At 37.7% G+C, this 62,360-nt stretch overlaps 1 protein-coding gene across 2 annotated transcripts; it reads right to left on the bottom strand.

Annotated features, from left to right (window-relative positions):
- Window positions 1–8,577: 8,577 nt before the first annotated feature.
- Window positions 8,578–46,597, bottom strand: DPH5 (diphthamide biosynthesis 5). 2 transcript variants are annotated; one of them, XM_080801145.1, is made up of 8 exons: window positions 46,477–46,597; window positions 46,092–46,249; window positions 38,851–38,975; window positions 29,611–29,719; window positions 17,674–17,794; window positions 14,657–14,696; window positions 12,448–12,551; window positions 8,578–10,178 (listed from the first exon to the last, which is right to left on the bottom strand). In XM_080801145.1, the coding sequence occupies exons 2-8, from the start codon at window positions 46,224–46,226 to the stop codon at window positions 9,970–9,972; spliced, it is 843 nt and encodes a 280-aa protein (XP_080657271.1). In that variant the 5' UTR covers window positions 46,227–46,249; window positions 46,477–46,597; the 3' UTR covers window positions 8,578–9,969. The 2 variants fall into 2 exon arrangements, 1 of the variants encoding a protein (XP_080657271.1); XR_013966699.1 differs by having other exon boundaries at window positions 9,825–10,178; window positions 14,657–14,970.
- Window positions 46,598–62,360: the final 15,763 nt, after the last annotated feature.

Here is a 62,360-nt window from a genome sequence, read left to right as displayed (position 1 = left end):
GGAAAAAAGACAGCCTCTTCAACAAATGGTGCTGGGAAAATTGGACAGCCACATGCAGAAAAATGAAATTGGATTATTTCCTTACACCATACATGAAAATAGACTCAAAATGGATGAAGGACCTCAATGTGAGAAAGGAATCCAACAAAATCCTTGAGGAGAACACAGGCAGCAACCTCTTTGACCTCAACCACAGCAACTTCTTCCTAGGAACATCGCCAAAGGCAACAGAAGCAAGGGCAAAAATGAACTATTGGGATTTCATCAAGATCAAAAGCTTTTGCACAGCAAAGGAAACAGTTAACAAAACCAAAAGAGAACTGACAGAATGGGAGAAGATATTTGCAAACGACATATCAGATAAAGGGCTGGTATCCAAAATCTATAAAGAGCTTAGCAAACTCAACACCCAAAGAACAAATAATCCAATCAAGAAATGGGCAGAGGACATGAACAGACATTTATGCAAAGAAGACATCCAGATGGCCAACAGACACATGAAAAAATGCTCCACATCACTTGGCATCAGGGAAATACAAATCAAAACCACAATGAGATACCACCTCACACCAGTCAGAATGGCTCAAATTAACAAGTCAAGAAATGACAGATGCTGGCGAGGATGCGGAGAGAGGGGAACCTTCCTACACTGCTGGTGGGAATGCAAGCTGGTGCAACCACTCTGGAAAACAGTGTGGAGGTTCCTCAAAAAACTGAAAATAGAGCTACCCTATGACCCAGCGATTGCACTACTGGGTATGTATCCTAAAGATACAAATGTGGTGCTCCGAAGGGGCACGTGCACCCGAATGTTTATAGCAGCAATGTCCACAATAGCCAAACTGTGGAAAGAACCTAGATGTCCATCAACAGATGAATGGATAAAGAAGAAGTGGTATATATACACAATGGAATACTATGCAGCCATCAAAAGACATGAAATCTTGCCATTTGCGACGACGTGGATGGAGCTAGAGGGTATTATGCTTAGTGAAATAAGTCAATCGGAGAAAGACAACTATCATATGATCTCTTTGATATGAGGAAGTGGAGATGCAAGGCGGGGGAGTTGGGGGGAGGTAGGAAAAGAAAAAATGAAAAGATGGGATTGGGAGGGAGACAAACCATAAAAGACTCAATCTCAAAAAACAGACTGAGGGTTGCTGGGGGGAGGGGGGGACAGGGGAGGGTGGTGGGGATATGGACATTGGGGAGGGTATGTGCTATGATGAGTGCTGTGAAATGTGTAAACCTGGCGATTCACAGACCTGTACCCCTGGGGATAAAAATACATTATATGTTTATTAAAGTAAATAAATTAATTTAAAAAAATTACTCCACAAAGTGCCACAAAAATTTCAACTAGTGGAAGAAAAAAATCAACAGATGAGGCTGAGATGACATCAATATTGGAATTATCTGACAAAGGCTCTAAAGCAGCCATTATAAAAAATATTTGAACAAGCCATCAGAAATAATCTTGCAACAAATATTAAGACAGAAAATAGAAGATATAAAGAAACAAATGGAAACTTTATACCAGTAACAAAACAAAAACAAACAAACAAAAACCCAAACCATGCAGAATGGATTCAAGAGAAAATGAAGATGGGAAAAGGGTCAATGAACTTGGAGATAGATCAATAAAAGTTATCCACTCTGAATGGCAGAGAAAATAAACTGGAGTAAAAAACAAACAAACAAATAAACAAAAAACAGATTTCAGGGACCTGTGGCATAAGAAGAAATGTCTAACATTTGTTATCAGACCCCTGGAAAGGAAAGACTCTGCATACCATCCTGAACTGGACAGTGCTGGAATAGTATTTGAAATAATGGCTGAAAACTTCCCAACCTGGCAAATAAACCTACAGATTCAAGAGGCTATAAGAAACTCCCAAAACGACAAATCCTAAAATATCCACACCTAAACGGATCATAGTCAAATAATTTCAATCAAAATCTCACAAGCTTTATTATAGATATTAACCAGTTCATTCTAACATTTATAAGGAAAAGCAAAAGAATGAGAATAGATAAAACAATTTCAAAAAAAGAAGAATAAAATTAGAGGAATCACATTCCCTATTTTTAAGATTTATCATAAACCCAAACTAGTCCAGATAATGTGGTATCACAGAGGGGAAACATAAATTAACAAAACAGCAAAAAGATCCACACAAATATGGTCAACTGATTTTTGACAATGGTGCAAAAACAATTCAATAAAGAAAGGACAGTCTTGGGACGCCTGGGTGGCTCAGTTGGTTAAGCGGCTGCCTTCCGCTCAGGTCATGATCCCAGCGTCCTGGGATCGAGTCCCACATCGGGCTCCTTGCTCCGCAGGGAGCCTGCTTCTCCCTCTGCCACTCTGTTTGCCTGTGCTCACTCTCTCTCTCTCTCTCTGGCAAATAAATAAATAAAATCTTTAAAAAAAAAAAAAAAAGAAAGAAAGGACAGTCTTAAAAAACTAATGGTGAAAGTTAAAGAAATAAAAATAAAAACTAATGGTATTGGAGCAATTGGACATCTATATGCAAAAAAAAAGAAACTCGACATTAAAACTCACACTTCATACAAAAATAAAGTCTAAAACTAGATCTAAATGTAAAATGCAAAACTATAAAAATTTTACAAGAAAACATAGGACAAAATTACACGTCTTTCAGTTTGATGATGGGTTCTTAGATATGGTAACAAAACATAATCTACACAAGAAAAAACTCATAATCTGTATTTCATCAAAATAAAAAACTTTTGCTTTACCAGACACGGTTAAGGGAATAAAAGGACAAGCTATGTGTTGGAAGAAAATATTTACAAATCACATCTCTATCTGACAAAGAATTTGTATCCAGAATATGCAAAGAATGCTCAAAACTTAAGCATAAGAAAACAAAAGACATGAAAGGATGTTTCACTAAATAGGATATAAAAATGATAAATAAGCATGTGAAAGATGTTAACATCACTGCACTAGCAAAGTGCAAATTAAAACTACCACAATACACTTATCAGAATAGCTAGAATAAAAAATACTGTCAATATAAAATACTGGCAAAGATATAGAGCAATGGGAATTCTTTTACAATACTGGTGAGAATGCAGAATGATAGAGTCACTCTGCAAATCATCTCAGTGATTCCTTATAAATATACATTTACCACATGACCCAGGAATCCCACTCCTGAGTATCTACTCTGCAGAAATAAAAACTCATGTCACGTAAAAACCTGAATGGTGCCTGGGTGGCTCAGTTGGTTGAGCAACTGCCTTTGGCTCAGGCCATGATCTTAGAGTCCCAGGATTGAGTCCTGGGATAGACTCCCACATTGGGCTCCCTGTTGGGCAGGGAGTCTGCTTCTCCCTCTGACCTCTCTCCTCTCATGCTTTCTTTCAAATAAATAAATAAAATCTTTAAAAAAGAGAGATAATTAAAAAAACAAAACAAAACCGGAATGGGAATCTTTTAACTCTATATATAATCAGTAAAAGGTGGGTGGGTAGAGGCTTGAATATAAAGGGATAGTGGGAAGGAGTTTTTTTGCTGTTGAAACTCTGTGTGTCTAGATTATAGGGGTGGTTTCACTGTTTGAGAATTTACTATTAAAGAGCTAGAAACTACCAAACAAATAAATGTAGTATTCAGGTGTTTCTAATTTAACTACCAAACACTAAGATTTCAAGATAGTAGACCAAACATAATAGTGTTCCTTTTCCTGATGCATAATGCACACTTTTCATTTTACAATTTCATTTATTTATTTAGAGAATGTGGGAGTGGTGGAGGGGCAGAAGGGGTGAGAGAATTTTAAGCAGGCTCCATGCTCAACGTAGAGTGGGGCTTGATCTCAAGATCCTGACTGAGGGGTGCCTGGGTGGCTCAGCAGGTTAAGCCTCTGTCTTTGGCTCAGGTCATGATCTCAGCGTCCTGGGATCGAGCCCCGCATCAGGCTCTCTGCTCAGCAGGGAGCCTGCTTCCCCCTCTCTCTGCCTGCCTCTCTGCCTACTCGTGATCTCTCTCTGTCAAATAAATAAGTAAAAATCTTTAAAAAAAAAAAAAAAAAAAAAAAAAAGACCCTGACTGAGACCATGACCTGAACTGAAATCGAGAATCAGATACTCAGCTGACTGGGCGACCCAGGTGCCACTATAATTTCATTTAAATTGAGGTTAAATTACACACAGAACAGTGTCACAAGAATTAGCAAATAAAGGAGCCCCATTAAATTTCAGTTCAAATAAATAACCATTCTTTTAGCATAAATGTGTCCCAAATATGGAATGGGATATATACATTCATAATAAATATATATTCATTATTTACCTGTAATTCAATTTAACTGGGTACCCTATTTTATTTAGCAATCCTTATACAGAAAAATACACATATCCTAAATCTATATATTTGAATGAGTTTTGGTAAATGGTTATATCCATACAACAACACCCAATCAAGATACAGAACATTTCCATTATTTTCAGATTCCCTTTTATCTCTTGACAATCTTCATTCTCTCCACAGGCAAACCCTGTTTTGATTATTTCTGCCTATTGCTAAGCTTCATATAAATGGAATTATAAGTCTCTTTTGTGTCTGGCTTCTTTCACTTGTATTTAAACTCATGTAGGAGGGATGCCTGGATGGCTCAGTGGGTTAAAGCCTCTGCCTTCAGCTCAGGTCATGATCCCAGGGTCCTGGGATCGAGCCCCACATTGGGCTCTCTGCTTAGCAAGGAGCCTGCTTCCCCCTCTCTCTCTCTGCCTGCCTCTCTGCCTGCTTGTGACCTCTGTTTTGTCAAATAAATAAAATCTTTAAATTAAAAAAATTTAAAAAAATAAGTAAATTCATGTAGGAGTCAATGATTCGTTCTGTTTTATTGCTAAGTAATATTCCATTGTAAAATACAGCAAAATTTTAAAATCCATTCTCTTATTGATGGACACATTGCTTGGTTCTAGTTTGGGGCTATGAATAAATACATGCAGTTATAAACATTCTTGTATAATTTTTGTCAATGTTTTCATTTCTTTTGGGTAAATACCTAGAACTGATCTTGCCAGTTCACAGGATTTAATTTGTAAGAAACTAAAACTACCTTCCAAAGTAGTTGTGTCAATTTATATTCCTACCAACAGCAGGCAAATTTCAATTACTTCATATCCTTGCAACATTTACTGTTGTTAGCCTTTAAAATTTTTGAACATTCTATTGGCTTTGTTAATTTTATTGTTCATTTTCTATTTCACTGATTTCTGCTGTGATATTCAGTATTTCCTTCTTTCTACTTACAGTTTTTAGATGCTTTTTCTAGCTAAAATGGAAACAGATCATTGATTTTTAAAACATCCTTTGTTTCTAATATAGGTTTATTTTTTTTTTAAGATTTTTTTATTTCTTTATTTGACAGAAAGAGATCACAAGTAGGCAGGGGGGGGGGCGGGGAAGCAGGCTCCCCGTTGAGTGGAGCCCGATGCAGGCTCGATCCTAGGACCCCGGGATCATGACCTGAGCTGAAGGCAAAGGCTTTAACCCACTGAGCCACCCAGGCACCCCTCTAATATAGGCTTCTAAAGCTATAAATTTCTAAGCATTGCTTCATCTGCATCCCACAAATTTTCAACATTTTATAATTTTGTTTTTATTCAGTTAAAATAAATGTATTGTTTTATTTCCAAATATTCGAGACTCTTCTAGACCCCTTTTTGTTAGTGATTTTTAACTTAACTCCATTGTGGTTAATAGCCAAGCATATAGTCTACTTTGATGAACGTTTCATACATACTTGAAAAATAATGTCTATTCTACCATAATTGCATGTGGTGATCTAGCAATATCAATTTTGTCCAAATAATTTTTGTTCAAATCATAAATATTTTTGTCTATCAGTTGCTAAGAGGTTTATTAAAATCCTCAACTGAGGAGCACCTGGGTGGCTCAGTGGGTTAAGCCTCTGCCTTCAGCTCGGGTCATGATCTCAGGGTCCTGGGATCGAGCCCCACATTGGGGTCTCTGTTCAGCAGGGAGCCTGCTGCCTTCCTCTCTCTGTCTTTGCATCCCTGCCTACTTGTGATCTCTCTCTCTGTCAAATAAATAAATAAAATCTTTAAAAAAAAAATCCTCAACTGATTGTAGATTGGTCTGTACCTCCTCTGTTATTTTTTGCCTTGTGTATTTTGAAGCTGGTATTTGATGAAGACATGTTTAGGATTGTATCTTCTTGATGAACTATCCCTCTTCAATGAAAATTCTATCTCCAGTATACTCCTTTTAAAGTCTATTTTGTCTTATATTAATACAGCCACTTGTTTTCTTATGCTTACAGTTTGTATGTTCTATTTTTCCCCCATTCTTTTACTTTCATCTTATGTCTTTAAAGTTTAACTCTTGTAGACAACACATAGTTTGGCCTTTAAAAAAATTTATTCTTTTAATTGGAGTGTTTGATTTACATAATTACATTTATGTAATTACTAGTTTGGTTGAATTTAGGTCTACTATTTTGCTATTTGTCCTGTATATTTTTTACCTATATTTCCTCCTTTCCTTTTTTTTTTTTTTTTGACAGATCGAATCTCTTTCAGTATTCAATTTTAATTTTTTTTTTAACTTCTGCCTTATTTTTTTTATAGCGGTTCCTAAGGGGTTTCAAAACACAATACACATAACCTTACCAGTCTAGTTAGTATTCCACCACTTTTTTTTTTTTTAAAGGATTTTATTTATTTGAGAGAGAGAGAAAGAGAGAGCACAAGCAGAGGGAGAGCAGGCAGAGGGGAAGGGAGCAGCAGACTCCCCACTGAGCCAGGAGCCTGATGTGGGACTCAATCCCAGGACCCTGGGATCATGACCTGAGCCGAGGCAGCTGCTTAATGACTGAGCCACCCAGGCATCCCAGTATTCCACCACTTTAAGTAAAATATAAGAACTGCCATGGTGTAATAATATACTTTAAACTCTGTAACTTGTATTACTGTTGAAATCTAACTATACGCCAGCATACCATGCTAAATTGTCAGTTATCTTTTAAAAAACATTAAGAAAAAAATGGAGCCTTTTATTACTCACACACTTAACTATTTCCTTCCATCTAACATCATTTACCTTCAGCCTAAAAATCCTCCCTCAGCTTTCCTTATAGGTCTGCTAGGGACAAATTCTATTTTTATGAAGATTGCTTTATTTTGCTTTCATTTTTGGAGGACATTTTTACTGGATATAGAACTCTGGACTGATAGTGTTTGGTTGGTTTTGCTTTTTAATTTCAGTACTTTAGAGATCTCTTTCTGTTGTCTCATGACCTTCACTGTTTCTGAAGTGAAGCAGCCAACATTTATTGCTCCCTGGTAGGTAGTGGGTTCCCTACTACCACTCACAGTGGCTTTTAAGATTTTCTCTTATCTTTGGTTCTCATCAGTTTAAACTGTGATGTTATTAGGTGTTTTCTCTATATTTATTCTGCTTAGAGTTCACTGAGTTTACTGGATCTAAGTACTGAGTTTCACCAAACTTGGGAAAAATTTTGACCTTTACTTACTCATCTTTTTTCTGCCCTATTTTCTCTCCTCCTTCCGGAAATCCAATTACTCATCTATTGAATTGCTGAGTATCACCCAACATGGCTTTGAGGCTCTGTGCTTTTTTTCTTCCCTTTTTTTATTCTTTATTCCTCAGACAGGATAATTTCTATCCATCTGCCATCTGCTGTTAAGTCCAACCATTTGGGTTTTTGTTTCCATTTCTCTGAGAGCACCCATCTATATACATTCATTACAATCATTTTTCCCTTTCATCTTTGAGCATAGTTCTACCAACTGCTTTAAAATCCCCATCTGCTAATTATAAGATCTAGATTATGTTAGGATCTCTTTCTACTGTTTTTTTTTCCCCCCTCCTTTTGACCAAAAATCACATCTTCCTGTTTTTTTTTTAATGTGTTATGATATTATATTCTAGTCATTGTTCATATGCTAAACAGATTCATTTTGTTATCATACCCTGGAAGTGTTTTGTTCCATCAGGCAGTTAAATCATTGACTACTCACCTTGATTTTATGGAGGATTGGTTTCATATTATGTTAAAGGTTTTGTCTTTAGTTTCAGTGCAAATCCTTAGTCCTGGGCATAGTCTTTTCTAGTACACAGCCATTTTAGGGATTTGACAGAAACCCTAAGATGCTTACTAAGCCTTCTAACTTGTCAGGATTCAAACTCAAAATTCTGTTTTCTCTTGCAATATAGAGCAACAAGATCTGTTCTGATTTTTCAGCCTTCTAGCTCTGGCTTTCCAACAACAGGTTCATGGAGACTTCCCTGTACAAGCACAATTCAGGAGTTGGCCAAAGAGTTAAGAGATTTACATGCAGATTGGAAGGCTGGCTCCTCCTTTAGTGCCACCTTCATTCCTAGAATTTCCTCCTCAATATATAGGTCCTCTAGCAGCCCCCAATTTCTTTGCCCCCTCTAGCCACTAAGACTGCAACCTTCTCTTGAGTACTAGCCATCCCTTACCAGACAATCTGGGGAATGTCCTGAGGGAAAAACCTATACACAAGCATAATTCTCAGCCTGCTTTTGGTCATTCACCAGTGTATTTAAACAGTTATATTTATATTTTGTCCAGCATTTATTAATTGGGAGGCCTTGTACATTATAAGCTATTCCACCAGGACCAAAGGCAGAAGTCTTTGCTTTTATAATTATTGAAATGCTTGCTTTAATGCTTCAGAAGAAAACAGAGAATTAGCACTTAAATGCCCTTGGCTCTCACCTCTTTTGTGTAACAGACTAAATATGGAATATTTCATATATATAAAATATCTTTTAACTCAAATGAAGTAAGTCGGGGCGTCTGGCTGAGTGTCCGACTCTTAATTGCAACTCAGTTCTTGCCCTCAGGGTCATTAGTTCAAGCCCTGTGCTGGGCTTCATGCTGGGCATGGAGAATACTTAAAAAAAAAAAAAAAAAGAAAGAGAAGAAAAAAGCCAAAATAATGTCTTGTTAATCAATGCTCCCAGAAAGTAGGAAAAGTGTATATTCAACTTCCAATGAATTTAATGAAATTTAAGCTATGGTTGATTAAGCCATGGAAATATTTAAAGTTAGACCAACTAAACTAGCATATAGCAAAGCTATTTGTTATGAACTAACAAAAAGTAAAAGACTCTACAGTCACGAAATATGATAAATGGAGTGCTATTTCCAACTGGGAGAAAGAATGCATACATACAGTGGCATATCAACTGAGTTAAGTGATATGACAAATCTTAACTAATCCACTGCTTCCAAACTTAAATTTTTTAAAACCGTATTTTGTAGTCAGTAAGTTTTCCATTTGTCAACTTGGATGTGAAAGATGCTATTTAAAACCAAACAGCAACTGTACGTGGCTGGCTGAACATTTACAATTCAGCAATTACATAATCTCCAAAATACAGCAGAATATGAACCACATAATTAGGATGTCAGCAAAACAAGACAAGGCAATTCAGAAGGATGTCATTTTGTGGCATGTGCTCAGCTGAGCTTTAAGTAAGTAGGACTTACTTCCCACCTCTACTTATGTGCACTAATACCACCTGTTATCAGGACAACTCATCTTATGGTCTTAACAGCTGACTTTAAGAAACAAGAAAGTTCCATGTTGTATAAACTCATTTCATAAGTAAAAACTGCTTTTAAACAACTCTGTTTATGAATGTCTCTGCAAGTTTTCAGGCTTGGTCTGCTCCAGGTGTGTACATACTGAAAAATTACCAAAATAGCAACAACTGATGATGTCATAGGGGGAAAAAAAAAACTCATTGCTACAGGGAACCAAGTATTGTTGAATCAGTATCTTTTTTTTCTTGGTCATTTGCTTTACAATTATTAGGTAATCCAAAAGAACTGTTCATTATACAAATATGTGTATATGCATATATGAATGAAATTAGTATCTAACAATAGAAAATGTTCATGAAATTCATCAACAGGATTCTGAGCTATTTTCTGGTATGGAAAACAGACTTAGCATCTCCATCTCCAGTGGATGCATGTTGTCTCCTGTGATAATTAAGGAGTGTAATGGTCCTCCCAAGTCCACAGTACACATTTGCTGCAAAGTGCCTGCTGCAACTTTCTGGTCTTCAGCTCCAACCCTGGCTAAGCCAACACAGAGTGTCTTCTCGGTGACTGCTATTAAGAGAAGAAAAAAATATTGCCATTCAATTCAGTAAATGCATTATCCTGTCCAACACTTAAAATAACATTAGTACCAAAAGTACATTTCTTAAAGAAGCCCTAAATATCTTAAATCTCCTCAGTCACTCATTACAGATCAATTATCTATTGATTTATCTAATGCTTTTCCAAATTATATGAACTATCTGACATATAAAGTGATACTTCCTAACTCTACTCTTTCAGAATTCCAAAGGCTTGCCCTAGTTTAAGTCTTCAGGACTCGATAAACAATTATGTATATCCATATTTTTACAATTGCATAGCATTTGTCTTTCAATAGCTTCTGAGTGAACAATGTTTACTACCTGCCTATATTTTTAGTAAGTTGCTTGAGATATGTTCACACTGACCAAGATATACAAGGGGATTACAAGAAAAACAAGGGGATTATGAGATAAATCCACAGATTTGATTTTTTTGCTTGGCCAACTAATCAGGAATGTCAAACTTCAGTTTTTTCATTTTTAAAAAGCAGAATACTACTTTTCTTAAATAGTGGTTGTAAGGGGTAAGATAACAGACATTAAGTATTCAGTAAACTACGGAGCCCTGAACAAATAATAAGCATTATGACATTACTTATGCTTTTAAGTGCTGACCTTCACTTTTTTTTTTTAAAGACTTTATTTATTTATTTGACAGAGAGAGAGAGAGAGATCACAAGTAGGCAGAGAGGCAGGCAGAGAGAGAGAGAGGGGGAAGCAGGCTCCCTGCTGAGAAAAGAGCCCAATGTGGGGCTCGATCCTAGGACCCTGAGATCATGACCTGAGCCAAAGGCAGAGGCTTAACCTACTGAGCCACCCCGGCCCCCCGACCTTCACTTTTAAGTGCTGACCTTTTCTTTACTTGGGAAAGCTGTCCCAATTGAATATGATCAAAATGGGGCAAATGATATCTAAAAGGACAAGCAGGAATGCAAATTTAGGCTTAAGTGTACAAAATTATGGATATGGAAAACCCTTGCAAATTATTTGTTTCATGACTTTAACAAGGCCTATTAATGAGAAAAAAGTAAGCAACAGTCATTCAAGAATCTCTTCACGTATCTTATGCCATCAAGAGATAGGTACTCAAAGGCAGTCAGCACCTTAAAACAGCATGTAATGGGGGCACCTGGGTGGTTCAGCGGGTTAAGCCTCTGCCTTTGGCTCAGGTCATGATCTCAGGGTTCTGGGATCGAGCCCCGCATCGGGCTCTCTGCTCAGCAGGAAGCCTGCTTCCCCCTCTCTCTCTGCCTGTATCTCTGCCTACTTGTGATCTCTGTCTGTCAAATAAATAAATAAAAATCCTAAAAAAAAAAAAACAAAACACACAAACCCAGCATGCAATGATGGTCTCATTAAAGAGCCTCTCAATGAAGATAAACTGATGACCACCACCTCATTATACACCACATGCAGTCTGGTATGGGAAACAGACGTAGCATCTCCACCTCCAGTGCATGCATGCAGTCTCCTGTGATAATTAAGAAGTGTAATGGTCCCCCCAAGTCCACAGTACACATGTGCGACAAAGTGTTAAGAATGTAAGGATAAATTCTCTTCTTTTTATCCTGAAGAAAACTATCCCTGGGCTCAGTGTTTTTAAAGAGAAAGAGCAGAATAAGTATATTTTTTGCAGGAAAGATCTCACCATACATAGATTTAAGCTAAAAAGGGAGTTCTACATTTTACCTAAATATTTGTATATTAACATATTTACATAAAATCTGATTTAGAGTTAATTTGTGAAAAATCCTCACTTTCTGGAATGGTAGTAATTTTCCTAGGATGAACTCCATTATTTTTCCTTCAGTACACCTTTCAGCCTATGAAATACAAGTTAGAATTGATTTTAAAAATGACAAGAAAGGGGCACCTGGGTGGCTCAGTGGGTTAAGCCTCTGCCTTAGGCTCAGGTCATGATCTCAGGGTCCTGGGATCAAGTCCCACATCAGGCTCTCTGCTTGGCAGGGAGCCTGCTTCCCTCCCCAGCCCCCAGCCTGCCTCTCTGCCTACTTGTGATTTCTCTCTCTCTCTCTCTGTCAAATAAATAAATAAATAAACAAATCTTAAAAAAAAAAAAAAAAGACACGAAAAAGTACAGTGCAAACACACTGACCCTTGCTTCAGTGATGGTAGCAGAGATGGTGGTGGGTGAGTGTGTATGTGAAGTTATATCATGTTACATATCTCACTGCAGCAGTAGAGGAATAAAAGAACCCTTTTAGGGCCTTGAGTACCTGGTTCTTCTCCTCGTATTCGCTGATTCTGAACAATCTCCAAGAGTTGCTGGGCTGCTTGGTTTACGCTCATATACCGAGGAGGTTCATAGATCTTCCTTCCTCTGTAAGTATAAAACTAGATGCCACTGTTCTTAGCCATGAAATCACATAATACATTTTTAATGCAATTAAGCCCCTAGGTAGAGTCAAGTACCACAGTCCATATTCTGTTTAAAGCATTCACACATTACTCACTTTAAGCATATTAAAGCATGAATACCATAATTTTCTAAGTTTAAGCTTTTTTCATTGTTCAACTTCTACTGTCCTCTGATCTCACTGAAATGTTGGCAGAAATAAAAGTCCAACAACTTAATGATAAATGTTCAAATCAAAGTTACTTTTATTTAAAGTGATACCCTACGCAAAGATAGTTTAAGTGGCATTTTGTTCTAGGTCCTTGCTTAATCAGGTTCTATGGTGTTCACTTTTATTACCATGTTTAAACCACATATTCCTCTTTTCACTTCTTCCTCTAAGAAAAGTAAACTAAAGTGATAAATATCTGAAAATCTTGGGGGGTTGGATGTGTTTATTTCTGAAGGTTTGAAGCCTACCATGTCTGTCCAATAAGCATAATAAAAATACTGCTTTTGTAAGCTTATAAAACAGTTCATATATTTTATTGACTCTCAAAACAATTCTCTAAGTCAGCATTGTTGAAGAGAAATATAATGCAAACCACAAACATAATTTTAAATTTTCTAGTAGCCATATTTAAAAAAGTGAAAAAAAGGCAAAATTAACTTTAATATTATTTTACCCAATATATCCAAAATATTATTTCAAAATTTGCTCCTATAAAAATTATTTTTTTCCTATAAGAATTATTAAAGAGATTGTTTCTGTACTAAGTTTTTGACATCTGCTATCTCATACTGATAGCACATAATTCAAGTATTAAATTTTCATTAGAAATACCTAATCTGGGCATCTGGGTGGCTCAGTGGGTTAAGCCTCTGCCTTTGGCTCAGGTCATGATCTCAGGGTCCTGGGATCAAGTCCCGCACTGGGCTCTCTGCTTGGCAGGGAGCCTGCTTCCTCCTCTCTCTCTCTGCCTGCCTCTCTGCCTACTTGTGATCTCGCTCTGTCAAACAAATAAATAAAATCTTAAAAAAAAAAAACAACGAAAGAAATACCTAATCTGCATATAAATTTCATACAATTCATGGTTATAAAAGTAGATTCACATATTGAAGTTATTCTAAATACACTTTTCCAGTAACTATGATGAATATTATTTTTATTAATTAAAATTAAATTATAGGGACACCTGGGTGACCTAGTTAGTTAAAGCACCTGGCTTCAGCTCAGGTCATGATCCCAGGGTCCTGGAATTGAGTCCTGCATCAGGCTCCCTGCTCAGTGGGGAGCTTGCTTCTCCCTCCACCTGCTACTCCCCCTGCTTGTGCTCTCTCTTTCTGACAAATAAATACATAAAATCTTTTAAAAAAAAAAGTTAAATTATAAATTCAGTTCCTCAGTTACATTAGCCATATTTCAAGTGCTCATCAGTCAAATGTGGGTTGCAGCTACTGTATTATTGCACATTGCCCCTAAAGCCAAAAAAAGGATTATAATTCTCATTATATACATACGAGAAAAATATGCTCGGAAACCAAAGTAACTTGCCTAAGGGCACATAACCAGAGAGACTCAGAACTCAAATCCATGTCTCTGACTTCCAATTCATTAATTCATTCCATAAATACGAGTGCCTATTAGGTGCCAACCACCATTCTCAGTACTGAATCTGTGAGGTCTACTGCTGTTTCTACTCTATCACACTGCTTTCTCATTTCCTAAGAATAAGTATTTAATTTTTAACTGTTAATGAAAGTTTTTTTTTTTAAGATTTTATTTATTTATTTGTCAGAGAGAGAGAGTGTGTACACTCAGAGGGAGCGGCAGGCAGAGGGAGAAGCACGCTCTCCACTCAGGCAAGGAGCCCAATGTGGGACTCAATCCCAGGACTCTGGGATGCTGACCTGAGCTGAAGGCAGATGCTTTAACTGACTGAGCCAAAGGCAAACACTTAACCGACTAAGCCATCCAGATAACCCTGAAAGCTGATTTTCAACAATTTTAAAAACTCCTGTTGTTGAAGTAGAATTTATTGTCCAAGGAATTAAATATAGACGTAAACATTATCAGAATAAGAACTTACTTGATTAGATTTTCCAAAGATTGCTCCTTTACTTTGATGTCTGTAGGAAATGAAAAACAGTTCTCTTTTAATTAACTATCCAAAACCCTATGTGTAAACTTCAGTTGAGTCACTTAAATTTTTGGGAAACATTCTTCTCAAGTCTCCCAAATGCTCATTTGAGAGCTTATGACAATCTTTCTTCCCACTTGTATCTAGCCACTTTTTTATGGAAAAAGTGAAGAGAAGAATGGAAGCTTGTGGTGTGTGAAGATCATTAGTTAGAAAACAAACATGAGGTTGACCCTCAGACCATCCTGAAAGGAACCAATTTCCTGTTGGAAAAGAAGACACAGGAAAGAGTTAGATAAATATTGGCATATGCACTACCTAACAGCTAATCAAAATCACTGTGTTCATTTCTACTAGCTGGTAACCGCAGAGACTCAACTGAGAAGTCTTGTTATGTTCCTATTCTTTACCTATTTTTCAGGCATAGGATGTAAGCTTTAATATATGTAACATAATAGAAGAAAATTCTCACATTTTGAAAAGAAACCTTTGCTTTCCTGTGAACAGGTAAGACAGGACTAATAACTTATAAATAAGCACTTTAATATCATTCATACTTTCAGCAGGGCTTTCCTAAGCACTGACTGTCAAGGACAGGGCCACCACAGGGGCCAGAACACACATAATCCCTGCTCCCCTAAAGCTTGAAATGCAAGTATCACAAATATTTGATTCTTTACACTTGTTAATCATTGATGCTCAGCCGAACAATCTGGTAGAAGGTAAAAAAGCACAAGCACTCTACATCCTCACAGGAACTCAGTATACAACAGCAAGAGCAACAGCTGCTTCCTGTTCTACATGCTAAAAACAAACAGTTCAGCCAAAGTTTGCTTTTGCAAAAATAAATACGGTGCAACTGAAGGGTCTCTTTGATAGACTTCTATAGCTTTCCTAAGTGACTATCAAAATTGTTCTTATAAACGAGACTAAAAGAGCTTCCTAGGAAAATATAGCAGAGGTTAATCCCTTATAAGTATCTGGAAATGTTCTTGGAACCAGCAGTCAATGTACCTTTCAGGTTCAAAATGTCATTAATTATTTAATACTTCCACTTGTCTAGCACATAGAAGAAAAAAATGCATATCGGTTACTGAAAATGGCCTACAGTACAATTAACAGTGTATGTCAACCTTAGGCTTCCTTTACATGGTATCTGTTTTGATTTTTTAAAATTTAACACATTTATTAGTTTATTCAACTTGAGGTTCTGAAATGTTGTGATAGCAAAGTTTTTAGTTTAATATTTTAACTTTTTAAGTAACATGTTCTATGGAACCTGGTTTTAAAAATGAAGAGTGTTGGGGAGAATTTTTATAGGCAAATTTTTTTTTTTTTAAAGATTTTATTTATTTATTTGACAGACAGAGATCACAAGTAGGCAGAGAGGCAGGCAGAGAGAGAGGGGGAAGCAGGCTCCCTGCTGAGCAGAGAGCCCGATGCGGGGCTCGATCCCAGGACCCTGAGATCATGACCTGAGCCGAAGGCAGAGGCTTTAACCCACTGAGCCACTCAGGCGCCCCAGAGGCAAATGTTTTTTGATCAAACTGCATTTAAAGACTGCATTATTGAATATTTAATCTTAAGCCAGACCAGTCTTAATATTTTTCCCTTGTCTTCACACAGGCCACAATTATTCCTTTCTACTTCTACTTGCTGGAAGGTAAGCATCTCCTATTCATCTTAGAAGCACCCAGAATAATGCAAAATACCCAGCAGATATTCTATAAAGGTCTACTCAATAAATTTATTCATGTGGCTCTACTACCACCCATCCACAAGCCCATCTTAAGCTACCCCTTAAGTAGCATACATCCTAACTCCTTCATAAAACCTATGTTAACTTCCCCTCAAAAGCTCTTTGTTCTCTGAAATACCTATATAGTTATTACTATATTTTGTTAATCTCTAACTATATCATATATATCTTGTCTTTCCAAGTACATGTAAATTTTCTGTAGTTTCCTAACATGGTATATTCTCACTAAACTCTACTGGGTCTGGACCATAATAGGCATCCAATAATATATACTAATTTAAATGATGAGAATTCCAGATGATTAAATGATGAGATCTATGGTTTGAGGATCTGGAATCATGGTATCTTATGCTTCACACCTTGTTCCTGCTTTTGTTCATGGAGCAAGGAAGATATATTGTTTAACCTTGTTTGCCTTTTCCCAGGAAAGCCGAGAAAAGGGGCAGCTCTTAGAAAGAGAATTCAAGAGCCAAAGTTCTGGTTTGTCCTTCCTGCCTGTCCATATAACAGAACTTAATTGTTCTTTAAACTTTCATGGACTTAGCAACAAGATTTCACAACCCTGAGGGCAGGACCCATGTCTAATACTTCCTTAGTATTCCAAAAAAGCCTAACTCTCTAAAGGACATAAAGTACAGCAAGATACAGTAAACAACTATGAATGACAGGCTATCTCGATTCTACCAATTCTGCCACTAATAAAACAGGGCAACACAGTGGGAAAACAATTTAATATCTCTGGGCCTCAACTTCATCTATAAAATGGGCTTCAGTAAGATGATCTCCAGAGTCTCTTTTACATCTGTAATTCTGATAGCATCAATACTAGAGTATTCAAAGAACATCTCTAGGAAGATACAGAATGGCACTTGGTAAGAATAAATGCTTACTATAGGTCTGTTGAACTGCAGTAAACTGACAACAGGGTCCTGATGGATAAATGGGTAAGATAGAGAATGCTAGAGAGGGACATTAGACATTAGGACATTAGAGGAGAGGAGCATGAACTATGGTACACATGCATGCAGGAATAGCCATGTGGTGTCTGTAGCAGAAAATGCATTATCTCCCAGAGAGTATGGGAAAGTGTGTAGTGTGCAGAGTGGCTAGGCTGGGTCCTTTCTTAGCTCTAGCTAGTCAACGGCAGAACAGAATGAGAATATGACAACTCCGTATTGTGACTTTAAGGGAACTCCCAAACCCTTACCTAGTAAGCATAATGTGTGCATGCCGTTTTGTCTGTTCTTCTCTACTTTGTCAAAGAAGCTTTCTGGTCTCCAAGTATCTGTCCAAAAAACAATAGAAACCGTCTCTCCAAACTTATACAACTAGAAAAGATAAAAACATGAATTAATGATGGAACAATTCACTACTTACTATTTCAAAGATAACCACCAAAACAAAAAGTGAGAACCAGACTTGAGATGGGCTGGGGATCAAATCTGTCACAAAGGTAATAAATGTTCTCTTCTGTCTCTGGCAGGTGGTGTCTGTCTCTCTGGTGCCCTTCCAGTAGTGCTTCCAGTGTTTCTCCATTCAGTATAGCAACGTTTGTAACCAGTTTATGATTCAGCAATGTAGCTGCTAAAAATATTGACACATAAGGAACACAGAAGGAAACAAACAAACAAACAAACAAAGACTTCTGAGCAGCCAGAGCTGGTTCACTAGTGAGGTGATTATTACTATTGATTATTATGCTCACTTTACAGATGAGATCACAAAGGCTCAGAAAGATCAAGCTGATTTGTCTAGGGTCACACAGCTAGTGAATAATGAAAAACACTCAACCCTAGGACTGAGAAGTTCTCCTTTCCACCTTGCCAGCTCAGTAAGATTCACACACTGGATACTCACTGCAGCTAATTCTCAAAATCTACCCCCTTACTTTACCCACTATTTGTTTCCTCCACAGAAAGCTCAATGAAAAGGGCCTTTACCCAAATCTCCTCCTTTCCCAAGTGGTACACCCATCCCACTTGACCATCCCACAACCAACAGGCTTGCTTGGTTCCAGCTGGCTTCCAGTCTGGCTGCACAATTTACTTAAGTGAGCGCAACTCCAAATCTTATACTATGAAAATTCAGTCTTTCATCCTGGTTCTGCAACTTGTTAGCTGTGTGACATGGCTCTAAGTCTTGATCTACAAAACAGGAATAGTAAAAACACACTGTCTTTCCGACGCCTGAGGATGTGAACATGGAAAAACTTATTCAGAAGTAATATGCCACTGAAGCTGTTACATAAAGGTTTAATTATCAATTTAAACAGTGCTTGAAAGAATTTGTAACTGAGCTGGAAAGCACTAGACATGGGAAATCAAATCTAGTCCTCTGCCACAAACTGTGATTGGAATAGCTGTGTGACTGCAGGACATCACTGAACTTTTCTAAGACTGAGGAAGGGATTATCATCCTAAGGCTTCACAAATCATTTTAAGAAGCTGTTGTAAGAGGTAAGGGGAAGGCAGAAAGCAAGGAAACAGAAAAGCTGGGGAATTCAGGAACCTCCATTTTCCATCCTTAGAAAAGCTCAACTTTTCTCATTTTTTGTACACTGAGGTCCTACAACAAGGGAAAGCTCATCATGTCCCTTACATAGCCACAACTTCCAACTTACCTACCAATGAGCTTTATTCCCAAAGTCCACTTGAAAACTGTCTAAAAACTCTATGGAATACATGCCATCCAGTGGCAGTCGAATTCTCAGACCAGTGTGGAAAGACCTATGTAACTGCAAGAATGCCAAGTCTTGAATCTTCTTGCCACATATTCCTGGATTCCTGGGATTCCTGGAATACATTCACCCAAGCTACAAGGACTAGACCTAGTCTTACTGGAGGGCTCCGCTATTATTAGTGTTCTACGAGAGGCAAATTTATCTAAAAATATTTATTATAGATCATCCACTATGTGCCAGGCATTATGCTATGCATAGGTATAAAAGTGAGAAGCAAATCAAAGCTCTGGCCTTCATGGAGAATGTAGTCTTGCTTATTCCTCACAGAGCAGGCAAAAGCCTGGAGTCACGGCTCTGGTTCTTACCAGCCAGGTGATCATTGACAAGGAACCTTACTGACTTCCAAGAGACACTCCCCTGTGAAATGTGTGTAACTATAAACCTAATAATGTGCTTTTTAAAAAAGGATTAAATGACATAAAGTGTGTAGAGTACCTAATACATTGCACACAGTAAAAACAATAAACGTTAGGGATTTGATGATATAATAACCATCATGTTCATAACAATGATATGAAAATTTTCTAAAATGTTGTGTCTTGCCATAATCCAACTGCTTTCCTTACTGGAATGAGCTCAAAAATACTACCAAATATTTGAAATGACATAGTTGTTGTTGATATTTATTGTTGTATGATTTGATTCTGACAAGTTCAACTGTTTACATTCTAAAAAGGATTTTTGGCATCTCTGATTAGATTTTGAAATATTATTATTACTCTGGAAAAAAGAAAACTACTGAGGTTAAAGAAAATATTATATGCAACCATACATAAACCCTTTAAATATATCTCCAACATTTTTTTTTAAAGATTTTATTTATTTATTTGACAGACAGAGATCACAAGTAGGCAGAGAGAGAGAGAGAGAGAGAGAGAGGAGGAAGCAGGCTCCCCGCTGAGCAGAGAGCCAGACACGGGGCTCGATCCCAGGACCTGGGATCATGACCCAAGCCAAAGGCAGGGGCTTTAACCCACTGAGCCACCCCGGCGCCCCTAGATCTCCAATATTTTAAATGCCATAGAAATATACTCATGAAGGCAAATTCTTCATTCAGAGAGAAAGGGATGGATGATTTAAGAGAGAATTGGGATGCTAGTCACATATAAACACGAGCTGCAGCATGCAGTGGAAAAGCTGCTTGGAATTGTCTAATTTGGAGATTAAAGAAAGCCTCACATAAGCACTGCTTTCTAGGACCCTGATTTATAGACTGTAACCATTCTCATAGCTGTGCTGCAAACTTCTTCAATGAATTCTGAAACATTATGCAAACGGTTTCACCATTTAAGATGTCAGTCCCTCAAAGAACAGAAAGATCAGTCCTTTGTGTTTCACAATCCAAGGACTTACCAGTAAACCATAAAAGAAACTGAAGTAAAATCATACAGTGACGAGAATGAGGCTGCAGAAGTCTTGGCACTGTCTCGTAAATATCAGCCTTTGTGCTGTGATCATTTTCCCCAAAACATTACTGATGCAAATCTAAATTTAGAGACCACAAAAAGAGCTGTTTTTTAAGAACAGTAGATAAACACGGGGTCTTTTCTGGTTTTAATCTGAAGTTATAAAGAAAGCAGTTTATCTAACTTGATATTGGATTTGTTTTCATCTATTGAAGATAAAACTCAAAATGACCCATTTAATTACAGATAAGGCAATCGCTAAAGTGAGAAGATGCACAAGAAGACAAATATTAGGTAGTAAATAATAATTATAAAAAATGAGATATCGACTGTATTGAAAGAGTTGAGCATTACTCCCACTTGGAAAGCACCTGAAGATGACTTCTAAAGACTGGATATAAGCTCGAACTTAAGGTTGAATAAGATGGGGGAAGTTAATCATGGGGAAAGAGCAAGATGATATGAACAACCTACCAGAGGTGGGAACCCTTAGCCAATATTTAGCATGGCATTGAGCAATTATCTAGAAATAGCCATTGCCTGACTTACTTTTAGCAAGTATCTAATTCCTGACAGCTTACCATGTGACAATTCCTGTCAATTCCAGCTTTCTTACCTAGAACTAACTTCATTTCTTTTACCACTACTTTATAGCTTGAGTCCTCATTGCCACTTGCCTGAACCTTAATAATCTTCTAATTTATCTCACTGCCACCAATACTTCCTTTCAAAAGCACAGAAGTTTTGTAAAATTCATTTTATAATTAGGTTTTAATGCTTTTGTCATTTATATGCAAATAAAAAATAATTTACAATTTTTAAGTTAAAAAACATCTTGGGGCACCTGGGTGGCTCAGTTGGTTAAGCATTCAACTCTTGGTTTTGGCTCAGGTCATGATCTCAGGGTCCTGGGATTGAGCCTTGCTTCAGACTTTGTGCTCAGTGGGGAGTCTGCTTGAGGATTCTCTCCATGTTCCTCTGCTTCTCCCCACCACTTGTGCATTCTCTAATATAAAATAAATCTTAAAAAAAAAAATCTTCTGGGGCACGTGGGTGGCTCAGTGGGTTAAGCCTCTGCCTTCAGCTCAAGTCATGATCTCAGGGTCCTGGGATTGAGCCCCGCATCAGGCTCTCTGCTCAGCAGGGAGCCTGCTTCCCGACACCCCTCTGCCTGCCTCTCTGCCAACTTGTGGTCTCTGTCAAATAAATAAATAAAATCTTTAAAAAAAAATCCTTATGTACAGGAAAGTTAGAAAATTTAACTTGCTAATAAGAACTCTGTGAAGCCTTACATGTTACCTTTTACATATAAACATAAATCCTAAATCAGATCAGTTAAATCTGTGAAGTAAAGGAAAGCTGACCCAGCAGAGTTGTCAAAAAACGTACCACAAAACCACATGTTCAAGAGTTACTGGTTTCCTATACAAAATATTGGTCTTGGAGTTGTTTTTTTTTTTTTTTTAATTTGCACATGCATTTTTCTTAACACTGATGTAACAATGATTTTACTGACACTAAGAAAGATTATGCACATGGCCACATACTATGTACATAGATAAAGCTGCAGATAAAAGAGCCACAAAATTTATATTATCACATATGAGAGAATTCACACATGAATTAAATGAAAGAATTTTCATTTAAAGCACGTAATTCTAAAGATGAATCAACTTGGGGTGGGGTGGATGCAATGGAAGATATGAAGACGAGTAAACCAAGAAGGGTATAGTATGCCCAGCACATTAACATAGAAAGTAACTGAATACCGTGCACAGGAGAAAAATTGCGGGAGTATTAGAATGGTACAATCACACCTGCGATTTAAAAAGAAAACTATTAAGTGGAAGAGAATGAGGGTAATGATAGTTGAGGGGCTTCTGGTGGCTCTGTTGGTTAAGCGTCTGACCTCGGCTCAGGTCATGATCTCAGGGTCCTGGGATCGGGCCCTGCTCAGCAGAGCAGGCTCCCTGCTCAGTAGCCAGTCAGCTTCTCCCTCTCCCTAAGCCCCTCCCCCACTCATGCACGCGCGCACACACACACTCTCAAATGAATAAAATCTAAAAAACAAAAAACAAAACAGAGTGGAAATGGAAAGAAAAAACATTTTTAATATACCCATGATTCAGCAGGTGGTCAAAATATTTCCGAGGTGACTAAAAGAACAGGGAGCTTACTTAGATGAGTTCTTCTAAGGTTATTTAGTAACGTAGTACGTGTATCTCATTACCTAGTTTAATGTTCTCTGGACTAGGTTAGGCTTTATCATTTCTACATCAGTTCCTGGACAATGAAATCAAGTCAATGCTTTTGAAAACTACCAGCAAGAACTATTACAAGGCCAAAACAATGCTGTTTATCACAGTGAGTGTTGTATTATAAAAAAAAGGAAGGAAATGAGTTGTTACTTTTTAAAAGTAATATACATTTTTCCCAAAGTAGAAATGTATTATATAAACAGAGGAACATATGGCAATAATTAAGGTCACTCACACAACAGAGAAAGTGGAAGCATTTCATAATGAGAAAATTATACAACCTTTCCCTGAAGTCAGCCACAACTGATAATGCAGTTTTTATGCAGAAATCATTGCTACCTGGTTTCACTGAACTGTATCATTTATCTATTCTTTAAAACGTCTCAAACACAATTTTAGTGACCACATTTTAGTCTCCACATCTTTTTTTTTAAGATTTTATTTATTTATTTGACAGACAGAGATCACAAGCAGGCAGAGAGGCAGGCAGAGAGAGAGAGGAAGGGAAGCAGGCTCCCTGCTGAGCAGAGAGCCCGATGTGGGGCTTGATCCCAGGACCCTGGGATCATGACCTGAGCCGAAAGCAGAGGCTTTAACCCACTGAGCCACCCAGGTGCCCCAACACATTTTTAGACACCACATTTTATAAAAAGAATCTGTTCTATCACACAAATGATAACAAGAAATGATAAATACTGCACAATGAAAATATGCTAGAATTTGTCATTTCTGCTTTATTCGGCTTGTCACCTTTAGGTCAATGTATACCAGAAAGAGTTGAAGACTAAAAAATAACATACCAAACTAGGAACTAACTTTGGTTACTTCCAGGTAGTAGGACTATAGATGCTTGCTTGCATGTTCGTCTTTATACTTACTGCATTTTCCCAATTTTCTATGAGTATATATGACACTTATTATCAAGGAAAACAAAGTTACTTTTTAAAACAATTTTTCTAAAGAAGAAATCATGGTAAATGAAAGCAATTCTGATTCTGCATGATTAGGGTGCTAAATGCTTAACTTGAAGAATTTGAGAAAAGAACTTTGTTCTTGCCTTTTGTATACTGACAAAAAACCCCAATTTTTCATTATTGGGAATGCCTAAATACAACCAACTTGCCTGGCTCTTCACAAATAGGTGGATTTTTTTTGACTAGAGAAATCCTCAAAATACAAATTACACAAGTGTTAGAAATATCTGTTATTTAGGAATTTCAAAGAACATGATTTTAAATTACACGTGTTTAAAACTAAAACTTAAATTGTAAAAAATCCAAAGATATACTTAATGAAAATTTAAGTATCTAATGTATCTTGGTCAAGGTAACTTTGCCTCAAGTTAGAAAACAGGCTAGCTGTCCTTCTAAATCTAGAGGACATTAAAGTTTATGCAGTTTAGTATTCTTCATACTTTTTAGTGCCAGATCTTTTTTCCAAATAAATTTTTTTTTAAAGATTTTATTTATTTTACAGAGAGAGAAACAGCAAGAGAGGGAACACAAACCGGAGGAGTTGGAGAGGGGGAAGCAGGCTTCCTGCCAAGCTGGAAGCTGGACATGGGGCTTGATCCCAGCACCCGGGATCATGACCTGAGCCAAAGGCACCACTTAAGGACTGAGCCACCAAGGTGCCCCTCCAAATAAATTCTTAAACAGAACATCAATAGGGGTAAAGATAAAGATTGGGCTCCCGGGGATTTATTTTTTGCTATTTGGTCACAAGTACTTCATTTTCTGCAGAACTGCTGAAGCATCTTCATAGATAGTGGTACACTATGAAAACCACTGATCTTTTTTTTTTTTTTTAAAGATTTTATTTATTTATTTGACAGAGAGAGAGACAGAGAGCACAAGCAGGCAGAGAGGCAGGCAGAGAGAGAGGCGGGAGCAGGCTCCCCGCTGAGCAGAGAGCCCGATGCAGGGCTCGATCCCAGGACCCTGAGATCATGACCTGAGCCGAAGGCAGCGGCTTAACTAACTGAGCCACCCAGGCGCCCCGAAAACCTCTGATCTTGCCTGGCATTCCTACCCATCCCCATCTCACTATCTTAGTTAGGAAACCTGACTATCCAGATCCAGAAAAATTTAGACTCCTTAGTTACTGCTTGAGCAAAAGCAAGACCCTTTTTTTTTTGGCCTGAGCAAAACTAAGACCTTTTAATTTGCAGTTAAACTCTAAACCTTTCCCTTACTACCTTTCCTTTGCCATTTCTATCCAATATATAGTCAGTTTTTATCCAACATATATATTTGCAATCTTGCGTTAACTAATCTCTAGGGAGCCAAGGGTCTGTGGTACATATGTATGTATTCCCTGGGGTGTGTGTGTGTTTCTGTAATACTTTGCAGATTCCCCAAAGTGCTTCCATGACTCTCTTCTTTAACTGAACATTTCTCTCTGCTGGGAATGTATTTTCCTTATTGTTCATCTAGCAAATCTCTTGTAATTCATTTTTTAAACCACTTTATTGATATAATTTATATACCTCAACATTCACCCATTTTAAGTGCACATCCAATGATTTTTAGTACATTTACCAAATGGTGCAACCACTACCACACGTAGTTTTAGAAAATTTTTATCACTCCAATCAGATCCTTTATGTCCAATTAATAAGTAATATCTGTTCTCACCTCCAGCCCCAGCCAAGGACTAATTACTGTCTTCATAAATTTGCTTTCTCTGGACATTTCATATAAACAAAGTCCTACAACATATGGTCTCCTGTGTCATGCTTCTTTCACTTAACATACATGTACTTAATATCTGTGATAGGACTACTAATTCTTCGTAAGACAAAAGGAGAGACTTCAGTGTCTGGAAGTAAATTAAACCTAATCATACTTTTCTACACGATCAATTCAGTAAGAATAAAATTCAAATGCTTGACATTGGATTAGAGAGCCTATCTACCTATCCATTTGACCTTAGATTGCTTTTTTCCTGCCTACTAGCCTCTAACAAGCCTTTCTTTGGTTCCTTGGAGGAGCCAAGGTCATTTCCATCTTTAGAGTCTTTGCATAAACCATTCCCTGTGACTAGAATATGCTAGTTTTTTCTTGATTCTTATCTAATCTTAAATAACACCACCTTAGTGAGACCTCCCCTGACCATCCAACTACAACAGTGAAGCCAACTCTCTAACATCTATCAGTGTATGTGAATTGCTTATACTTCCCACTACCTGACATTTATCTCTTGTTACTGTTACTGCCTTTCCTTCCTGCTAGAATATAAGCTCTTTGAGAGCAGGGACCTTCCTGGACAGGTTTATCAGTTTATCCAAAGGCACTCAATAGGAAAACAGTAAGTAGGCAAACAATATTGTTGAATACATGGATCACTATTCCTCTTAATGATGTCTAACTTGGCAGTCACTAATATACATTCCATTTAACAAGGAAAATTTTCACAGGAATATGGGGTTTGCAATAAAAAATTCTATTTTACGGCATGCCTATAACGATGCGTATCAATTGGTTTTGTGTGTTTAGAAGCGTTAGTCTATGCAACTACTTACCTTCATTAATACTGATTATAAGGAGTCTTTTGCTAGTTTAATAAACTATAAAATGAATGAAAAATATTCAACAGTAAATTCTGAGCTCTCTATGCTGCTTTAGAAAACAACAGTAAGATAATTCAGAAGGGCTAACAAACTGATAAATTTAATTCAGAAAGGCTAACAAATTGATAAGTTTTTAAAAAAGCTGTGCCAATTTCCAGGTTAGGAATTTCAAACTACTACTCTTTAACCTAATATAAAAATATTGCAGGATGCCTGGATGCCTCAGTCGGTTAAGCATCTGCCTTCAGTTCAAGTCATGATCTCAGAGTCTTGGAATCGAGCCCTGCATTGGGATCCCTGCTCAGTGGGGAGTCTGCTTCTCCCTCTTCTTCTGCACCCCCTCACCCCTGCTCATGCTCACTCTCTCTCTGTCTCAAATAAATAAATAAAATCTTTAAAAAAATGTTGCAAAGCATGTACTGTTTAGGTCTGTCACAGCACCCAAAATAGCACTTCTGTTCAGTAACTTGATGGCTGTTTTCCCAATAACTCATGGGAAAGTGTTCACAGAGATGACAGAATGTCTTTCGAAAGTGGTGCCCACTTCCCTTTTAAAAAATTGAGAAAGAGAACATGGCAAGGTAATATATTCTACATTTAGCAAGTGTATTTCTGCGAACTATAGTCTACTTTTCCAGTTCTGCCATGTTAAAAAAAAGTACAGTTATTTAACTTTCTAAGAAATTGTTTATCTGTCTAGGTTGGTGGTTCTCAAAGTGGGTACCTATACTAGCAGCTTCAGCATCACCCAAGAATTTGCTAACAACCCAAATTCTCAAGCTACCACCCCAGATCTACTATATCTGAAAATCTGAGGGGAAGGCCAGCCATCTCTTTTATAAACTCTCTAAGTAATTCTGATGAATACTAAAATCTGAGAACCACTGATGTAGGTTATTGTTTTTCCCATGAATGCCGATCCAAATACTGAAGAGAAAAAGAGCAGCCATTATAAGGAAGGGGACTTTGGCAAAGTTTATGTATTATGCTGGGTATCCATACATTTGTTTTAAAAATTTAAAAGTGCCATGAATATGATGACTGTATTTTTAATGCATTTTATCTTAGAAGACTCTATAAAAGGTATCAATAATTACCTCTTTCTCCTGGAATATAAATAACTTGGGTGGTACAAAAAATATACTTTCATAGTGATTTTATCAAATACGTAAGACAAAACCTAAAAAGGTACTTCCTGTTTTTCACATAAGTAGTAAGTCATTTTCATACCCAGATTAGAGAATAGAACCCAGATGGGGAAACAATGCTTTGTGGCTGCCTAGAAAAATCCTATATGAGACTGACAGGAAGCTAAATTTTTTTTTTTGAAGGTTTTATTAATTTGACAGAGAGAGAGATCACAAATAGGCAGAGCAGCAGGTGGGGGCAGGGGGCGGAGGAGCAGGCTCCCTGCTGAGTAGAGAGCCCGATACAGGTCTCCATGCCAGGACCCTGAGATCATGACCTGAGCCGAAGGCAGAGGCTTAACCCACTGAGCCACCCAGACGCCCAGAAAGCTAAATTTAAAAAAAAAAGAAAAAAAAAATCTATGTACCATGTGGATAGGATCTTAAGGGTTTATATGGAGACTGCCAATTCTCACAATATACTTCCTCTCAAATACCTTCATCTATTTTAAACACGAGAACAATAACAATGCACCCCTCTACCAGTCTAGAGAATCAGGACAGGTTCACCCTAGTTTAGTTCTTGCCAGTCTGAATGATAGATATACACATGATGAAGACAAGGATCTTTTTAAAAATGTTACACTTAAGAAGAAGCAAATGCCTCTAAATGATAAGTTATGATAATTTAGACCAAAATATGATGGAAATGGGCTAGGTTAACTTTTCCTACCAGAAATAAAAATAAAACCAATATGAAAAAATATATATACCCCATTAGCTTAAAGATTATTATATACCTTTGTCTATCACAAGATTAATTCATTCCTTTTTTTACTTTTTCATGGCAACCATCAGTTCTTGAAAAGTACACTGTCTACAAAAAAGAATACTAGACTGAGAATCAAGAAACTCCATTTACTTACTCCAATACAGAAATGTTCAGAAGGGCTTTAAAGTGTAAAGCAGACTTGAATTGGCAAGGTTTTTTAAAGTATGCATTTTATCAGAAGAAAAAAGAGATAGCAAAATTTTTTGCCAATTTCAATGTAATAACTAAGAGCAAGTGATGAATACTAAAAGGCGAATCATTTATACCTTTTCTCTGATTCTTCAGAACCAAAGGCAGTATTTCTGAGATGACTGGCCAGGATGTCAATTAAATTGAGATACTCTTCCTAGGTAACGCAGAAAATACAGAAACCTCTAAAACTGTAGAGACAGCACTGGTGTCCGATGCTAATGTATCTTCTTGCTGTAAATATCTATTTTAAATTATGCATTCCAGGAAGACATATTGGGGAATACCTCATTTCACAGATTCTAGGATGCACATTTTTTTTCTATTATGATACATCTGAAATAGGAAGGTGTCCAACAAGCAATTAAAACCAGTGTTGGCCATGAACAGTCAGAGTTGTCACAGATCATATATAGACCAACATCAGAACACAAATATCAAACTTGGAAAACAAGTATCAGCAGCTTGGAAGAAAACCCTGGAAACTTTTTCAGCCCCCTGGAATCAAGACTGTTGGATTAAAATTAACCAACATCACATAGCAATAATTACAAAGGTGGTTTAAAAGCCTAATATGACTGGCTTTTGGTTCTCCTACAGATTCTTTTAAGAAATGCTGTGTCACAATGCTGTTGCCGGCACAGAAAATAACAACTGTGTTATAATACATGCTTCAGAAATGTAGAATAAGTTATTTGGAAGAATATGAAAAGGTTTTAGGAAAACTTAGCCAATTTAATTAGATTAAATTTCCCTGTTTTTGTATGCAGAAGTTGGATATAAGATTAAAATTTTTCTGCAGCTAAATTTCAGTGGTCCATTCCAATCAGGAGAAAAAAGATCTAAGTTATAGGAAAAAAGTATAAAAAATTCAGTATTAAAAAATTTTGTACCCACTAATGTATTATATAAAATAATAACATCTTAAAATTCATGATATGTAAAATCTATCTGCAGTTTATAGTTTTCCAAAACATTTTTGCTAACTACCATTAAAAAAACACCTTCTTTGTAGTATTACCTGTAAACCACAGCAGCCTACAGCATTCATTATGGAAGCATTGTGAATAACTCGGTAGGAGATTCCCAGTTTTGTTGCTCTCAGAATAAGATCGCTGTGTGTGGTAGCCCTGTAGTGAGAAAAGATCAAGTTGGATGAAAGTAACCAATACTGACTTTTTAAGATGGTAAAAGTGTAGTATTTCATGAGTTCTGGTCGATCAAAGGGTTATGGGGGCTGCTTTTCCTCAGTTTTCGGGCTTTCTGACAAGAAAAGTGTTAAGTCTCCACATGCCCATTATAAAGCTGAACTGCACTTGTTACACTCCTAAAGCAGCCTTGGCAGCTATAGAGAAAGGGAAGTTTCACATGCTCTTTTGTCCCGTTAATACCTGCAAAGACATCTGTGGAATGTAAGCTCAGCAACTGAACTGAGCAACAATCCTCAAACTTCTTAGCTTTAGGTCCCCTTTAAACTCCTAAAACGATTGCTCTGAGTTCTAAATTATGGCACAATTAGACCTACTCTTTGATTTCTACTCTATTTTGAAGTTTTCTCTTTTGTGTTTTGAAATACAACAAGGGAGATGGTACAGAACATTTCTGTAGTCTGTCATTCTTTGCCTTTATATTAGGGTTCCATCTGATATAATCGTAGTTGGACTTTACATCTGTCTAGCAGTGATTTTATTTATAACTGTTTTCAGTCTGGTTATTGTATATATAATTAGTGCGTGTGCATGTGTACATGTGTGCGTATCCTGCCTGTTGCCTTTCCTTTTTTGAGATAAATCTAATGGTTATAATTAGATAGACTGTGAGGAGAGAGAATATACATTAATATAAATATGGATACTGTGAAATGTAACCCCACATCAATTTAGAACTGCATTATTAAAGGCTTTTCCCCTTGATGAAAACTCCAGGCCCTGCTGGGGAAAACAACATTAGCATGTTTGAGAAACTACATACAAACCACCAGAACCTGTCAACTGGTCAATGCATACCAAGTAGGAAGATCAAGGGCTCTCACCCCATGAGGCAGTCAGGAACAGATTAGCAAACGCCCACCAGGGAAGTCTGTTTTTAATCACACATAAAATAAAAACTAGTATGAAAAACAATCATTAATTTGATTTAGAGTAAGCTTTTAAAAAATAATATAAATGCCAGTTATAAAGAATGTTTTTAATATCATCTTCAGACTTTTACTACTTAACATTAAGATTAAGGAAAACTGAATTAGTTACTTGCTGAGTTATCTGAATAGATGAGCAGAAAGAAAACCTGGTTTAAAATTGTACCTCTCTTTATCACAACTTCATTTAAAACGACCAGATGTGGTTGGTGTACTATGGAGATTTAATGACCTGGCGAAGTGATTTGATTTTGTGAAGCTGCCATAAATGTGATTAAGTAAGCCCCTCAGATTTCTGCTATGAAAAACTGGTATTTTATCACCAGGATTACCCAAATTATATTGCTTCATGAAAAGAAAAAATTGGTTTGAAACACAGGCTTACACCATTATACTGGGCATTCCCTCTAGTCCAGCCTCATGAAAACGTTTCAGTTATGGTGACTGGAAAAGTACATGTGTGTAAAGACAGACTTATTACTATTTCTGGGCACGTGGCTTTAGTCAAAATCGTGTGTGTTTGTGTATGTGTGTGTGTATACAGGCCCAGAGTAGAGCCCACTTAAAAATAAACAAACTTTATCTTATAATAACATTAGTTTATAGATAAAGTATTGTCTTATTTGACAGCACTACAGCTTATGATCTGAAAATTCACTAGTATTTGCAATAATATGGTAAAAGTGATGTTCTCACAAACCACCAGAAGCACTAAAATTGGTACAGTCCTTTTTTTTTTTTTTTTTTTTAAAGATTTTGTTCATTTATTTGAGAGACAGAGAGGGGTGGGGCGGAGCAGAGGGAATGGGACAGAGTCCCTGCTGAGCATGCAGTCCAATTCAGGGCTTGATCCTGGGACCCTGAGATCATGACCTGAGCTGAAGTCAGATGTTTAACCAACTGAGTCACCCAGGCACCCTGGTATAGTCCTTTTTTGAAAAGTAATTAAACAATATATGCTTGAAAATACCCATATTCAAAACTTCTGACTTTCTGGGTATTATAAACTGATTTTGGAGAAAAAAAAAAATCCAAAATGTGGGGAAGGGAGAATGGAAGGAGGGGAAAAGGATCATATATATTAATCCAAACACAGAAGCTTTACTTATACTGGAGAAATAAATGGACTAATAGTAATAATGTTGACATTTACTGGATAATTACTAGATGCCAAGTAGTGTTCAACTTCATTACATGGAATGGAAACAATCAAATCACCTACATAAAAGCACAAAGACAAGTGAATAAAGATGTTTTTATGAATGTGTATGCCATGAAGGAAAAGGTACACAACATTATGGATAAAAAAATCATGTGTTCAATGACTATAAAATACATATAGTTACAGAGCATTTAAAAAAATTATTATTTGACAGAAAGAGATACAGCAAGAGAGGGAACACAAGCAGGGGGAATGGGAGAGGGAGAAGCAGGCTTCCCGCTGAGCAGGGAGCCCAATGTGGGGCTTGATCCCAGGACCCTGGGATCATGACCTGAGCTGAAGGCAGATGCTTAACGACTGAGCCACCCAGCCTGTTACAGAGCATATTAAAATAAGGAATGGAATAACAAAACGGAATTATCATTAAAATTTGATTCATGATGATCATGATGATCATGATGATCCTGTTCAACTATTCTTTATGGGGATAGTAAGCTTAAGACAGTCATCTCTCATATGACTGGGTTGGATCTATTGATGTACTGTTTTTTTAAAAAGTCATTTATATTCTTTATGTGATTAATGTCCACATTTCTATCAATAACCTGGACAAAAGGGAAAAAGAACTACATCAACTGACTTAACTGACTTTCAATTACCTTCTTCAGGAATTTAAGAGTGGATAATGATGATGGTTACACTACCTAATGCCACTGAATTGCACACTTAAAAAGGACTAAAATGGTAAATATTATGTTATATAAACTACAATTTAAAAAATATGAGAAAAAGGAATTTAAGTAATTTTCTCTTCTTCTTATACTTTTTATTCAGATACGTGGAAAGGGGATTAAAAGTAAACAAATAATTTTTTATTGTTATATGTAAGGAAGAATTTCAGTGCTTTGCTGCATTCTGTATTCTTTTCCTGGTTTATCCATTTAAGGCATACAAATCATAATTCCCAGCTCAATTAAAATGTACATATTCCCTACCATACCGTCTCCCAAGTACTATATCCCAACAACTGTTTCTCAATAGTAATCCAGTGAGTAAATGAAAAATAATTGTAGGACAATAATTACTACACAACTCTGAATATAAGATTTTACATGATTAGTCAATGACATAGAGCAAATTAATTGCCTAGGAGTTTAAAAAAAAAGAAAAGAAAAGAAAGAAAAGGCACTCACTTCTGAATAAATAATGGAGGATTTATGGAAGAGGTAGCATCTGAACAGGGTCTTAATCTATTTTACTGAGTAGAAACTGGGGAGGATTAGAGTTAACATTGTTGTATGGTATACTTGAAAGTTGTTAAAAGAGTAGATCCTAAGATTGCTCATGACAAGAAAAAAAATAGGTTTTTTCTTTCTTTTTTTTTTTTTTAAATTTTGTTTATTTATTTGACAGATCACAAGTAGGCAGAGAGGCAGGCAGAGAGAGGAAGGGAGGCAGGCTCCCTGCTGAGCAGAGAGCCCGATGATGCGGGGCTCTATCCCAGGGTCCTGGGATCATGACCTGAGCCGAAGGCAGAGGCTTTAACCCACTGAGCCACCCAGGCACCCCTCTTTCTTTTTTTTGTATGATGGATGTTATAAGTCATAAACTTACTGAGGTAATCATTTTGCAATATACGTAAGTCAAATCATTTTGTTGTGTACCTTAAACTTACACAGTGCTGTATGTCAATTAAATCTCAATGAAATTGGGAATAAAAGAAACAAACTGGTAAGAAAAGTCTATTTTAAGAAAAAAGTAGAGCAGAGACACGGAGGATGAATACTGCAAAAACATTTATGAAATGGCAAAAAAGTAAACTGGGCTCTAACATATTTAAAAAGAAGAGTAGCCAAAGGAGAAAGGAGATAGACTGTTAAAAGATTTAGGGCATGGAAAGTCACTTAAGGTTTTGGAGCAGGGTAGTAACATCACTGAGGCACTTCTGGTAGGCCTCAATTCTTCATTTATGTGGAATTTTCCCTTCCCCCTCCCACCCCACTGACCTCCTCTACAATTTCCACCTACAGAATTCTACCCAGACCCAGCTCAAGCACCAACTCCCCCATAAAGCCACCAGTGAAAAACTCCAAACTCTATGCCTTTAAATCTACACTTTTCTATCCTCATCCTTGACCCAACCTTTCAGCAGTATATCAGAGTTAACCACTCCTTCCTCTCTAAAGTCTTCTCTTTTCTTGGCTTCTGTGATAACACATTCTCTTGATTTTCTTCCTCCTCTGGCTCTTGACAGACCACAAAATGCAAGTCTCCTAAGGACTGATCACCTTCTCTTCCCTTTGTTCTTTCCTACTGATTTCCTTCATTTCTCTGGCTTTAAACACCGTATCTCTCCCTCTCCCCTGATATATACTCAGAACTTCAAAAACCACATATCCCGGGTAACGCCTCCCTTGAGCTCTAGCAGCAGATATCAAATTGTCTGCAAGACATCTCGAATTCAAAACATTTCCAGAACCAATTCTTGTCTTCTGCAATTATTTTCCCTACAAGTTTTCATCATTTCAAGAACTGGCACCATCAACTACTCAGTTCCTAAAGCTGGAATTCTGGAAAACTTGCTTCTTTCCTCTTCCTCACCTATTACATACACATTGGCATCCTTCCTTCTCAACTTTTCCACTTAGCCTTTTTCTCTCCTCTACCAAAGCCACCCTGCCTCCCTAAAAAGCACTCAGTGAAAGCAGTCAGAGTGATCATTTAAGAATGTCAATCAGATTGTGATTCTTTCCTGCTTAAAATCCTTCAAAGGTTGACCAGAGTACTTCATCTTTTTTTTTTTTTTTTAAAGATTTTATTTATTTGCAGAGTGCACGCACATAAGCAGAAAGAGGGGCAGGCAGAGGGAGAAGCAGGCTCCCCCCGAGCAAGGAGCCCGATGCAGGACTTGATCTCAGGACCCAGGGGTCATGACCAGAGCCAAATGCAGACACTTAACCCACTGGAGCCACCCAGGTGTCCCTACCAGAGTACTTCAAGCAAAATTCCTACCCCCTCCAAGGTCTTCCATGATCTGGGTCCCACCTACCTCTGGAACTCCTCATTCCCTCTCCCAGCCCCACTCCCTGTGCTCTTCCAGATCCTCAAATACAATCTTGTAGTTCCCCCTGCTTATAGTGCTCTTCCTTTCTGCTATGCCTTTTATTTTTCAGATACCTACTTAAATTACCCCAACAAAAAGGATTTCCCATATGACCCCATACAAATTAGCCTATTCCTGTTAGTCCTTATTTTTTCCCTTACAGGCCTACCAAAATTTTAAATTTGTTATTTCCTCTTTGACTGATGTTGACCTCCTCTACTAAACTATAAACCCCATGTTTTATCATCTAACATACATCCAGCACGTCAGAGTGCCTGCCATGAGATAGATGTTTCAAAGATATTTGTTGAATAGACAATGTCAGTCCAAGATATGCCTGGTCTTCTCTTGTGACCCCCAAGCAAAATATTAAACAACTCTTTCCCTTATTATTTAATTGATATCTACTATATTGTAAAGTAAGCTAGGGAGATACAAGTGTGAAGGACAGCCTACAAACCTAAAGAGTAGATGTACACATTTATAAAAAAAAAAATACATTGTGAAGCAATGTATGAAAACACATGAATGAAGTGTCAGCAGTTAGGAAGAGATATAACTTCTGATCCAGGTAATGACTGCATCACTGAGAATGTGATATTTGAGTTAGGCTTCAAAAGATGGCTGGACTTCTGACAATCAGATATATAGCAAAGGGCACTATAGATGAAGTAAAGAGTTTGAACAGATGTATAGAATGAGAAAGCAGATGATCAAGGAAGGGAAGCTGGTTGGCATGAGTGTGGGCTTTAGGACAAGAAGGATAAGTAGAAGGGAAGGTTGGACAGTATTTTTCATATCTGGCCAATGGATGGAGCTAGTAACTCTCATTTTGAGCTCAAATAAGATTTCCAAATTGTGGTTTCACAAATATAAATTTAACCACAACATGGGTAATGAGTTAAGGGTCTATATCGGGACCAGGCAATACACTACTGTATTGAACTGGGAATAAAATGATATAAATATTGGGGCTGGAAATTGAGTTAATAATTAGTCATGCCTACATGATGAAGCCTCCATAAAAATCCTTGAACTATGGCACTCAAAGAGCATCTGGGTTGGTGAACACATCTATGTGCCAGGAGGATGGTCCATTTCAACTCCAGGACAGAAGCTCCCATGCTTGGGACTCTTCTCTCTTCATGTACCTCTTCATCTGGTTGTTCCTCTATAGCCTTTATCATATCCCTTATTATATAACAAACCAATAATTTTAAGAAAAAAAAAAAAAAAAAAAAAAAAAACGAAACTCCAAAGCAGTGCTTCTCATACTAGTGAAAAGCTAATGCTTTCTAAGTTCTAAACTGTCATGGAAAAATAGTTCTGTAAAATGCAATCAAAATTAGTGATTAGAAAAATAAAATATGGGGCACCTGGGTGGCTCAGTGGGTTAAAGCCTCTGCCTTCGGCTCAGGTCATGATCTCAGGGTCCTGGGATCGAACCCCACATCGGGCTCTCTGCTCAGCAGGGAGCCTGCCTCCCTTCCTCTCTCTCTGCCTGCCTCTCTGCCTACTTGTGATCTCTGTCTGTCAAATGAATAAAAAAAATCTTAAAAAAAAATAAAATATAAGCTCGAAACTTATATTATGAGATATAGCAGAGACAAAATTACTTTTTTTTTTTAAAAGATTTTATTTATTTATTTGACAGACAGAGATCACAAGTAGTCAGAGAGGCAGGAAGAGAGAGAGGAAGGAGGAAGCAGGCTCCCCGCTGAGCAGAGAGCCCGATGCGGGGCTCGATCCCAGGACCCTGGGATCATGACCTGAGCCGAAGGCAGAGGCTTTAACCCACTGAGCCACCCAGGCGCCCCAAAATTACTTTTAAAAACCACTATAGGGTGCCTGGATGGCTCAGCGGGTTAAGCCTCTGCCTTCAGCTCAGCTCATGATCTCAGGGTCCTGGGATCAAGCCCCGCATCTGGCTCTCTGCTCAGCAGGAAGCCTGCTCCCCTTCCCCCTTCTCTGCCTACCTGTGATCTCTGTCAAATAAATAAATAAAATCTTTAAAAAAAATGCTATAAAATTTCTAAATGCTTACTCTCAATTTTTGAAGTTCTCATCATGGACTAGAAAGTTTGTGGGCTGGCACCAGTCTGGACTTTGTCAGTGACTGGATGCCATGAAAGTCAAAAGTTGACTCTGACATCACTCTTCTAGGCAACTGTAAGAATTGTGATATACCATCAAGTAAGGAAGTTTGGGGATTCCAGAAGGTGTCACTATAAAAAATATGGGATTTTGGGGGCACCTGGGTGGCTTAGTGGGTTAAGCCTCTGCCTTCAGCTCAGGTCATGATCTCAGGGTCCTGGGATTGAGCCCCTCATCGGGGCTCTCTGCTCCGTGGGGAGTCTGCTTCCCCCCCCCCCCCCCGCCGCCTGCCTTTCTGCCTACTTGTGATCTCTCTCTCTGTCAAATACGTAAATAAAAAATCTTTGGAAAAAAAAAATATATATATGGGATGTTGGCCAGAATCCAGTACAATAAGAAAATCCTAAAAGAGTTTCAAAACACTTAATATATAGGTTTTTTCATTACCTTTTACTATTTTATGGCTTAAAAAAAAAAAAGAAAAAAGCACTCCTGGGTGGCTCAGTGGGTTAAGCATCTGACTTCAGCTCAGGTCATGATCCCAGGGCTCTAGGATGGAGCCCCACACTGGGCTGTATGCTCAGTGGGGAGCCTGCTTCTCCTTCTCCCTCTGCTTGTTGCTCTCCCTGCTTGTGTTCTCTTTCTTCCTCTCTCTGTCAAATAAATAAATAAAAATCTTGAAAAAAAAAAAAAGGAAAACAGGTACTGCTAATTTGGAGGAAGACTTACTTTTACAGAAAACAATGTCAGAGGCTAAAACAATTTGGGCATTTTAAAATATGTGATTGCACAATGTCATTTGCAACCAAGTATAATAATGAAACACAGGGAGGAGGGGTCGGGAGAGGGTGGTGGGGTTATGGACATTGGCGGGGGGGGCGGTGAGTGCTGTGAAGTGTGTAAACCTGGCGATTCACAGACCTGTACCCCTGGGGCTAAAAATACATTATATGTTTATAAAAAAATAAAAAAATTAAAGAAAAAAATAATGAAACACAATCTCTGGCACACCACATTGATGTAAATTACTTTTTTTTGACAGACACATGCACATGTAACTCCATTCTTTTGAAAAACATCCTTGGTGGCGAATTCATAGTGATTTAATTGTCCTTATGTTCCTTAAATCTGTGACATAAATCTTGGGTCACCAGCTGGAAACAAAGAACTCCTCTGTTTGGCTTGACATTAGAGATTGATGATGCTTAACTAGACAAGTAGAAACCCATCTTTTTAGTAACGGGAAAGAAAAGAGCTCCCAACAGATATAAGAAATTGAAATTTGAAGCTGGACAGACTTTAAATTCAAGGCAAGTGACAATACTGCTAAATATGAGGTGATAAAAAAAAAGGGGGGGGGGGAAGCCTAAGAAAAAAGAAGTAGAAGATGTTTGTGATTTACCTGCAAAATAAATGGTACGTATGACTCTTGATAATATAATACACTTACTAATAATGATTTAGTACTTAAGTTATTTGATGCCCTAAGTTACCTTCTAAAAGAATAGCAGGAACAATGATACAAACTTTAGAACTGACACTAACTAACCAATGTAAGTGATACATATGATGACATCCTTATCAAGCAGATTTTCTTCATTAAGCTAAAAGATAATTAAAGTTAATGAAATTTTAGAACCTAGTTAAACCTAGTCCTTTATTAGGACCTGGCAAGTAAAAGGTTTTAAATATAACAGAGTAATTCTTACTGATTTTTTTTAAAAGAGCAAATAAATTAAAACTCAAAATACCTGCTTTGACTTACCCAAATGGATCACCAACCACAAGGAATGCAACATCACTGATATCAGCATCCTTTAAAATATTATCAGCTTCTTGTTCCACTTCTTCTCTATCAGCAAGAATCAATTTTCTTCCATAAAACTCTTCCTACAGATTTAAGTCCAATATCAAAGTGAGACAGCAGGTGACCATTTCAACACACGTACACACACACACACACACACACACGCGCTATCAATCTTTGTCTGGGGCTGGTACAAATCTTGGCAACCATCCAAACACAGATCATTGAATAGGACTCCTCAGTGAGCTAGCACTCTATATCATGTTGCAATTAAACTCTGTCTTTGGGGCTATCTTAATATCCCAAGAGGAGGCAGACCTAACATCTGAGGCTTTCTGCATTTTAAATTTACCTCTAAATTTGAGTCTAATAGATCAGGCAGAACATTGTAGAATGAACAGAGAACAAGCATGCATAAGCTTTATTTCAGAAATAGAATAATACAGAATATGTTAAATAATAATTATAACCATACATGGTAATTTAGGTTTTATTAAATTTTCCATAGGAAAACCTACAGGACCCTGGCTAAAATAAAAGGTAAATTCAGTAAGAAAAAACAGAAAATTAAGATTTAGTTACCTACAAAAGCAGCAAACATTGCTATATAATTGCAGGAAAGATTAATTTAAAACTGTCAGATCCTGCTAAAAAGGCAGACTTGCATAGGAAAGAAAAAAATTCTAATTATAAAGGAAGGCTCTAGGATAAAGTGCTTTGTGAACCAATCCCCCGAAGTTCAACTCTAGAAAATAAACCCAGGAGGCTGACCTTAACTGGAGTGGCAGCATGTAAGTAGAGAGAGTGAACTAGTGTGCTAATGGTCATGTGGTAGTGGTTACAAATGATTATGCAAGGTCATGAATCTTATTAACTGATTTCCTGTGGAGTATTATGTAATTCAAATATAGTAAAAGTGAATGCATAGACAAATACTATTTCTTACATGCTGAGAAGTCTGTTCGAGTTAAAAGGATTATATCAGATGTCAAACATTACAAGGATTGCTGTACTCAATAATACCTGTCAAGCAAAAGAGTAAATAAACAAATGACTAAGCATTTGAAGATAAAGGTCATAGTACCAACTCTGATAATTATTGCCTAATACTTAACTAGAATCTGTCCCTAAAATGTGAAAAAAGATCCCTTCCCCTTTTCTGCATATCTTCTCAGAGATAATGCTCTAGAAGTTCCCAATGACAACAATGTTTGATGAAAAATATTCTTATTTTCACTTTTACCATGTTATTTTTTCTTAATCATGAATTTGTATACAACTTACTTCAATTTCATGAGCCCAGAAAACTTATTAGTGGTAGAACATTTATATTCACATATATCTAAGAAGACACATATGATTACTGAAAATTGACGGAAATGATTATTTTTTCCTGAACAAACATTTAAGATCAAAAGGCACATGCTACTAGCTTAATGCTAGCAGTAATCCTAAATCCTATCAATATTTTATAAATGATTTAACAAAAAACCCCACTCTCAAGACTTCTATCATATATCTCTCCATATTTATCACTTATCCTACCTAAGACACATTTCATCATTTAACTGAAACACATTTTAAAAAAAATTATCCATATATGCACACCTGTGCACACACACCCAAACACTCCAGTATAACCAAATGACAGATCCTCCTGGGGAGTGGGGAGGTTAAAAAGAAAAGAAAGAGCACAACCAGTAAGAAACCTGGTATTACATTCTTTTTAATTTACCCACCTGGTTATTTATTCATTCACTCACTCGAAGAACATTTCTTGTGCGCAACCTCCACACCGAATTCTAGGCCTGATGTTGGGAAACAGTGGTGATTAAGACATATGTGGCCCCTGTCCTGTGGCTTATAATGTTTAGTGGGGAGTTACCTACCACATCATTAAATGCTGTAAGAGCATGGAACCTAGTAAGAGTCAGGGAAGGGGGGGGTTAAAAAAGGGCAATAATTTTATATTTATATATTATTCAATGACTGATTAGTTTTTGTACAGTATCACCCCTAATCTTCTCCCCTCATGAAAATCAAGGCAAAACTCAAAATTCATTCCTGCTTTAGGGTGGCAGGTTTTATAAGGAGGACAGGGTAAAAATTCAAAATTAAAATTGCTTTTGGGTATTTCTGGAAGGATACATAAGCAATTAGCAATAACTGCCTCCAGGAAGGGGAACCAGGATTGAAATCTTTCAATGTATATACCATTTAGTATCTTTTAAATTTTATGCCATTTAAGGTATTAACTAGTTAAAAAAAATAGAAAAGTAGAGGCTAGAAGTAGGATACCCAAACAAGAAAACAAAACCCAAAGAAAACCCCAAACACCCTAACACTGAAAGAAGGAACAGAGAAATAAGTAAGGGCTTACGAAAGGGACTGAAAAAAACTGGAAAAGTACAAGTAAAACCAAGAGAAAGTAATGTCATGAAAGCCAGTTTCAAATAGTGATCAACTATGTCAGAAAAAGTAAAACAAGAAGTGAAAACTATCCTGTGGCATTCTCAGCTACTAAATAATTGTTCAACAAACAGAAATATTTCAGAGGAATGGAAGTAAACTTGCAGGAGTCTGAGACATGAGTCAAGTGGGGACAAGAAACGTATACCGCTTCTTCAAAGGGCTTTGGATAAAGAGACAGAAACAATAATAACTACCGAGAAGAGATGTTGAAAAGGGGAGAGATTTCAGAATGAACAAAATCTGAATATGGTCTCAAGCTGAGGGGAGAAGGATGTTAATATATATCAAACATAACAAAGAAAGAATAATTGACGGGAATAAGGTTTCAGAGGAAGGAAGAGGAAGAGGAACTGGAAGAAAAGGAAAGTTATTTTTGTGATGCCCAAGAACAAGTATAGCGAATTATTGTGCTTATCTCCTCCATGCTTTTGCTCACAATTATTTTTTCTTTAGTAAGGAATACTCTTTTTCTTCCCTTTACCAAATCTTATCCACAGTAACTATCTCTTTTTCTTCCCTTTACCAAGTCTTATCTATGCTAACAAAATTTTAATACATCTACATTAGATCACTCTGGGTCAGGCACAGTTCTAAGAACTTATGCATATGAATTCATTTAATCTTCACCACAATCTAAGAGACAGTCGCTATTTTTATCTCTGTTTAAGAAATAAGAAAAAGAACACAGAGTTAAGTGATTGCCCAAAGTCACAGAACCTTGGTTGACTGCAAAACTTTACATGTACTACAGATTAGGCACAGGGGTGGCTGGCTGGCTCAATTGATAGACCATGCAACTCTTGATCTCAGAGTCATGGGGCTTGTCAGTTCAAGCCCCACACTGGATGTGGAGCCTACTTAAAAAAAAAAACAAAAAAGACAGGGGTGCCTGGGTGGCTCAGTGGGTTAAGCCTCTGCCTTCAGCTCAGGTCATGATCTGAGGGTTCTGGGATCGAGCCCCACATCAGGCTCTCTGCTCAGCAAAGAGCCTACTTCCCCACACCCCCTGCCTGCCTCTCTGCCTACTTATGATCTCTGTCAAATAAATAAATAAAATCTAAAAAAAAAAAACAGCCAAAAGACCAAAAAACCAAATGAGGAACTGACAGGCAGAGCTTAGTGATCGCCTCTGCTTTCTGCATGATAGCTATAGCCCCAAGGTTAGCCCCCTTTGACCAAAGCAGCTTCATCTATTTACCCTACTGAGCTGTATAAATATTAGCATTTTCTATCTAGACCATGAAAATGAAAGAAACAAAACAAAAAGACTGGGATGCATTATTTTAAGAGACAGCTCAAATACGATCTTTTCCATAGTATTCTCTGACCACCATGACCTAAAGTGATCTTCTTATATGTATTTCAATTGGAATTAATAACTAGTAATTACTTAATATCTGAGACAGCTTCTACTATTCAATTCATGAAAACAACACTGGCTTAAATAAGGTCATGTAAGTTCTTCCCCGCAATATAATTTTATAGTTTCTTCTTCCAACTGTTGTCATGAATTGTATTTAAATCTCCCATTATTGGGACGCCTGGGTGGCTCAGTTGGTTGGGCAGCTGCCTTCGGCTCAGGTCGTGGTCCCGGCGTCCTGGGATCGAGTCCCACATCCGGCTCCTTGCTTGGCAGGGAGCCTGCTTCTCCCTCTGCCTCTGCCTATGCTCGCTCGCTCTCTCTCCCACTCTCTCTCTGACAAATAAATAAAATTAAAAAAAAAAAAAATCTCCCATTATTAAGTTTTCCTGAGTATAATACAGATGAATCATGAACTACCTGAGAACAAAGACCATAGCTTATGCCTCTTTGTATAAGGCACTACAAGTATACTATACCAAATGGCACATAAAATTGTAATTTATTCACAGAAAGTGCCCCAAAATTCAAAGTGTATACACTAAACCTCTTTTCTGGATTCAGTCTCTAGTTTAATTAACTTTTGAATAATACAGAACATGTAAATAATACTACCTGTTTGGCAATTTGAAAACAATAGCTTTCAATGTAAGAAAAGATAAATTACAGACTTTTAAAAAAAGATTTACTTAATTATTTGAGGGCGCCTGGGTGGCTCAGTCAGTTAAGCATCTGCCTTTGGCTTGGGTCATAATCCTAGGGTCCTGGGATTAAGTTCCACATCATGGGGCTCCCTGCTCAGCAGGGAGTCTGCTCCTCCTTTTCCCTCTGCCCCTCCCCTGGTTGTGCTCTCTCTTGCTCAGTCTCTCTCTCAAATAAATAAAATCTTAAAAAAAAACATAAAAAATAAAGATTTATTTATTTATTTGAGAGAAAAAGAGATATAGCACAGGAGGGCTGGGAGGGGGCAGAGGGAGAGAATCTTCAAGCAGACTTTCCATGGAGTGCAAAGCATGACTGAGGCTCCACCTCAGGACTTATGAGATCATGACCTGAGCTAAAACCAAGAGTCTGATGCTTAACCAACTTAGCCACCCAGGTGCCCAAAATTCAAGATTTCTTTAGCAACATCCATGTATGCCACTTATAAAATACTATTTTGTGTGATTACTGATAAAAGCAAGCACATATTCATGAGGAAAATAGACTTTTCCAATCTTTTTTATCTGGTACACAATAATTATCTAGTTATTGAGACCAGATTGTATATATAGGTATGAACACATAACAATTTTTAAAAATCAATTTGTTCTTAAAAAAAGGTAGAAATGAAAGGAAATAAAGTCACTGAAGAGAAAGTGGCTCTGAGATTTTATTAGGCAATATAAGGCATGAATTTATTTATACCTTACTTTATTCCAGAAAGAGTCATTAAAGGTGGCTGATGTTGCACAGCCAGTTGCTCAGGGAAAAACATGAACTAAGGACCTGGAGGAGGTTACGAAGAGCAGACCAATGGAACTTTGTGATACACAAAGCATTTTGCTTGAATCCTACCTTCTCTTGGGACATTCTCTGAAATCATTATTTTGTAAAGCTATTATCCATCCCGGAGTATAGACAGACATTGTATGGTATAAATGTTAAAAGTGGTGCTTCTCAACTCAGGACTGTCTTGGCTTATATTCTGTCTCTATCACTTATTGTCTGTATGACCTTGGGCAAGTTTCTCTGTGCCTATAAAATGTGAGCAGTAATTATAGAGTAGTAATCCTGTTCTACATGTAAAACACTTAGAACAGTGCATAGTAAGCCTTCTATAAATATTAGCACTTATTATTGTGGAAGAACAGACAGTCCAGCACCTTAACAAAGTTCACATAAGTTACCTGTAGGTGAGGCTGGGCCCAGCCCCAACAATACATTTTGGGGGAAAAAAAAACTTGTAAAAATTATAGCAACCAAAATCACCATTTAGTTAGCACTTAAAGTTTATAAAGCACTTTCAAATACATCATCTTAATAAAATCCTATACAACCCTCCAATTGGTTATTGTCTCCATTTTCACAAATGAAGCTACTGAGGTTTAAAGAAATCTGGAAATGTATCCATTAACAACTACCATTTCTCAACATTTCTACTACAGGTACTACGTTGAGAACCTATGAGGTAGGCATTATTATCCCCATTTCACAAAGTAAAAAAACTAAAGCTAAAGGACTTGTCCAGGGTGACATGGTAACATGTAACAGAGAAGACTTAAAGTCAGGTCCAACTTTCCTCTATGCCATGCCGTGACACCTTATTCTATAAAAACGCTGACTTATTGTCTGTCTCTATTCTCTTGGATGAATTTAAGTTCTTTCTACTTTTCCTTGATCACTGGTAAGAGAGGAATATTTATTTTCTTGAACTGAGATACTTTGGTTCCAACCCAACAAATCAGAGTCAACAAATCAAAGCTGGCCATTAGACACAACTTCCACATCAGTGCATGGCCAATTCAAGTAGCAGTCTTTAATTCCTTAAGATTTTTGAAGTAACTTGGGAGACATGAATTCTCCGGGCTTGTGAATCTGAGAGAATGGAATACCTGAAATTCTCTAGGTCACCTTTTTGTTCAGAAGCCTTGATAGACCAGCTAAAATCCTCTCCCTCCTCCTATAACATATCCATCACTCTCTTCATCTTAATTTACATTCTATTTGGAGTTTGACAATGAACCTGAACTACTTAACCCCTCCTCCAAAATGTGGAGCCCTTAACAAGAGCAAGCTAAATGTATGATACATTAACAAATCCTAAGGTAATTATTAAGTTCCAGGCTCACTCACTCTCTCTCTCTCTCTCTCTATATATATATAGAGAGAGAGTCTCATAGGAGACTATGTATATTAGTCTTACCGGCAGTCTTCTTAAAGTTAAGACCTCTCTGGATAGGGTACTGACAGAAAGGCGATTACCATTCCCTATGGAAATACTTCAAAGGGAGAAGCTTTCAGCTTGGTTTCTGAATATATAACCAACTCATTAAGGCTATGTCAGTACCTCATTAGCACTCAACTCAGAAAAAAATTTGACTATCTCATGAAATAAGGGATTTTGATAACTATCCCCAGGAGTGTAAAATAACTTTCTTATTTATTAGAGAAAGCCACAAAATTAGACTTGTAAAGTAAGACAAAGCACCCTTTCATTTTCCAAGTCACCTCGTTGTTGCATTATTCCCATTCCTGTGATCCTTAATGAGCAGGGATGTGTTTTAAAGGATTTAAACAAGTAGACCTGAAAATTGGGTTCAGCTTAGCGTAAAGAAAATCAGCTGTTAGCTTTCTTCCCAGGAATTGAAGAACCTTAACCACCTACCAGGACTTCCTTCCCTACAGTCAGGATTGAAGTATAGGCTTCTAGATACACTCGACTGCAGCGTCTTACAACTTCCAGGCCCTTGACTGTGATGTCCTTGGCATCGCCCAGGCCCAAGCCGATCAAGTAAAGCATTTCAAAGTCCAGGGGGACGAAGACTGCAGGACGAAGTGAACAAGAAAAACAAGAGTCAGCTACACGGAAGATACGTAAAATCTAGCGATGAACATGAAAATGAAAACCAAGAGCACAAGAAGGAACGGCAAGTCACAAGCGAGGTCTGAGAAGCTTACTTCACGCCTCTTAAATAAGGATTGGAATGAGTGTTTTTAAAGAACTCCATCCCCCTTTTTCTCGTTACACCAAAGTAAGAGCAGCCAATTACCCTCTAAAAACTGTAGCTGGGTCCCCAAACTGCTAACTGCACCCTTTTCGAAAAACCAGCTACCGAACGGGCAGATTCGCGCAGATGGAACACGCACGCCGCCGGCCTCACCTACGGTGCCGCAAAACGCTGGCGCCTTTACTGCACTTTACGACTAGCTGGTGGGGCGGGCAAGCCGGCCTCTGGGGGGTGGGAGGCGGGGATTAGGGAGAACTGGACCAGAAGTGACCCTCCGGCTGCTGGGGCGGGGAGGGAGAGGTCAGTTGGCCAAGGGAGTCCATCCAGAGCCCCCCAGCATGACCTCTGTTAAAGGACGAGGAGTACCCGCGATCCCCTTAGCTCGTGGCTTTACACCCCCCATCCTAGGACAGGGTAAGTGCAGGAGCTCTTCGCCCGGGAGGAGCTGGCCCCGAGGTTGGCCGCGCAGCCCCTCGCCGTGCGCCTTTCCTCTTCCAGTCACAGGAATGGGTGGCGGGTGGGAGGGACTTTTCTAATTTGCCCGGGTTTGCCCGAGTGCAGATATTTCCAACCTCGCCTTTGCATTCTGCTGTTGTTTAACCAGCTGCCTCCCTGGTGAGGTGTCAGTTTAGCAAATCTGGCCATCAGTGTGATCCTGATTTCCCAGCGGGGCGGTGATGCTTGGGGTTTGCCCCCAACCCCAAGACCTCATTCCGGAGTGCCCCAAGGGGTGTGACTGGGATATGCCTCAGTCATCCTCAATGTCGGGAAGCCCAGACATTCCCCCCGCCCCCGCCATGCTCCTGTGCCTAGAAAAGTGACATTTAAGAGTGCTCAGGAATTTCAAACTTCAGTTGCTTCCACAGGGGGAATTCCTATCAAGTGGTTGGTTAGATGTAGTTCCGATATCGGAATGGTTTGTTTTGACTGTAAATGTTCTTGGTAAGGTCACTAGTGACCTCATCCAAGTTAGAAAGACAATTTCCATTGTTTATCTTAGTAGGCAGTGTTGATTATTCAGAATTTTCCTGCTACTTTTCAGACAATGCCTGGAGTCTTTTTTTGCCCAGCGCCTGTTTCTTAAGCCTTAATTTTGTTTTTTCCTAGTTTCCATCTACCCTTGGCACTTCTCATTTAGTACAGTTTTCATGGCTGAGTCTATCCAGTATCATTACATCCATCCATCCTTCATACCAAAAACAAAAAATAATTCAAAATGGATCATGGATGTAAATGGGAAACATAAAACTTCGTAGAGAAAAAATACATGTGATTTTACTTGGGCAAAGACTTCTCAGGTGCAACACCCAAAGCATGATGTAGGAAAGAAACAATTGAGAAATTGAAGTTCAGTGAGATTAAACATATGTCCTTCAAAAGGCACTGTTGAAGACACACAAGGGGAGAAAATATTTGCAAAGTATATATTTGATAAAGGACTTGTATCAAGAATACATAAATAACACTCAAAAGGCAAAAATAAGAAAACACCTTAACTTTTTAAATAGGCAAAGAATTTGAACAAGAATCTCACAGAGAATAAGATAAATAAATCCCCAAAGAAGATACACTAATCTCAAAGAAGCTTTGAAAAGATCTAAACATCATTAGACATTAGGGAAATAAGGAATAAAACCACAGTGAGAAACGAGTACATACCTATTAAAAAGACTGGAATTGAAAGCAATAACAAAATAAAACTCTGAATATGTAATTTTGGCTATCTCTAGTATTTTGCTGACTCACATTTTAGCCTCCCATTCAGACCTCCCCTTCAGCCTCCTATATTTAACTTTCTGCTGGAAATCACCTAGATAACCCAGAGGCATATCGCATTCAACACATCCAAAGCTGAATCCATCATCTTCCCTTTCAGCTTGGCTTTTCCTTCTATATTACCTACTTCGGATGGAAGGCATTATCATCTTTAGCCAGACACTTGGAAGTTAACCCCGCATCAAATCTGACATATCTGCCTCTCTTAATAGAAACCATGCCTACTATCACAGTGTTTCCTTAGGTCTTCATGTCACTCCCACAGCTGGTCACCATGTCTCCTTCACATTCATACTTCTTTCGCGGTCCAGAAAGACCTCACTAAGATGCAGTCTGAAAATGTCATTCCCTTCTAGAAAAGTCCTTCTGAGGCCAAGAGAAAGTCCAGGTTCTTTAACGTATCCCACAGGATCATCCCTGGAGTGACCACTGCCTACCTCTCTCCAGCCTCATGTCTCTCCACTCCGAATCATGAGCTTCTTCTCTAGCAGTACTCTTCTGTGCTCACAACATTCTCCTTTGTGATGACTTTAGTCAGGCTGCCATATCAGCAGAGAATACTCACTCTCTCCCATTCTCTCCTTCCAAGATCACTGCTATTCATTCTGTAAGACTAAGTTTATGGGTGCCTGGATGGCTTAAGTCAGTTAAGCCTCTGATTCTGGCTCAGGTCGTGATCTTGGGGTCCTGGGATCGAGCCCCATGTCTGAGCCCCATGGACTCTGTGCTCAGCGGGGAGGCTGCTTCTCCCTTTCTCTCTCCCTCTGCCATTACCCCTGCCCCCACCCTGCTCATGCCCACAGGTGAGCTCTCTCTCAAATAAAATCTTAAAAAAAAAAAAAAAAGGCTAAGTTTAGGAAGTCTTTCCAGAGATCCATGTGCTAGGTTAGGTATCTGCTTTCAATTATGGTAATACTCTGTGCATATACTTATCAATCACTTAAGTGTTTTGTAATTGTCTGTTTGTGTATCTTCCTTACCAAACCATCAATTTCATAGAGTTAGGTCCTGTATCTTATATTCTCATCCCTAAGGTTTAGCACAATGTCTGGCACATCGTATTCAGTAAATGTTTGTTAAACAGATCATTATGTATATATACTGGTAACTTAGCAATTTCTTTAAGTTATGATGTATTTTTTTCTATCTTTATGAGATGCAGGGTGTGGTGTGTTTTAGATGACTACCAAAAGTCATTGACGGAATGTCAAACAAAAACATGCCTTGTTCATGCCACTTCAGAAAGTTATTTACGTTAAAAGATTTATGACACAGTTCACATATACCTCATATGCATTCTGTCAAGTAGGTAAATTTTCCAACATACTATTCATTTTTTATGTGTTTTTGTCAGATTTGCTTTGAGTAATTTCAGGTAGATTTACAGGGAAAGGACAATGCCAAAAGGAGTAATTAATCGAAAAGAAAGTGTAGTTTATGTTCTTTCAGGAAATCTATATTGAAAATGAAGTTATCCTGGGTAGGGATTTCAGTTTTTGCTCTTCAGAATTCAGTCAAAGAAACTACTTTCCCTATAGAGTTCTCAAACCTTTTTGCCTGCCTCCATTTCTCAATAGAAGTGTAAATTTGGGGGACTTTTCTGGAGATAGAGGAAGATGTTATGGAAATCTTTCCCCTCAATCCCCCACAATTCATTAAATATAATCAGCAAAATCTTGCATAGTATTTTTTGCATAATTATTCTTTGTGATTTGGACATTTCTCCCATACCATTTAAAACAGTTTCAAATATAATTGCATTTCCCCCAATTATTTGTTATTAAAAATTTCAAACACATATAGAAAAGTTGAAACAGTTTTACAGTAAACATTCATCTAGTCACGTCTTAAGTTCTGTAGTTGTTAACATTGTGCTGTATTTGCTTTACCGCATGTTTATCCATTCACCCAGTCATCAACCCATCTTATTTTTTGATGCATTTCCAAGAGAGTTGCAGACATACATAGACATACTGATTGCATTTTGCATGAAAGATAAACCCCTCATCTAGGTAACAGATTAACAAAACATAGCTAAGTATGTAGCGGATTAAATGATATCATTTCTTCACCTAATTTAGGCAGAGCTTTGAGAATTCTCCTTAAAACAGTTTCAGTTTTTAATCAATATGGTAGCATTATTTTGAGGATAATGAAAGCAGTTAGAATACATATTTATAATGTCATAGCAAATTTGAATCTCACATCTAGCAGAAGAGAGGGTGATGATTATAAAGAAATGCAACTCTAGAGCCAAAAAAAAAAAAAAAAAGGATGAAGTGAAAGCCTTTTTATTTTAAAGAATAACAAGGAGAAATGAGGCCTAAAGAGTTTTCTTCTTTATATTCCTGCTTGCAGGTAGGAGAGTACCAAATTGTCCCTGAGGGTGAACATTTATGCTTTTCCTGAAAGATCTTTAAGATGTTTTCATAACTTTCGTCAGTAACTCATTTTTAGTACCCACACTGTCAGAAATTCTTCCTTATATCTAATCTGTGACCTTCAGGCAGTAGTCATAAAATGTGAAAGATGTAGATAGTCATAAGAAGTTAATACTGATGGCTTTTCCATTCCATTGTCATAAACACATCATATAGTAGTTATATTTTAAAGTGATAACAGTTGAGACACTGCATTATATTATGAACAAATTGTAATTAACTTCATCTAAAAGAAGTCATCCTTCAATTTTCTTATTTCAGTTCATTGTTTGTCTATTGAAAAGAAGACATCAGGGCTACTGGGTAAACTCCATCTGACCTCATTGTGAATAGAGAATATTATTTTACTCTGAAGCTGGCCTTTTAACCTACATGTTCCCAGAGATTGCCTCATTGTTAGAGGAAATCTTGATTAATATTCTTGGAGCTTAGAGACCTCAATTGATTGATAGTCATTATTTTATATCACTTCACAAATAGTGATAATTAAAGGTAGCATTGCTTTAGGAGAAGTTATATTTGGTGATTCCTTCCTCCAAAGTCTATTGATAAAAAGGTAGAATTGGGGGTACATAGTTTCACTCTTCTTGTGTTTAAACAATTACACTGTGCCCTTTTAAGATGTATTCAGGGAAGCATATGGCAACTAGCCAAGATTTAGTTGGAGAAGGAGGGTAGTTTCCCCTTCACTCAAAGGCAAAATTTTTAAAAAGGACCTACCAGGCTGTATATTAGCCACGTGCTCCCACTCACTATACCACTGTCCTGCTTCTCTGAACTCACCTCCTGCTACAAAAGCTATAAAACTGTACGTATCCAGAGTTGAGTTTTGCTGGGGTTCAGGGAAAAAATAAAGAAACAAAGAACTAGGCACTTCCAGTTACTTCATCTGTTCTTTTCCCTCATAGCACTGTTCACCTTCAAACATAGCTTGGTGATCTACTTATTTAATGTGTCCATTTTTATTGTCAGTGTCCTTCTACTAGAATATAAACACCATAAAGGCAGGATTTTTTTTTTTTTGATCCATTTGGTTTACTAATGTGAACAGTGTTTTGGCATATGCTCAGTGTACATATGTAAATAAAATACAAATTTTTTATTTATAAGGGAATGACTCTGCAGGGGAAAGTTTGCTTAATGATTAAAAATTAAGATTTTAGGGGGCACCTGGGTGGCTCAGTGGGTTGATCCTCTGCCTTCGGCTCAGGTCATGATCTCAGGGTCCTGGGATCAAGCTCCGCATCGGGCTCTCTGCTCCGTGGGGAGCCTGCTTCCCCCTCTCTCTCTGCCTGCCTCTCTGCCAACTTGTGATCTCTCTCTGTCAAATAAATAAATAAAATATTTTTTAAAAAATTAAGATTTTAGGGGTGCCTGGGTGGCTTAGTTAAGCATCCGACTCTTGATTTCAGCTCAGGTCATGATTTCAGGGTTGTGATCAAGTCCCACAAAGAGCTCCAGGCTTAATGAGAAGTCTGCTTGAGATTCTCTCCCTTTTCCTCTGTCCCGCCCTCCTCCCTCCCTCTCAAAAAAAAAAAAAAAATTAAGATTTTAGTGTCATTGAGACCTTGGCTTAAGTTCAGGTGTTTCCACTCAGTAGTTTCCTTATTGCCTTTCTAAATCTCAAGTTGCTTCAACTATGAAATAGACATAATAGTACCACCTCTCATAGGATTGTTGTGAGGATTAAATGAAAGAATACATATAAAGGGCTTAGCATAGTTCCTGGCAATTGGTAAAGACTCAATAAATGTTGACTAAAAATAGAGTTTGAAATTTATTTTATCATTATCTACAGAGTCCATCAGATTATGAGAATTAGCCTTCTCCATCCCACTTGGACTGGTTCTTATTCTTTTTTCCCTCTTCACAATAGTTCTATGAAATAATTACATGAGTTCATTACTTTTAAGATCAATCCTTTAGATACCATATTTTATTGATTCACAAAAGGTCATCTTAAACATTGTTATACTCTGAAGTGCTCTTTCTGAGAAAACCTGTCTTTGGTTTTTATCATTCTGTTACAGAGTTCAGCACTGTAGACCTGGTCAGCGCCAAATAAGTGTTGCCTGGCAATTTGTTAATACTTAAAGTATAAGATAGCTAATATGCAAATAGTATTTTAGTACATGAAATGTAGTGAGTGAAGATGTTCATTTGGGATCTAAAAATTAAATTTAGTCTTCTTATAAAAACTTTTAGATGCCCAACAAAAATAAAAAGGATAGTTGTGCTACATTAGTATATTCATACAGTACTCTGCAATAAAGAGAAAGAATGTACTACTATTAGCACGAAACAACATGGATAAATCTCATAGAAAGTTGAGCAAAAGAGTGCTGTGGAGTTGGGATATACCTTACCTTTAGTAAAGTCCTCAAAATTCTAAGTGTAAAATTGGATGAATTCTTACATTTGTGTACAATCATGTACCCATCAACCAGTTCAAGATAGGGAACATTTCCAGCATCCCAGAAGGTTCCCTTTGTCCCCTCCCAGGAAATGCTTCCCCCTGCTAAGGTAACCATTAGTTGGCTTCTAATTGCATAAATCAGTTTGTCTCTTCTTATGAATGGAATCATGTATTATGCCGTCTTTTGTGTCTGGCTTCTTTGGCTCACCTTTATTTCCGTGAGATCCATGTTGTTTGGTGTTGCATAGTTCATCCTTTTTCTTTGCTGAATAGTATTCCATTTATGAACATAACACTATCTTTTTGTATTGTTGATGGACATTTAAGTTGTTTTAGTTTGGGCCAATATGAATAAATCCATGAATATTGTATCTGTCTTTTGTTGGACTTTACAAACACTCATTTCTCTTTGGACATTATGCAGGAATTGGAATTGCTAGGTTATAGGATATGTGTTTTTACTTTAGTAGATAGTGCCAGACAATTTTCCAGAGTACTTGTATAATTTATGTTTCTGCCAACTGTTGACGATTCTAATTTCTCCATGTCTTTGCCAACACTTGGTATTGTGAGTTTTTTTAATTTTGGTGGGTATAGTGATATCTCATGGTTTTAATTTGCAGTTCTGATGAAAAAAGTTAGTATTAATTGAAAACATTTCTAAGTAAATTTATTTTTTAAAAGGAGAAGTATTTATGTCCTGCACCACAGGGTTGCTTAACTGCTGAATCTGTACCTTAAGTTAAATCCATTTTCTAAACGGGCCTTAATATGCATGCAACAATGACCATGTGCTTAAAGAATATAGTTACCCACAAAGAGAATGCCTGTGGTCAGGATGCCCAGTTCTTCTGGTCTGTTACCAGTAACTGTAAATAGAACTGGTTTTGCTATCAGTAAAATGAATGCTTTAAGCACAATGGTTTCTAACACATCTTTTGGGATTCAGAACTTCCTTCTGTGGAAGCAGTGGGTTAGAATGGAAAGCATTCTACATCAGGAATCAACCTGGGCTTTTTGCACTTTGTGGCCTTTGCTTTGCTTGTTCTAAACCCCAATGGTAAGTCTCTTCCACTTCCTTCTCCTTCCCTACTTTCCCTCTTTTAAAAGATTTGATATGAGAAGGAGCAATATAATAATTCCTTAAGCCTGGAAATTAACGTAACCAGAATATAATTTTTTAAGCCATATAAGTTGTGATTAAATATGTATACTAATAAACTGTATAGACCTTGAGTTATTCAAATTTAGCAGTATGGTCACTTATCATACTTACAGAGAGTGATTTTTTTTTTCCCCACAATAAATCTAGAAATATTTTCAACCAAAATTAAACCCCTGTCTATGTGAAATTGCAGAATTTCCACAAATTTAATTTTCTTGGAGTGGATTTGGTTTGCATTTTCGAAATGCTAGGCAGGCATAGGATATGATTTACCCTAAACTTATTTTTTGGATTTTTACTTGATTTTATTTGGGTTTTGGTTTGTTTGTAATAATATTTTCTGTTTTTCCTTTGAATAGCATTGTGTCTTTTTAGCATTTTTTTTTTTAACTCACTGTCAGAACTCATTACATTTTCTGAAAATAGAGGTGCCTGGGTGGTCAATTGGTTAAGGGACTGCCTTTGGCTCTAGCCTCACATCAGGCTCCCAGCTCAGCAGGGAGTTTGCTTCTCCCTCTGTCCGTCTCCCAGGTCCTGTTCCCTCTCCCTCTCTCTCAAATAAACAAAATCTTTTTAAAAATTTCAAAACATTTTTCTGAAAATAATGGCTTATGGGAACCCAGGCTCATATAGAATTAGGTTTTTTTTAAAATATTTTATTTATTTATTTGACACAGAGAAATCACAAGTAGGCAGAGAGAGGGGGGAAGCAGGCTCCCCGCTGAGCAGAGAGCCCGATGAGGGACTCGATCCCAGGACCCTGAGATCATGACCGGAGCTGAAGGCAGAGGCTTAACCCACTGAGCCACCCAGGTGCCCTAGAATCAGTTTTAATCATATCTTTTCTTCTGGCTATTATTCCTCTTGTGGTATTCATTAAATAATATTTGATGGGATTCTAACAGTAGTGTCAAAAATATTGTTTATTCCAAGTATACCAATTGCAGAAGCAGTAAAAAGCTGTGGTCAAGAGCCTGGGCTTTGGGGTCAGACTATAGGACTTGAGTTCTGGCTTCTCTTACTAGCACTAGTGACCTTAGGAAAGTTCCCAAATTTTCAGTTACCTTATGTATAAAATGTAGATTATGAAGGTTCTTATCTCATAGGACTGTCATGTGAATTAAATGAGGAAATAGTCCATATAAAGTATTTTTAACAGTGTCTTGTACTTAGTAGTCAGTCAGTAAATGTTAGCTGCCATTACAAATATTACTGTCTTTAGGTTTTTGTGAGGATTAAATATAATAACATGAGTAAAGTGTATGTCAAAAGGCCTGCAATTTAGTGACCAGTTAATATTGGTTAACATTAGTACTGAACAAAGATTTTCTCTGGTCAGTTGGTTTTACACAGTTTCTATGTGTTCAGGTAAAATTGCACTTCAGGACCATTCTCCCTCCCCATAAAAAAAGTGAATTTGCAATTAGAATATTTGGTACTCAGATAACATGGATTTCCAAGATAATGCTTGAAGGTCTTAAAAATTATAATGTGGCTGAAATGTTATTTGTATTGAAAGAAGAAAGTGATGTTAATAACTTAAAAAATGTAGTTTTGAACATTTTTTTCTTGAATAATGATGTGATGACATTTTTCAGTTTCTAATAATCTTGTTTGTGGCCAGTTAAACTCCATCGTTTGATTGGCAGTTTTGGGGGCATGGCTTTGTAATATGCTGGGGCCATAGAAATTATACTCGGAATTATACTAATCTTGATACTGGCATCACTCAACATTTTTATTCATTTTCTGTTCATCTCCGTTTTGTCTGGCCTCACTGTGTCTCTCGTTAATTGAGTTCTTATCTTGTACCTAGTTCATCACGGCATGCATCTCTGCCTTTTTATTTCAGGAGATAAACCATACAACTGATCTCAGTCTTCTGAGAGAGCCTTGATTTCTTGCCCTCAGCTCCATCTCATCTTAAATGACTTCCTTTTGCGAAGCAAGACCTCCCCAAACCCTAAGTACTTACCTGTCTGAAACTGTTAGGGTCGGTGAGTACTTTTGAACAGGTTGGGCAACTTTAGGAAGTGCCATTCACAGGGACTGCATACAACTGCTCAGCTGATGGTGGTGGCCCAGTGACCAATTGCCTGTTTCTTAAACTTTTTCACCTGCTGTGTTTCTGCTTTGATAGATACCCTGGATCTGGGGCTACTTGACTTTTCGTTTGTTTGTTTTCAGTGATACATGCCCTATCATTACGTGCTGAAATAGCACTTGAAAGAGTGGTCTTCACTAGACAACATGGGCTGAGATTCCTGTCCCGATGCTTAATAGTCTTCTTGAATTATTTGATACCATCCCTTAGCATTAGTGACTGCCCACTGTTCAGTGTTGTTGCCATCACCTGGAATATTCCTTTCCTGCTTAATCCCTCAGGAATCTTACTCTTTAAATTGTAGTTTAGAAGCCCCTCATCTATAGTATCTTTGCACCTCACCTAAGCTGCAACTTTTTTCCTTCCTCCTTTGATTTCTTTTAGTATCTTTGGTTATTTCTCTCGTTAGACTGTAGAATTTAAGGGAAAGGGGCAGTGTTTTGTCTTTACGTTCTCTATAACACCTGTATCAGTGCTTCACTCATAATAGATGCTAACTGAGTACTTGTAGACTGTCTTGGTGAAAGTGCTGCTTAACGGGAGCACTCCAGTAATGATGTGCTTACTGGAATCAAGAGGAGAGAGGCCGGCAGCAAGGAAGCGTACTGACATATGTCGGAGGGGTAATCAGTCTTTAATGTACTCAGTGGCAAAGTAAGTTGAGATGTGTTGATTATATAAATCAAAGTGGATGACCATGAGCATAATTAAATGGGAAAGAGGAGAGCAGGGATTGATTAGAACCTGACATCAATCCAAACTGGAACCAGTTTCTTACATTTAGAAGTCTTGTCAAATGTCAGAAAAATAGAAATAAATTCAGCTATATATTAATAACACTCTACATTCAGTTTGATGTTTAAAACCATGAAGAAATAGGTCCTAGGAGAGCTCTCATCTGGCCTTTCTGGGCTGTCATCACATTGGATTATTACAAAATTAATAACAAAAACCCCATTTTATGGTGAGATTTCAACAGAACTAGAATGAGTTGGGGATTTTACTCCCTTCTTGTAACCAACAGGACACAGGAATGAATAAGCATGGAGGGAGCTGAGGTTGTTACACATTTCTGCAAATCTTTGGGCAATATACCCCTCCCCCAGAAAGCCTCCTGAGAGCTAGACTGACTTACTGCTGGAGGATCACATTTTTTGACAGATTCCTACACACTCATGAGTGTTCATCACATGCAAAGATTTAGCTTAAGTCCTTCCACAACTAATTTGAAGCCCTATAATTGGCCGTAATTGTGCCTGCTTTGATACAAAAAATATTGATGTGCCTCTCATGCATAAGGCTATATGTTCTGTACTCTCAGGGATACAGAGGAGTGAAAGTTACTATCTTTACCCTCTAGAGGTTATACTCAAGTTGGGGAAAACAGGGTAAACAGCTGTGTTCCATAGGGACAAGTTGGTAATACACAGTGATACATACTATCACAGGCACAAGTAGTGCAGTGGGAAAATGGGGTGGGGGAGAGTAATTATACTGGTTATTGCTCTAATAGCTTGGTCTAATGCTGTTCTTTTTACATATTTAGGTAACACATGGAAGCTCTTTCTGGATGTTTGACTGCTAACCAGATAACCACAGTTTATTTATGTCACAGTCTGGGGTGATTGTTTTGATGGGGTATTGTCCAGGGATCCTAGCTTGTTGCAGATGGACCAGCACTGCCGGTGGACTTCGGTCCTTACAGGCTAGAGTTTCCAGGTTACCCAGAATGCCAGCTTCTTAGCAGTACACTAACAGTAAGAATGCTCTCTCTTATCCCCTAATTATTCTTCATGTCTTGTTAGTTTTGGCTCCTAAGTAACTCGTAAATCTTTCCAGTACTCTCCATGTCTACTGCTCAAGCTTTAATCCTAGCTTTTGTCCTTTCTCACGGGCACATGGAGTAGCCTCCTCACTGGTCTCCCTCCCTATCTCAAGTACTGTTCCGACCCATCTTTTACACTGCAATAGTGTGCTCTCCAACAAGAAATGTCATAGTAATCTCTTTAAAATTCCTCAGTCCTTCTGCCATATCTACATATAAAAGTCCAAATTCCTTAGAATAAGTCACAGACTTTCTAGTTTAGATTTTTCCTATTTTAGCAATCCTTGTTCCATTCTCCTATTCTATACCTTTACTGCAGCCATGCTAAACCCACTTTCTAGAACTTTTTCTAGAAGTTTTCTAGAACTTTTTCTTGCTGTCACCATTTTGCTGCTGTTCTCACTCTCTTGAGAACCCCTACAGTCATCCTTCCAGGTAGACTCCTCTTCATTGTCAAGAGTCAGTTTATATATTCTGTGTTCCAGGAAACCTTTCTTATATCATCAGACCTAAAGCACTGCTTTTTTTGTGTTCTCATTCCTACATGTAGTAGCATATACTCTCTTCCAGTAGTTCATTGTTTTCAGGCCAACCAATAGAGGCTGTACTCCTGGAAGGCAGAGGCCTTGTTCTCTTCATTTTTGCAACTGGGACATAGTTATTTTTTTTATTAAATGAATGAAATAGATACTTGATATTCTGCATTTGATTTTCTAATTTGCAAGCAATCTTGAGGGTCCATCACATGCAGTAATTTTACTTTGCAGAGGCATGAATGTGAATCAGGTACCCAGTGAGGTTGGTATGCAGGAATGAGTCACTCAACTTGTGAGGATTCTAGCGCACTACTTAACATCATCACTTTAGTGTGGCTTTTTTTTTAATGCAAACTGCCAAAGTTCTATTGTAAAATTTTAGAGGATGAATTCAGTCAGTTTTTGTGGGCAGTTTTTATGAAACTATTTTCATAGAAAAATGAACAGTAATTACTAGTTTAAAATGTTGTAAATACCCCTCTGCAGTATGGCCATGCTTTCTGGGTACTCAGCAGAAACAGGAATCTCCACTTAGGTATTCATTTCAATAGCTAATTCCTGGCATCCTGAGGAAAAGGAAACATGGCATGGAAATATTTCTTATTCTTTGGCCCTGATATTTTGTATGGTATTCCTTTGTAGAGAATGTACATAAATTGTTACTTGTGTATCATTTTCAAAGATTGTCAGGTTAATTAGTTGGAATTGCGTAGTCCCTGAATTCTCTGTCCTATAAATAATTTATCTTTGAGTTGTAACTTAAATTTTCTTTTTGTAGTGCTTTCCCTACCATTGTTTCTTTCCCCCCACTCAGAATGAAGTATTCCTCATCTTGCTGGATAAATATATATTCCTCTACCCTTTGTCTGAATTGCTTTGAATCTCTTCTCCCACATTCACAGAGACCTTGCTTCATCTGTTATCCTTTCTCATAATTTCAGCTTTTCTCTTCCTGCTTGCTTTTTCCCTTTAGCGTATGAGAATGTATACATCTTAAGAGTAATCAGAACAGCTTTCCTCTAATTGTTGCCCCCATCTTGCTATTGCCCTATACTTTTCCTTCCTTTCACACACAAGGGTATTGAAAATATTATCAGAGGGCATCTCAGATTCCTTGTCCCTTCTATTTTCTTAATCCATTTTCCCTGACTTCGATCCCTGTTTCAGTGAAACTATTCTTGCCATGGTCGCTAACGACCTGCATGTTATTAAACTGGGGAACAATCTGCTACTAGATGCAGACACGATTTTCTCTTGAATTCCTCTGTATTCTAATTCCGTCTACTCCTCAGATATTGGTGTTCTCGGGATTCCTTTCTTAGTCTTAACTCTTTCTTTACAGACTCCTACTTAATGATCTTACTGGCTCCTGTGGCTCCAAAATCACTTTTAAAGTTATGACTCTCATATCTGTATTTTCACTTGCAATTTCTCTTCTGAGCTACCTTCTCCTCCATTCAACTGCATGTCTGCTATACTTAGTTGATCTACAGACTCTCAAAATGCACAAAACTGAACTCTACTCTTTCCCACCATAGATGCATTTCTTCCAGAATTCCCTTTAGTGAAAAGAAGCACCATTGAAACCAAACCCTGATGTCTCCCCAGTGCTTATCCCCTCAAATTCATTTGAATCCAATACAATTTTATCTTCTTATGTCTCTTGGTTCTAATTCCTTTTTTCTATCCTAATTCCAAGGCCTTACTGTTTCCCTCCAGAATTACTTCATCACTTCCCAAGACTGATTCCAGTCTCATCTGACATATAATCTACTCATAAGGCTGCTCCAAAATTTTTTTCTGAAACACATCTCTTATGATGCTTATGATCTCTTATCCTGCTTGAAATACTTCTGTGCTTCCGCTCCAAATTCAAGATAAAATCCAAACTTCTTTGCACAGTGTACATGGGCATCTTGTGTACTGGCCCTGTGTTTCTCTCTAACCACAATGCAGTTTGACTTTGTCTCAGCCCCAGGGAGCACTGCACTCTCTACCTTCCATGCTACCCTCTTTTCCCCTTTCCAATTTCTTTCTCTTAGCTATTTCCTGCTCAGCTTTCATACTTAAGTCTTAAGGTCACTTCTTCCAAGCTTCTTGCTTCTCTTTTTAATCTACTCATTTGACATGCTGTATTTATTATTTCATGTTTCTTTTATAGCACTGCTTAATTCTACTATAGTGGTTTATCTGAGTCATCCCTAGACTGTAAGCTCCCTGGCAGCAGAAATTATATATTTTATCTTCGTATCCTAACTAGAATGTACCTATGGAATGTATTTAATAAAAATTTGTTGGATAAAAATATGTCTGATTTCTGATTACTTCAGAATATTCAGAATATTCACTACTGGGGTGCCTGGGTGGCTCAGTCATGATCCCAGGTCATGACCTTCGGTCATGAATCCAGGGTCCTAGGATTGAGCTCCACATCAGGTTCCCTCCTCAGCAGGAAGCCTGCTTCTCCTTCTCCCACTCCCCCACTTCCCTCTCTCACTGTGTCTCTTTCTGTCAAATAAATAAATAAAATAAAATAAAAAAAGAAATATTCACTACCATTACAATGCTTTTTAAGAAATTGTATAATCCAAAATAGGCTTACTCTTTAAAAATGATCACAACTCCTATATGAACCAAAAAACTTAAAGACAGAAAGTCGCTCAGGAATATATGTGCTGTAAATATAGTAAAGCCAGCCTTTGTAGTGCAACTACCTTCTGATACTAACTACCTAGATAGAATTAGGCCAGACTTCATGGATTAAGGGTACAGTGCTTCACAAGACTACCCTCGTTTCAGATACCAGCTGCAAACTTGAGAATTCCTATGGCTACCCTCACTTTTGACCAGCTGGTTACAAATTTGGGGGGTTTTCATGACTCCCTCAGACTTGATCATCCACTGGAACAACTCACAGAACTCAGGAAAGCACTATATTTAGATTATAGTTTTATTTTATCTAAAAAGATACATGTCAGAACCAGCCAAAAGAAGAGACACTTAGAGTGAAGTCTGGGAGGGCCCCAAATAAGAAGTTTCCATGTCCTCTCCCCATGTAGTCAGAATATCCCCCCACAATCCCCCATACTTTGATGTGTGACTGTGCATATAGAATATTGCTAACCAGGGGAGCTCATCTGTGCTTCAGTGTCCAGAATTTTCACTGGGGAGTCACTACATAAGCATGATTGAATCATTGTCCGTCAGGTTCAATTCATTCTCTGTCCCTACTCTCCTTCCTGGTGGTTGAGCTGATATTATGTGGCTCAAAAGTCCCAACCCTCTAATCACATGATTGGTCTTTCTGACTTGTCCAGCCCTTATCCTGATTCATCTCATTGACAGAAACTCTCTTGGAGCCCACCATGACTAACAAAGACACTTCTATCACTGGGGAAATTCCAAGGATTTAAAGGGTAGCTCACAGTACAGGGACAAATGTCAGCCACATTCTTAATCCAGCAGCCTTAGGCCATCTAAAATAAAATAAGCCTGGCTACCAAAACTGACCTGTGTATAAAACCTGAATTATGTTGTTAGTCCAGAATTTGTTTTAATCATATCAAGAAAGGGCCATGGTCCAAAGAAAATGAAAGCAGGATATTGAAGAGGTATTTGTCCTTCTATGTCATTGCAGCATTATTTCCAAAAGCCAAGATACAG

This window comes from Martes martes, assembly GCF_963455335.1.
Source record: "Martes martes genome assembly, chromosome: 4".
Classification (NCBI taxonomy): Eukaryota; Metazoa; Chordata; class Mammalia; order Carnivora; family Mustelidae; genus Martes; species Martes martes.
The sequence above is the reverse complement of the archived record's forward strand: the minus strand, read 5'-3'. Positions and strand labels throughout refer to the sequence as shown.

Excerpts from the sequence above, each read along its gene's own strand:
- DPH5 (XM_080801145.1), bottom strand. The coding sequence starts at position 46,226 with ATGCTTTACTTGATCGGCTTGGGCCTGGGCGATGCCAAGGACATCACA. Across the intron at positions 29,720-38,850 it reads GTGGTTGGTGATCCATTTGG|GGCTACCACACACAGCGATC; the intron begins GTAAGTCAAAGC and ends TTCTCACTACAG. Across the intron at positions 17,795-29,610 it reads TAGGCTGCTGTGGTTTACAG|TTGTATAAGTTTGGAGAGAC; the intron begins GTAATACTACAA and ends TATCTTTTCTAG.